This window comes from Nannobrachium achirus (genome assembly GCF_963921795.1).
Source record: "Nannobrachium achirus genome assembly, chromosome: 2".
NCBI lineage: Eukaryota > Metazoa > Chordata > Actinopteri > Myctophiformes > Myctophidae > Nannobrachium > Nannobrachium achirus.
In genome coordinates, this window is record NC_137811.1 from 30,004,232 (window position 1) to 30,076,320 (window position 72,089).

At 42.5% G+C, this 72,089-nt stretch overlaps 3 protein-coding genes across 3 annotated transcripts in view; 1 reads left to right on the plus strand and 2 right to left on the minus strand.

The window, feature by feature from the left end:
• The window catches only part of bcl3 (BCL3 transcription coactivator), a gene marked incomplete at its 5' end in the record, with an annotated part of 31,729 nt that extends 28,663 nt beyond the window's left edge, over nucleotides 1-3,066 (minus strand). The window contains 2 exons of the mRNA XM_080741113.1: nucleotides 993-1,107; nucleotides 2,361-3,066. Coding sequence (XP_080597239.1) covers nucleotides 993-1,107; nucleotides 2,361-3,066 — 821 coding nt within the window. The remainder of the gene's footprint in view (nucleotides 1-992; nucleotides 1,108-2,360) is intronic.
• Nucleotides 3,067-11,164: 8,098 nt separating this feature from the next.
• Nucleotides 11,165-28,194, plus strand: cblc (Cbl proto-oncogene C, E3 ubiquitin protein ligase; the record flags this gene model as incomplete). Its single annotated transcript, XM_080741124.1, has 14 exons — nucleotides 11,165-11,550; nucleotides 17,555-17,701; nucleotides 18,566-18,722; nucleotides 20,456-20,577; nucleotides 20,866-21,003; nucleotides 21,706-21,793; nucleotides 21,943-22,074; nucleotides 23,835-24,005; nucleotides 24,615-24,764; nucleotides 25,005-25,054; nucleotides 25,346-25,441; nucleotides 25,746-25,798; nucleotides 27,583-27,638; nucleotides 28,174-28,194. The coding sequence occupies 14 exons, from the start codon at nucleotides 11,165-11,167 to the stop codon at nucleotides 28,192-28,194; spliced, it is 1,767 nt and encodes a 588-aa protein (XP_080597250.1).
• Nucleotides 28,195-31,466: 3,272 nt separating this feature from the next.
• Nucleotides 31,467-36,636, minus strand: LOC308297625 (meprin A subunit beta-like; the record flags this gene model as incomplete). Its single annotated transcript, XM_080741135.1, has 7 exons — nucleotides 31,467-31,604; nucleotides 31,757-31,824; nucleotides 32,249-32,701; nucleotides 33,952-34,170; nucleotides 35,570-35,794; nucleotides 35,982-36,166; nucleotides 36,521-36,636. The coding sequence occupies 7 exons, from the start codon at nucleotides 36,634-36,636 to the stop codon at nucleotides 31,467-31,469; spliced, it is 1,404 nt and encodes a 467-aa protein (XP_080597261.1).
• Nucleotides 36,637-72,089: the final 35,453 nt, after the last annotated feature.

A 72,089-nucleotide genomic window follows, 5' to 3' on the forward strand; every position in this document is an offset into this window, starting at 1 on the left:
CAATATTAAGGGCATCATCTGGGAATGCCCATACTGTATATGGACATTTTATTTGTTTTATCCTTTATTAATATATATCCATATACCGGTATTATCATGCCCATATATGGGCATTACAAAATATGGGCATTCCCAGATATGTCGTTAATATTGATGACATTGGGACAGGGATCTCCATATATGGGCATAAAACGTATGTTAATTAGTAAAGAAGGGCCTTGGCGAGTTAGGGCCTGGGGTTGATGCCTAGGGATCTCCATATATGGTCATAAGGGGTCCTTTATTAATATATATCCATATACATATGGACTTAATATTTATGGAAGGTAGTGTGTAAATCAGAGTAAAGCAGGCTTTTGGGCCAGTTAGGGCCTGGGATTGATGACATCAGAAAGTGGAACAGGAAGTGATGTCACAGTGACAGTATGGATATCCAGGGTTTGATCTTTGATGAGGTGATGTAACGTGACATCACTTCCGTTACGGAAGGACAAGCTACGACATTTCTCATGGTATACTGCAACCTTCGGTCGCAATGATGCTTAGCTCTTCTTTCATGTCAGGCATCATGGATAAATAGTTCCTTAACGGTTTGTTTTTTACCCACCTAGTGTCAGACTTTGTTGATGGAGTCTTGAAGGAATTATTTGTTGGTGGAATGAAAACATTTATGAAAATGCAATCAACTAAATGTTGTCGCTTGACAAATATGTTTTGGTACAACTGGTAGTTGTGGCCTAGAAGTTACAGAAGCCCAAGCCACCCTGGAGAAGCAAAACAGGAAAGGAAACAAAACATCTAGCCTTCAATTGCACCAATAAATATCAATGTTGCTTGTGTGTGTGTGTGTGTGTGTGTGTGTGTGTGTGTGTGTGTGTGTGTGTGTGTGTGTGTGTGTGTGTGTGTGTGTGTGTGTGTGAGTTCAAAGGAAACCATGCTGGGGGGGGGGGGGGGGGGGGGGAATTATAAATAAATGTCAGTTATCAACATACGTGTCTCCGTCCTCATCCTGGTCTGTGGCCAGAGTGACATGGGCCAGTAACCTCTCTTCTTGGCTTTGGGCTGGGTGGAGGGCAGGTACGTGAGGCCAGTAGTAGACTGGGTACACTGGAATCGGACAAGCAAGAGAGAGATTGGGAGGAGGCGTGAACTGGTTGGCAAGACAGACAATACCCTTATTTCCCGTCTCCATCATAAGGATGCCTGATGAAGAGTGACCGAAACGTTGCATCTTAACCATTACATTGTTTTGTAAGTGAACACTGTGCGGGGATTCCCCGTTTCTTCTGCCAGCATAAGGAAGCAAAATCATCAGTGTTCATTTGTCTCTGACAGTGCACAAATCGACCATGTGACCAAATGGACCAGTTGTGCACTCTCAGAGTTACAAATAGATACATTAACAGAGAGGCTTTTTACTGTGTACTACTGAGGTTTGAATTGACCTACTAAGCTACTTTTACACTGTAAACTCCAGTGTTACTTAAAAAAAGAAAGGTAGGCTACACTCTGGCAAGCGGTCAGCTGTGTCCACATCAACTCCAGTCTCTGAATCCCAACTTCAACACACACATCAAACACTCCTGCTGCACTCATCAAGTTTGAACCTTATTTGTTACAGCTTCGGACCTGTGTCAATACGGTTATTACTGTTGTAGGTTATTATATTTGTGTTATAATTTAACCCCTAGTGTAAAAATGTGCCCATAATGGTCATTTTTGTTACACTCTTAGACTTGAATTGTAAATAATTTTGCTGTGTATTCTATTGTGAAACTGTAACACATGCTCCCTGATCAGCCTAATTGAATTGAATATTGCATTATCAATCTCAATCTGGCCATAAAGGCAAAGGCTATTCATGACCAATACTTCAATTAGCCTACTTATGTCTTCTAAACTTCAAATAGGTGTCCACTCTTATTTCTTGTAAAACACAACTAAAGACCTTTCTGTTTGCTGCTGCCTTTTGATTGAGTCATTTTTCTTTATTCTCTTTTCTTTTCCTCCTCTACTGTATAGGCTATCTTAAAATGTTTGTGTTTGTTTTATGCATCCTAATGTCAGTTTTAACTGTGCTTCCTTAATTGCCTTGTTGAAATGTGCTATAGCCTTGCCTTGCTTTGCCTTGGGGGGGTTCAAGGTGGGCCCCAGCTAAACGAATGATACTTAGGAACAGGAACCAAATGGACCCCTGCCCTATAGCCTACATGTCTCTCATGTTTGTGAGAGGTTTGTATATTCTTAGAGTTAAATGTAGATTATAATTAAATTAATACATAAATATAAATGCATTTCGTGACCTAATGCACATCAAACTGGGAGTATTTTCAATTGAAAAGTGAGAATGGCTGGCTTACGGTACGGACTATACGCCTGCACGAGTCCTGCTGCAGGATAGCCGTCTCTGACAGCTGACAGGTGCCCGAGTGACTCCGGCGGCGCACTGCTACTCCTCTCCTCATCCCTGAAGCGCTTCGGCGGACTCCTCCGCTGGACCGAGCCCGTGTTCTGTGCAGGAGAAAAGCGCTCTTCTCTGTCTGGTGGAGCGGGCGAGCGCGTCGGGATCGCCGCCGGTTCAACAGGAAAGCGGCGTTTCCTGAAGGGAAGCCTCGATGAGGTCCTGTCAGACGGTGCTGTCCGTCCGACCGCCGCGTCATTCTCACTGCCCAGCGCGCTCCTGTTGACGCGCTCGGCCACATCATGTCCAAGTCCTTCACACTCGTTTCCAAGTCCTTCGGCTGCACTACTACATGTGGTCGAGTGTTTTGTGTCCAGCGTGGGATCCGTGGGAGGTAAAGACCAAGCGAGCTGCTCTCTGTGCAGCGCAGCCTGCTGCAGGGCGCTGTTCGTGTTCCCGTTCCCAATAGTGTCCGATCTTGTGCGCCTGCACGGGGATGCCCTGGCGGTGACAGGAGCGTCGCTGTCCCCGCAGTGACCTTTGTCGTCCTCGGGTGTCCTCGGCAACGCACCGGTGCCTCCGCGGTCTCTGTTGGTGGTGCGTAGATCCAGCGGCGCCGTGGCAGCCGACTGACAGAAACCGTTCATGGTGACCGGTGTCGGCATGAACCCGTCCCGCTGCGCAGTGCGACCAGAGAGACCGTTTCAGGTGTGCGGATTCAGGAGGTTCACAGCTGCTTCAGAGGAGAGAAATCATCCAGAAATGACCAATAGTCAACAGACGCCATGTCCCATCATCTCCATGAAATGTAGACTGTGCGCAACCATCAACTGCAGTGCTATTGTTGCCGTTTTGGCTTTTCCATGCACGTTTGATCAGACAACTATATCATTCAAAGTGCAAAAAGAAAATCGCCCGGCTGACCGTTCGGAACAAACAGGTTGCAGATAGGATATCGAGCGCGCACCTGCACAACAGCTGTAGGTGAACTGTGCAGTGCGTGCATTAAACCGGATTGAACAGTGATAGCCTCTTGCAAATGTTGGGGCTTTCCTAATCTAATCCTCTGCGCTCTGATTTGAGGCTGGGAGAACGAAAGCGTTTGAAGACGGTTTAGAGCCCATATACACTGACAGACAGTGCAATGAAGCAATGAAATCTACGATTGTTTCGTTTACACTTCAGGTGAGCTTGTAGCCAGTACTAATGTAATGATAACTCTCTGGCTCTCAGACAGACGTCAATGTATAGACTGTCATCCGATTCGTTGTTTAGAAACTGATCGTATTCGTAGGCTATATGGGAACTCAATTAACTATGTCTAATGCGTTATGCACGGAGGGCAAATCGTTCGGCACTGGCGCTGTTTAGGAGGAAGCAAAGTCTCGCATGTGATCTAATCTATCAATCGCACAGTGTTCTTTTGGCCTGGCAGCATCTTTGGTGGATTTGTTGTGCGTTGGCCGGAGGCTGTTTTGTCACTGGGCAGAGCGCGCAGTTCTGGCCTGGGATCTCCCCAAGTGTCTAATAGGGAATAAATGTATTTCCTGTGGGTGTGACTAATTGGTGAGCCATGAAAAAGCTGGCCAGTTTATATGACCTGACTGACTTGATTTATGTAAGTTCTAATTCATTTCATGTCAAGGACACCCAAAGTCAAGTGAAATGTATGCTATTTGGCTGCAGACACCCATCTGAAAATATGTTGTGCCAGGGAAGCCCCAGAAGAAAAGAATCTTTCTAAAGTATTCAATGTGTTTTTGATTTGGAAAGATCCTTACAAAATACCAGATCTGCAAGCTCACAAGACTTTGTATCTTTGTAACTCCAGTCGCCATGCATTGTGAGCTTTTAGGTTGGCACATTTTTAACATAATCCAAAGTATAAAGGGTATGCTATGCTATACTAGTAAGACGCCTCAGGGCGACATGCGACCTCGCCCGCCCTAAGACCTCGTCTTGGCTATCTGGCCAGTGATGTACCGGTATATTGGACCAGTTACCCAATCTGTGTTGAGATTGGCAGAACATGCATTACCAAATATGGGCATTCCCAGATATGCCCTTAATAGTGACGACATCGGAACAGGGATCTCCATATATGGGCATAGAACGTACAAGGACGTAATTAATTTGCAAGTGTGATCTGGGAATGCCCATATATGGGCATGTCAGAACAAGCCCATATATGGGCATTCCCAGATATGCCCTTAATATTGATGACAGTGGGACAGGGTTCTGCATATATATGGGCATAAAACGGACAAGGATGTAATTAATTTGCAAGTGTGATCTGGGAATGCCCATATATGGGCATGTTCTGACATCAAATTGTCGACTATATATGGGCATAAAATATATGGGCATAGAATGCTCTGATGTCACTGTGATGTCAGGGGAACCACTCTTAACAGAATGGGTTTGCTGCTCTGACCTCACGCTCTGGCTTTATGTCCCTTGAAGTGGTTCCCCTGACATCACAGTGACATCAGAGCATGATGAGTGTAAATTAACACTGAGGATTTTGCACTGCACTGCGCACACATACAACACGAACACACACACGCACGCACGCACGCAGGCACGCACGCAGGCACGCACGCAGGCACGCACGCACGCACGCACGCTCGCACGCACGCACGCACGCACGCCACCTGTTCCTCACCCGCACCTTGCTCCACCCTGGGACCAGATTCTAGTTACCAGGGTCAATTTGGGACTTTCCTCTATATGTTTTGGGGTGTGTGGAGCCAAGTGGCCAACGGAAAATATCTAGTTTGTGTCTAAAGTCCCTAAAACACCCAGACACTGCACCAGCATGCCCTGCTGCAGCTGTCAGACTACTGAGGCATGATGATGCTGTCAGTGGGCATGTTCATGGACATCTGATTTATCTTTCCCGGGGAGAATAGACACATTTACAATGGCTGTCCCTGCCAGTCCTGTGCTCATACTATAAAGTAGTGTTTCTCAAACGTCTGGACCTCCAAATTAATATGAATTTAGCTGGGGATCCCCATTTGGAAATATTTTATTTTATTATAATGCAGTGATGTTACTAGGTTTTCAATGTAATGGGTCCTGGGACCCACAGGTGGTCATTCAAATGGGTCCCAGAAAAGTTTTGAGTCCTCAATACAATGTTTTCGAGCGCTGTGAGCTTGTAGATCGGCTATTTTCAAAATGTTTGCCTATTTCTTATATTTATTTTACAATTTGGCTAATGTTTGAACTTAGAACTACTAAAACTACTAAAACATGTGCCCCTAATGAATTCGGGCGCGCAAAATGGCGTCGGACGTCGGTGGAATCAGAACATTGACGTTTCTATCGCCTGTTTAAGACTTTCTACGTGGATTTTATTTGTGTTAACGCAGGGTAAAGTAGGATGCTTTCACCCATGAACAATGGTGGTGTCTGTGGAATTTAACATGGACTCCAATGGAGGCGCATCCCCGGGACCCCAGGACCATGACATGAATGAGTCACTGGGCGACTTGAATGAGTTTTTGATGCGGGATGCGCACGTAATGACATCACTGATAATGTGTTGTTCAGGATATTTACAATGGCAGATATTTTCAAATATCCAATGTATATAGGGTTAAGCAGATTCTTATGCTATATTACAGTAACTATCTTTTCTAGATGACCTTGATAACACTACTATAGTGGTGTCAATACTACAGCCTAGTGGTTTCCACATGGTGTGTTGATGAGGCACACCTTTATTCCATGTTTGCATTGCATGCATTTTGTGACAAACATAAATGTATAACTATACAAAAATTATAAATGTATACCATATCAGTACTTTGTGCAAACTCAATCACTAATTTCCTAATGCAGAGGCAATATCCTGGTATTACAACCTGGTGTCTATAATTTGTGCATGCATTTATATGTAAACATTTGAATGACTATTTTTTACATTACATTAAAGGAGCTATAGTCAACTTTTTCTTGAAAAACGGATGCTAAAATAAAAATAATGTTTCGAAAATATTTAAAAAAGAATTAAGCTTCACGTGTTTCTTTTCAAAAATGACCAAACAAAATCTAAAAATAATGATAAAATAATAATTTTGGCCGTTGTCAGGCTGACTTTGTTTACATCCTTCTTCTATTCTTTTATGTGGATTCCATATAAAAGAATAGAAGAGGGATGTAAAAAAGGTCAGCCTGACAATGGCCAAAATGAAAAAGTTGACTATAGCTCCTTTAATAGTTTATTTTTTTACTATTTTTCTATTTTGCGAGCTTGTAGGTCTGCAATTATGCTTTAAATACAGGTGTGCTTTGAGATTTTGACTTTGCCCATTGGTGTAAGGGCACAAAAAGTGTGAAGAAATCCCATGAATTTGTGTAACATTAAGTTGTTTAATGAATAATATTGTTTTTCCAATTATTAGGGGGCCCATTTGTTATATCTTCACAGTCAACCAGTGAAGTTGACGATCACTGCTTTTGTGAAGATGGAAGAGAATTATTTGAAGAGGTTATTTTGCCTCTTATCTGTGAGTGTCTCTCACAGAGAGAAACGCAAAGTTGTCTTCAGTCCATTTAAAGGGAAATGACGCCCTCTTGTGCTAGGGGAGCAAACTTGCAATGACAAAAATGTAAAGGATTGATTGATTGATTGAAGAATTTATTAGAAGTTTGCAATAGAAAAAAGTACAGTTTCATGACAGTACAAATCACTGGTACAGGGTCAACTAAAAGGAGATCCTAGAAAGCCGAGGCTTATTTCCACAGGAACCACACTTTAAGTATCTCATATAACATTGAAAGACAGACGGATAGAACATAGTACTTTATCTAGGATAATATCAGTTTCAAAAGCATAACATCAAATACAAAGGCAGAAAAAGAGAAAAAAAGGGGGGGGGGGAGCATGGGGACTTAGTCTAGTCACGGGTAGCAGCTGTCTGAAGGTGACTTTTCATACCAATTTTGAAGGAGGCTAGGGATTTGCTCTCCTTTAGGGCTTGTGGAAGGGCGTTCCACATGTTGATAAGCAGGAGAACGAGTTAGACTTAGCCTTGTTTAGTGTTAAATCTACATTGATGATGATTAGTGGAGCTGCCTCTGGTGTTGTGATCGTGAACCCTGCTAGAAAAACCAGCACAGACCAGCACAATTTTCATGCTGGTCTGTGCTGGTCTATGCTGGTTTATGCTGGTTCATGCTGGTCTGTGCTGGTGCTGGTGCTGGTCTATGCTGGTCTGTGCTGGTCCCATGCTGGTCCACCAGCACAGACCAGCACCAGCACCAGCACAGACCAGCATGAACCAGCATAAACCAGCATAGACCAGCACAGACCAGCATGAACCAGCATAAACCAGCACAGACCAGCACCAGCACAAACCAGCACATGTTGTGTTTTACTGCTGGTCTGTGCTGGTGCTGGTGCTGGTCCAGCACAGACCAGCATGAACCAGCATAGACCAGCACAGACCAGCACCAGCACAAACCAGCGCATGTTGTGTTTTACTGCTGGTCTGTGCTGGTGCTGGTGCTGGTCCAGCACAGACCAGCATGAACCAGCATAAACCAGCACAGACCAGCACCAGCACAAACCAGCACATGTTGTGTTTTACTGCTGGTCTGTGCTGGTGCTGGTCTGTGCTGGTGCTGGTCTGTGCTGGTCTGTGCTGGTCTAAGCTGGTCATATACAAATAGGGACAAACACCCATTTTAACTAACAGGTTCCAGTGGCGCCGAGGATAAGTGCAGGACTGAAGTGCCGGAGGTAGTAAGTTCAAATCCCACTCACACCCACAATGTCAAAAATAATGTCACAATCTAATATGGAATACAGAACAGGATTCAAGCACCAGAGCAAAGAGCAAATTAAACCAGCAAAGACCTGGTCCACTTCTCAGGGGGGTCCCCCGGGGGTCCCTGACCACACCAGCACGCACCAGCACAGACCAGCACCAGCACAGCGCTGGTCTGTGCTGGTGCTGGTCTGTGCTGGTTCATGCTGGTTTAGATGGTGGGACCAGCACAAACCAGCACCAGCACCAGCACAGACCAGCTAGAAAACACAACATGCGCTGGTTTGTGCTGGTGCTGGTCTTACTGCTGGTCTTGTGCTGGTTTTTCTAGCAGGGCTTTAAGAAGTAGTTTGTCAGGTACATGGGAATCTTGGAGGTGTAGTGTATCTTGTACACCAATATGAGTTGATACAAAAAATTCTGCCAAATTACGATCTATATTTTGGCCCTTCATGGATCTTGACAGTCATGTGTGCACCAGTCAATGCAACTCACTCAGTTCTATGCACAGCTTATGCATTTCAATGTATCTTTTAGGTTTTATAAAATCTCATACCAGTGCTCTCCATCACTAAATGTTGACCTGGTATCATATGCTCATGCTGTCATGGATAAGCCTCGTAAACCAGGCTCCTCCTGCCTTCTCATACTCCGCAAATTCGAACAGAAGGTAGGAGGAGTCTAGTTTACTAGTCCAGAAAAGTCTAGTTCCTCATCCGTCTATCAAATATTGGAATAGTCATTAGTTTTTTTTTTCTTTTTTTTTTTCAAATGCTTTGAATTTCTTTGCCAGTGTGCTGCAAGGAAGAATTGTTAGTTGAAAATATACAACTATACAACTAATACAACTATTAAACTGTTTACATTGGAGAAGGAGATACACCTGGCTGGATGGTGTGTGTGATGACAACCTCTCACAGCCAGGAGAGGTTGTGAGAGGTGGATTTTAGGGGACTCTCATTCCGCCACTGGATGGCAGCAGATAACACAGCTGACCCACCAAGTTGTATTGTTTCAATACCAAACATTTACATTTACTGGCATTTAACTGACAGACACACAACTGTTTCTGATTCTTAAAACATTACAAATAAGTAACAAGTCATTTTATATGTCATGGTGGTAGGCTAATTCAAGTTGTTCACAAAATGTGGTCCAGGGACCCTCGTAGTTCCTTGAGGGGGGTTCTGATCTAAATGGACCCTTACGGGTCTGCAACTCTGAGAGTTTACATTTGTGTACTCTCACAGTTATGGGGGTCCTTGAAATAAAATAAAAGGTTTGAGTACTACTGGGCTAACTGATATGGCACTTGGGTGCAATCAATGTATAATACTGTAATTAGGTTAGAGAGATGGCAAGAATGGCTGCAGCACCTGTTGAACTTGTAGATACACTATGTCCCCAGTGTGGTGCTGTGAGTGACATGACATGCGTACATCCTGTCTTGCGGTGGCTTGTACACGTTTGTGTGCTCTGTTCTCCCCTTTCCTCTAGCTACACACACACACACACACACACACACACACACACACACACACACACACACACACACACACACACACACACACACACACACACACACACACACTGTTGTGGGTGTCTTTTGTTTTTTCCTCTGTTCTTCAATAGTAGCTGCAATTCTCTGCCCACCTATCTTAGCCTCTCTCTCTCTCTCTCTCTCTCTCTCTCTCTCTCTCTCTCTCTCTCTCTCTCTCTCTCTCTCTCTCTCTCTCTCTCTCTCTCTCTCTCTGCCTGGTCTATAAAAAGAAAACAAAACCTGTTTGTCTGGCTGAAACCAGGAAACTCATCAAAGATAACAAGAAAAGGCAGTGTAACTGGAAGACAATGTAGTGCGACGAGATAGAGACATACAGAGAGAGAGAGAGAGAGAGATACATGCAGAGCAATACATACAGAGAAAGATATACAGAGAGAGATAGATAGATAGTGAGAGAGAGAGAGAGAGAGAGAGAGAGAGAGACATACAGAGAGAGATACATGCAGAGCAATACATTCAGAGAAAGATACAGAGAGAGAGAGAGAGAGAGAGAGAGAGGGAGAGAACACAGTCTTTCCATCTACTGTAAGTAGTCCTCAGAGACGTAGGAAAGGTTGGTTGATGAGACTGGTTGATGTCTTTGAATGTTAGTAGAGTATTAAGCTTTATTGAGGTCAAAGCATTGTATCAGTAAACAAACAACAGAGTGAGAGTGAATAAATGATCACTAGCATGGAGAGAATAAGAATAGAATGGAGTGGAGTTGAGATTGTTTAGAGAGAGAGAGAGAGAGAGAGAGAGAGAGAGAGAGAGAGAGAGAGGAAGGGAGGGGGAGGTTGTGTGTGGGTTTTGAGACCTCCCTTGACTTCTTTTCAGCTCACTCTTTCCCTTGTGCACAGCCTCTCAGGTTGTGCTGCTGGTATACTGATAGTTATACAGAAAGTATCGGTTGTTTTGCTCCTGCTTGAACATCCAACTGAAGAGTGTGGAGCCGGTGAGAAGTTACCGTGAGCATTTTTGGGTGGAGACTTCTTGTCCATCTTGACAACTTTCTTGAGGATGCTTTGACATGCACGGGTGCTTTCCCTCCTTGTTTTACATGGTGCCACCGCTGTGAGGTTTGGATCTGATGCTGTTGATGGATGCCAGGATGGTACAGTAGATTTCTCACATAGACATTGACAAGGACCAAGGTATCTCATCACATGCAGTCAAACACTTGCTACAATACAATTTCCGACAGCACACACACACACACACACACACACACACACACACACACACACACACACACACACACACACACACACACACACACACGTACGTACGCACGCACACACACTTTTAGGACAGACAGTGAAGGACAGAGAGAGACACATTTATAGACACTTGACATTTGTGCCCATTTTTTGGACTGAAAACAACACGGCACAAGACAAGACCAGGCCCTCCATACAAGCCAGCTGAAGAAACTGTGAACAAATGGCAACAGTAGGGAAGAGCTCCAGCTCAGGGGCCTCCAAGAGCCTGGAGCCCAGCTCCGTGTTCCCCACCGTTAACGACCAGCGGATGGTGGAAAAGGCTCTCAAAAGACTGGAGAAGCTTTACCGGCGGTGCACCAACCCTCGGCTGAGCTTGAAGGCCAGCCCTCCGTACCTGCCGGAGGTGGTGTTTGAGACCGCCACGCTGCTCACGCAGGTCTGGGAGCCGTACGAGGGGCCCAGGGGACCAGGGAGCAAAGTGCCACGTGGGGACGAGGTAGAGTACCTGAGGGTCTACATTAAACACCTGGTGGACAAGACCGACAGGGCCGTGCTGCTGTTTAAAGAAGGACGGGACAAGATGTTTGAAGAGACATCCAGTTGCAGGTAAGAATGCAGCTAAGGGTGGAGACAGTTAGAGTGACCTTTAACCACATGAAGCTCTCTCACTATAGCATCGCTACTGAGCTGCAATGATGTGCTATGAGCTTGTAGATTGGCTGTTTTATGTAGAGGTCAAAGGGGGGGGGATAGACGTCTGAGGGACCTTGCCTGATCAATGAAATAATTTTAACCTTGTGTCAGGCCACTGAAAACATATAAAACATCAAGATAATATGATACTTTACATTTCATTTTCCAGTTTCTTTCAATATGAGGCCAGTTAAAATGCAGTATTAAAGCAAGAGCAGTGCTGAATTCAACTCTGACAATAAACACTTACATTCTGTAGTTACCATATAGTGTCCTTCCAGTTTAGCCTGCTAAACCAAATACTTACAGACAACACAGTCAAGACAAGACAGAAATGTATCAGTTTTGGTATATTTTGCTGTCACAGGAACAAAAGACAAATTAATCAGTCTTATAAAGTAATCACATTAATCGCACAATCAATTTAATTTGTGCGGTTGCTAATAGGCAACACAATATTGTTCTAGAGAACTTTTATGCCAGCTAAAGTAAACCTTTTTTTGTTAACCTTTTTTGTTCAATGGATGTTTTTTGTAACCTATTTTCTGTAAACCCAAAAGTAAATTTCCTGTCCCTTTTCATCACAATATGTAATATAAATGGCAAGACAGAACTGATCCAGAACAGAACTAGAGCAAACCCATGAACAAACCCATGAAGTACAAGTGTGCAAATGGCTTCCCACATGAAGATGAACAAATTCTTCATCATGTATTCGTTCTTCATGTGGGACGGAATTCATTTCCCAGTGGATTCCTCGCGGCTTGCGTCAGTGCAACCACACTTGCAATTTCCCAAAATTTGACCTATAGTTCCATTTCGTGATGGAGTTGAAGTATTAATTTAAATGTCCCTGTTTATTGACTTGTCTTAGTAGGCTATATGTGGCTTCTCTTTTCTCCAAGCACTATCAAGCATGACCACTTGAAATGTGCAACTTCTGCTTGGTTGTACAGTAACTACTTTGCATTTGTGAACCAATATGTAAACTCTTTACAACATAACACTGGTGATGAATAGTTTCCATCTTAAAAAGAAAACAGACTAAGATAAAATATTCTCAAACATTCTCTGAATTATTATTTGACATCATCTACACAAGATGTGTAGATTAAACCCACTGAACCTTTGCAGAAACATGCAGAAACCCCTAAAGAACAAGTGAATTGCATTTATTATGTACTGCAGGGCTTAGAAATCATTAAAGCTATACTGTATAAAGCCTTTCTACAACATCTTCTCACATCTTCAGATGACATCTACAGCTATAGCCAAAAGGCCTATGACGCATTTGTGGGGATCTTCATTGACAACAAGTATGGCTCATATATTAATAAGTAGGCCTACTGCAAGAGAAGCCTTACAGGACCACCATTTGTAAGCTACTTTGAATAACAGTATTTCTAACTGAAATACAATTTATATTCCTTTTAGGCTATTATTTATTGCTTATTGATGTACTATTCATTTAGTATTCATCTCACTTAAAGTATATGACTGTATGCTGATTTGCCTGAATGTAATGTCCCCGCAAGGGAAGTAAATGAGTCTGATCATTTGTCTTGTGAGTTTAGTACCCTCTGTGTAGTTATTAATAAGCGGCTATCTATAAGCAAGCAGCATGCAGGCTCATACAGTAAGGTCAAGTAGCTATTCCTCTGTAGGCAAGTGGCAGACCCAGACTGCAAGACGACACGTTAGAAGGTTTTATGAAGGCAAGGAGAATGTTTCTTGCATCAGGCATCAGTATTCCGGCTCGGGCAGTGACTATGGCCTTGGCATATACTGTAGCAGTAGGCCTTCCATTCTCAGTCGATGAGAATGGAACACATGTTCATAGTTGATGAGGAGAGTGACTAAGAGTCTCCGCTCTTAGTCGATGAGTGTGGAGCAGCACATTTCATAATCAGGCAGAAGAGACCTTCCGTACTGAGAACATGTCTTTTGGGGCAGACAGAAAGAATGTCAGTCTTCCGAAATATCATAACAATTTGTATGTATCCTTGTAGAATCTGTATTTAAGCTGCCCCAACAGCCATTTTGTTTTAAAACCTTACTGTCCACCAGACACAGTGGTCCTCGTCCAGCAGAGGAATTCCATTTGGAGGATGACCTTCCCTAATACAAACAAACTAGCTGCAAGGTCAGGAAGAGGGCGCACGTTCCATTCTATGTGTATATCCAACGCACTCACAGGCATGATGCAGAAGACGGGTTCTCACTGCAGGGGTAGTGAACAGGCGCATTTGGTGTCCAATCCAGTGTGCCTTTTGCTTCAAATACATCTGTCTGTCTCTCTGTCTGGTCATAATATTCTCTCTACCTCTTCCTCATTTGTCCTTTCAAATCACAACAAATCACTACCTCAGTAACAGAACAGTAAACAGACCAATATTTAACTGATAAACAAGTTTATCATCACAAAAGAGACAACATAAGATATAGTAAAGAACTTCTACTGGGCAGAGCCGGATCCTTGAACGGGCCGGGGCCCAAAGGTCAGGGAGGGTCCTCTAGACAAGAGAATTGGGTCAACTGAGAGTCTGAGACCCACTGATCCAGGGCCTGACCCTGAATTTCAGAAGCTGAACCAAAATATGAACCCACATATAATAGAGGTGCATTTTATGTATCTCAACAATCTCAAGAACTGCCTCCGCTCACAAACTAGACCTGTGTGTACTGTAGGATTGGGCAAACCTTTCAGGCCTGAGATAAATCCCCACCACCTTTACATTTTATTATACACTGCTAAACGGCTTCTAAGTCAAGACTTGCACATTAGGCACTCGGGTGGTGCAGTGGTAAAGTTCCTCCTGCTCACCACCACGGAGGTTGTGGTTTTCCACCGTGTTGCATCAGGCTTTGACAGGTTTCTATTCCAACACAAGTGGCCTGTGTTCGGGGGAGGGAAGCTATAGGTGGGGAGGGTGATATTTGTCATGTACACACTCCTATGGGCTGGGACGGCACCTGTCAGTGATGAGTGTTGGGCGGGAGGAGTACTAAGGCTCTACGTCTAAGACATAGAGCCTTCACTGACTCAGTGAGGACGTAGAGTCCTCACTGGGATACGACAGCACTGACAACACAAAAATGTGTGTGATGAGGTGGAATTAATTGGCATAATTATTAATGACTAAATTGGTGAGAAAAAGGGGTAAAAAATAATAGCTTCTCTAAATTTACAGAAAAGGAAAAAAAAGACTTGCACATTACTAAAAGAACACGCAGAGAAGAACAGCACTGACCATTGCATTGAGAGAGAAATAATAAAACACTCAGTGGAACAGAATTTCTGTGATTTTGTTATTTGGGAAGAGGACGGGCTAAATTTGAAGACTTTATATTTTGAGTTTGGGTTCATTCTTTTGCCCTGTTAGGACTACTAATGACAGAGAGGAAGAAAAGGTCGAACTTGGGCCTTTGAGATGTTAATGTAGAGTAGCTGGGATGCTGTGTGCTGTGTGGTGTGTGGTGTGTGTGCGTGCGTGTGTGCGTGTGTGCGTGCGATGTGCGTGTGTGCGACGTGCGTGTTTAAATAAACATTGGATTGATGCTTTTTCGTACACTCAAATTCATACGGAAAAATAAGTATAGTATAGGGCCTATAGTGTAAAATGTACGGTGCAATGCAACATAGAGGCAGTGGCCACACAATGTTTCTATCTTCCCCTGCACAGTACGTGTTAACAATGAAAAGACACAGTTTAGCAAAATGGCAAAAAAGGTCCTGCTGCAGGAAATGTATACAGGATTCTTTTTGTCACTTATGTGACCTCAAACTCGTATTATTTTCAGCAAGTGTGGCAACTATCTATTCTAAAATGTGTACAACTATCAATTTAGAACTCTTCATAAAAAACAGTTTCCATTAAACAACAAGACAAGCCATATGTCTTGTATTTAATGTTTTACACAAACTAAGTATAATAAATGATGATTGCCATTCTCTTGACAGACAAATATTGTCATCATTACATAAACCTTTAGAACCGACGTGAACTTATATGTACATTACCACAATGCAAGCATTTTGTCATGTTTGTTCCAGTTTAATATGCTTGTATAATAACCATTCCTCAAATACACATAATTCCAATAACATATCACTGTCAGTTTTAACTATGCTTACGAGGTGAGGTTTCTTGTCTGGAGGACTGCACTCTCAGATACATTCAAGTAAACTCTCAGAATACAAGCAAAACCAAAATGTTTCTGTTTACTCTATATTTCACTTTGCTATCTTCCTGAAAAACGTAACGTATTCAGTGTGCTAGGGTAACAGTAGCCATGTCATCAGGGACTCAAAGTAATTTATGAAATGCTACATAGTACATACTTACATGCAGTCATGTTTGCTGGTGGTAACCAGAAAGTTATAGGACCAAAACACATGTAAATGCAGCATTGTTATATGGAGAAATGTTGGCATAATTATGTAGTATTTATTTTTTGTTTAAATCAAAAATCGATATTTGATGATTGATATTATGTATTGACGAGCGATAGACAATGAAATCTCAACATATAATCAATTATCAAAGAATTCAATAAGAGATTTAGATGTAGAGGTTGGTAAAAGAGGTTGGCAAAGATTGACTCTGGCTGCATGACTTGCTGAGGTGTGACTTGGTGGCCCATGGAACATTTTGTGGTATTGACAGTCAAAACCAGTACAAGAGAGCATCCTGTTTGTATGCGATATCTGGACTTGTTGTGCGTAAGTACCGGTACTTTGTGCGCGCGCCTGCGTGCATGCGTGCGTGCGTGCGTGCGTGTGTGTGTTTGTGTGTGTTTTTGTAAGAGATATGGAAAGTTTCACAAAACATTTCTCTTTAAACAATATGCTACATTCTATTTTATGGTTCTACAACCGGAAGTACATTTTCATTGTCTCTGCAAGGCCAAAATCGCTTTCTTCAACAAAATACAAATTACAACTCCTCCTTCAGTTCAAATAACAGAGTGCAGTCAGTGCAACTGAGTGCAAAATGCAATGGCAACACGTGTCTCGTCTAGAGTGGAGGAGCGACCAAAAAGGTTTGCTGGATAAGATTGTTTATTTAAGTATATGCTAAAACGTTTGGTTATGGGCTTACAATTGCATGATTATATTGCATATGTATTATTTATCCACAACTTTCCAACATCCCATCGTGCGTTGCGCAGAATGTGCAGGCAGCTTCCGGCGCCGCAGCCGAGAGTGATCTACAAGCTCACAACGGTTAAATCTGTGACGTGACGTGAGCTTGTATGTCTGCTGTTAACCGGAAGTGTCCCGCAAAAAATTATGCTACAGTAAATTCTCACGGAAACAGGTGGATAAGCCAGAGACCTTTTTATTATTTATTTGGATCGGTATCGTATTTTATGAAACATAATGTTATTTTAATAAACTTAATGTCTTTACAATTAAGGACTGTAGTTACCTAGCATTTGTTCATCATGTTACAATAATTTTACATTTTAGAGTGGAAGAGCCCATCATGCATGTGCACACATAGACATCAAAGGGGGCTTGAGCCCCTTCCCTTTTATCCGTCTGTAAAAAGTGCCTTCTCCTGTCCATGAATGCCATTTTTACTATGGTGAACGAAATTAAAATGCCCTCTTTCCATGACCCTAACCCATACCTGAAGGCAGCATTTAAGCCTTGTCAACTTGCAGCACCTTATGATGAAATCAAGAAATGTGTAGAAATCAAGCATTGAAAATAGCCGACCTCGCAGCGCGACGCGTTGTGAGCTTGGAGGTCTGCTATTTTTGATATTTCCACAAAAAGGCCCTTTTAGACATTTTAGCCCTTGCCTCTTCTCTGCATATCCCTGCAGCCCATGAAGCTTTGCATCAGTTCAAAGACAAAAAATGTGGGCATTAACAACAGCTGAATGTCTGTTCTCCCTTTCATTCCCAGGAGGAACTTGACCAAGCTGTCTCTGCTCTTCAGTCACATGCTCTCCGAGCTGAGGGCCATGTTTCCTGGGGGACAATTCCAGGGCTTTATGTACATGGCCATGAAGACGGAGGCCGAGCAGTTCTGGAGACATTCATTTGCTAACAAGTGAGAACGAGCTCATGCAGAGATGTGATGGATTTGTAAATGTTGTACCATGTACGGTGATTTTATGTCCTATTACCAGTGGTTCTCTACCTTTTTCTGGATCAGGGCCCACACAGATTACACGTGGGTCAGATGAGTGGGTTATTTTATCTGTCGATTGTGATCAGCAGCATAATTTAAGTTTCATTGGTATAACAGTGAAAACCCATTTTTCTTTTAAAGAAAGAAATATCACAATATTTGTATTTATTTAGTAACTTTTTACATTCTTACAATATTAATATTATATTTAGGGCTGTCACGATATGACATTTTGCATGACGATTAATTGTCACTCAAATAATTGCGATTAACGATTTAATTGTGTTTTTGTCGTTGACAATTACATTTCTGTCCGGCTTTTAGGCTTTGAAGTTGCACATGGCAGATATGACACATAACCTAAATATACAAAAAAATACTGACATATTTGACAACCTTCTACTTAAAAAATTACATTGATAGTGGAAATAGCCGATCTACAAGCTCACAACGCGTCGCGATGCGACGCGTTGTGAGCTTGTAGATCTGCTATTTCCACAATTTCTGAAAATGTTTGTCAATGTATGAACATTTTTCAACATTCACGATTATGACAAAATATTTGCGATTATGTCAAATAATTACGATTAGACGATTATGTAATAACTGTGACAGCCCTAATTATATTGTGAAAAGGGTAGTTATTTACAAATATGTTGAGCCACTTGCTGTACCCTCACAGCCCACCAGTTGGCCCTGGGTTGAGAATCACTGCTATTAGACACCAGAACATGTCAGATGTACACAGCAAATGTAATGTTTTTTTTTCCTTCTAACTATCAGGTGTATAGTGTCGTGGTCTAGTTTTAAACAGCAGCTGGGAAGAGTGCATTCGTTCGAGGAAGGGATGGAGTCTATGGCACTGAAGTCTACTATAGATCTCACCTGCAATGACCACGTCTCAGTGTTTGAGTTTGACATCTTCACCAGACTGTTTCAGGTACAGCCCACTTTGAGATTCATATTAAAGAGAGCATTAACACAGACAAATTAACACAAGATTTATTTCTAAATTAAATGCTCCATGGTGTCTCTTCTTCATTTGTCTTCTGTTCTGTTCTGTCTCAGTGGCGTCAGTTCAGAAAAAGCTAAGGTATGGCAACATGACTGCAGGTGTCCAACCCTCACGCAATGAGCGTGAGACTCACGCAAATGACCCTCTTCTTACGCTCTCACGCCACACATCGTATTTCTCACGCCGTCATATCACCAGCCGGCAGCCGGCAAAAAGTGGAAAACTGCGTCAACTCAAGTGTCACTGAGACATCCACTTCGGCCGCGATTTGAGCAATTAAGCCCTTTGCACACAGGCGCGTTTAACCGCACGGATAAAACGGACAATATAATTTTTTGAAAAGAAAACAATGATTCTCTACGACCTCATGCACACCGGCTCCGAATTAGCCGTGCGACGAGTGGCTGCCGCCGTGCGTTTTTTCTCGATCGAACCCAGTTCGATTTGTGCGTCTTGTCGCATGCGGTAAAAAACTCATCACTCCTTTTATGACTCCTTTTTGGATCCGCAGCGCCGATTCCGCACAGCCTTGCACACCAAATCCAATGCGTTTTATTCATGCCGCAAACGAAAAAAAACGCAACTGTCCTGTGTGCAAAGGAAAGGGTTTAAAATACTGTATCTGATTCTGAAGTAATGATGTGTCGCTGTGTGTGCGTCTGGTGTGAGGAACGCTGCGTGCACGTTCCTGCGCACATCATTCTCTACAGTTAAGGTGGTTGCACACTGCTGCGTTTTTCGGGCCGAATATCGGACTGAATTTCGATGCACGCAAATAAAAAAATCAACCTCACGTTATGTCAGTCACGTTTGCACACTGCCGCCCGTTTCGCGCACCACTCGGTCCCTTGCTCTCTCTATCTCTCTCTCTCTCCTTGCCCTGAAAAACGCATTTCGCAACAAAAAACGCAGCAGTGTGCAACCACCTTTAGGCGACAGGAGGATGATGAGGATCTACAACATTAATTCAACACGTCCAAAATCCCCATTGCTTACTAGCAGGCAGTTTAAATGAGGAGGGACTTTTGGATGGATGCGTGTGCAAAAAGAACAGATCTTCAAGCAAAAGACGTGTTACTTGCAGCTGCTTAATGTAAACATTTATCCATAATTTTCTCATCCTAGTAAAGCCAGATAAAAGTATCAAACTCCCTGTAAAATGCAACAGAATACAGGAAATAACATCTACTCTTTTAATTTTTTTCTGGTGTAGGACTCCCAGACCCCCCAACAAAATGATCCACAGTAGGCTATTAACTACGTTTCTGCCTCAAAATGACATAGGCTGTTCATTATTGAGGGTTAGATTTGGAGAATTAAATAACACCCACCCAGAGCAACATACTGTCCCTGGTTGGTGAAATAGTGACTCCAAGGGACGATAAAATTATAATAACCAAAATTATTGTAATATTTGTTTAACATATAGGCCTATATAGCATTTGTTATATTTATTTTGCAGCACCAAAGCCCCCCACCCCCCCCCCCCTCGCAAAAAAAGAAAAATCTCACTCTTAGGTTTTCCAGTCATGTTGCCATACCTTAGCAACAGGCACGATTACAGTACATTTGATTATTTTCCCCTGTAGCCAAGGTATGGCAGCTGCCATAGCTTGCCATACCCAATTGACGCCTCTGTTCTGTCTTCTCCTCGAAAGCCCTGGAGGACCATTTTGACAAACTGGAACCATTTAGCAGTGACTCACCCAGGCTACATGGCCTTCCTCACATATGACCAGGTCAAACTTCGTCTGGACCACTACCGACAAAGACCCGGGAGGTGAGTTAGACACCACTACACTAGTCTCCTGTAGCCAGACAACTACACCACAACCTCTGAATGCTTACAGTACATAGTCTGGACAACTAAGCCTCCTGAAAGCCGAGAACGGAAGCTGTCATCATAATCCAATAATGACATATCCAAATAGGGATGCCAGGTTGAAAATGGCAAAAAAAAAGATAATCGAGTATAGAATTTGCCCCTGTATTGGGAAACGATAGTTTATATATAAGGGCTAAACATTCATCCATTGGATTTCCGAACTCTCTCTCTCTCTCTCCGCAGTTACATTTTCCGTCTGAGCTGCACCAGGATGGGCCAGTGGGCCATAGGTCACGTGACAACTGAGGGGGCCATCATCCAGACCATCCCCCAGAATATACCTCTCCACCATGCACTCATTCAGGGCTTCAAGGAGGGCAGGTGAGCACGCACTATAGACCGTAAAAATGAATGGACAGCATTACGCCCATGTAGGCTACGGTAAATGAAGCCTATTTGGCAAGCATGTGCATTGCGCCATCTTTCTACTGTACATCCTGTCCTGACATGGAAATGAAACCAGAACTCTATTGGTTGGGACAGAGCGGGGCGCTGGGGGTGGGTCAATAAATGCTATTGGTTGGGAGCTTGTCAAGCTAGCCATGCCCCTCCTACAGCATACGCTACTTTGTCATAAATTCTATACATGGGACCATAATTTAACAAAACGCATATCATGGTGATTGCAAGAAGAAGACTTTATACTAGTACACAAGCACAAAGTATGTATGACAATGTTTATTAAAGTCAAGTATTAAAATCAAGTTTAGTGTAAAGTTTGGCAAAAACCCATCCACTTGAATAGAGAGATATTGTTTCTGACACCAGCACTGGGGAAACAAACTAACGGCAGATCGCCTCAACTTACAAGCAAGATCCTTGGCCCTTGACACACACACACACACACACACACACACACACACACACACACACACACACCACACACACACACACACACACACACACACACACACACACACACACACACACACACACACACACACACACACACAGATTTCTAAAGTCATGTAATGATGTCATACAATAAAGTATAAAATAGGGTTTTTTGTTCTTTGGCTGCAGCTATCTATACCCAGATGGCCGTGATATGAACCCTGACCTGACAAGTCTGTGTGAACCAGCCAAGAAAGGCAAAGTCAAAGTCACAGAGGTAAACACACTTACGCAAGCACACAAAGACATCAAAGTATCTGTTTTCTATCTACATTCTCAATGTCATAGCTAAACACATCATCTGGACATGTTTCTTTCCCCCTCTCCTCTCCCTCTTATTTCATCTTTCATCCTTTCACCATGCAGGAGCAGTATGAGCTGTATTGTGAGATAGGGAGCACATTTCAGCTGTGTAAGATCTGTGCAGAGAGGGACAAGGACACACGTATCCAGCCCTGTGGTCATCTCCTGTGCAAATCATGTCTCCTTATCTGGCAGGTATGTAGGTCAATCCACTGATATACTATACAGTAGATCACTGGTTCTCAAACTTGTCAGGCCGTGATCCCCAAAATAATCATATTTGGACTGGGAACCCCCACCCTGACACATACGTGGAATGTTGGAGTTCCATGTTGTGGCATTCCATGTTGTCTCACTCGGCTTCTCAGATAAATATAGTGAAAATAGCAGTTCTACATGCAACACAGAGGCGTTGTGTTGCAAGGCGTTTTGAGCTTGTAGATCGTCTATTTTCTTTTTTTTACTCTTTTTATTTGATTTTCAGCATTAATAAAAACATTTCATATCCCTGTGCCTCCCACACGTGTTTCCTAAACCCACCAGGCTTGAGTTAAGACCCGCCTCGCGGAAACGCGAGGACTTCCAGGAGTGGCTGAAATCCTTGCCGGTCACAGTTTACAGTTTACAGTTTAGGCATTTAGCAGACGCTTTTAATCCAAAGCGACTTACAATAAGCAGATAACATCACAATAATAAACAAGATAATATGTCAGAACATCAACAATATAACAAATGCAAATGGATATTTATCTAGAAAAAACACAGTATAATCAAAGTTCTAAAAACCTAAAGACAAAAAACTAATGCTAACTAGCTTCATGTATGGTCACTGACTTTTCTGTAGTGCTATGGGTTTAGGTGGAGTCTGAAAAGGTGAGTCTTCAGTCCACGGCGAAAGCTAGCGAGTGAGTCCGTTGTTCTAAGTGCGACAGGGAGTTTATTCCACAACTTGGGGGCCAGGAGGGCAAACTGTCTCGGACGAGTGGATTTTTGCCCTGGAGTTTTTAGCGAGGGTTCTGTCAGCATCCCTGTGTTGGCTGATCTAAGTGAGCGGGTGGGGGTGTAGGGGTTGATCAGGTTTTGGAGGTATGGAGGAGCCATACCTTTGGCTGCTTTGGTCACATGGATGGTGAATAAAATCAGACCTAGTAAAGGCATGAAGACAATCTTAAAACTTGTACTGAGAAAAGCCTGCATTTGCACAATGCACAGCTATTAAAATAAACTGTGCAAAAAAAAAAGAAAGAAACTTACTTTGTACTGTGCTTAAAAAAAAGGGAAAACTTTGTAACTTTGCTAAAGAGAAAAACATACTGAGAAAGCTATTAATTTGTCACTATACTGTGCTCAAAACAAAAACTCTTACTGATTATCAGTTAAATTGTAATAGTCTGGATATGGCTTTGGGCGTATTATGCTACGTGTATTATTGCACTAAGAGCACTAAGTCTAACCTTAAATGCACTTACATACTTAAGATTATTGAGAGGGGCGTTTCCGCGAGGCGGTTCTTAACTCAATCCTGGTGGGTTTAGGAAACACGCGCCTCCCACATGCTCATTACTCTTCTTTCTGTCTTATGTGCTTAATTCATGGTTCCATCAGTTATTTTCCATTAATAAAAGAAAACAAAATTTTATTTTTTTTGGCCACTTTCTTATATTTTTGTACAATTTGCCCAATGTTTGATCAGTTTTTATAGTTTAGTTTGTTGATTACTTTTGATGGAGTAATGATCTTTTACTAAAAAGGTGTTAAAAGACCTTAAATTGACACATTTATTGCTCTTAGCAATAACCTATACTACTAGTCTCCACAAGCCATACTCCACCTTTGCATTTACAATATACAGGAATAGCGTGTGATAATTCATTATTTACTTCAGTGTTGTGACAGATGTTAATAATAGAATGTGGTGCATAAAGACTGAACATTCGCTGTCCATTGTTGTTCAGAAGTCAAGTGGCAACTCCTGCCCATACTGCCGCTGTGACATCAAAGGAACCCAGTCCATCCTGGTGGAACCCTACCTGAAAGCCAACTATCAGCCAGAGGGAGATGAAAGTGACGAGGAGGACCATGAGGATGTGGAACTGGTGATGAAGACAGTGGCCGCCATGAGAAAAGTGTGTGTTGTCCACAGTTTGTTTGTGTTCATGATCGTTGTTGTCGGGTGGAAACCTTGTATGTCCAAAACCTTAATAATTTTAAAAATGATTTAAAACTAGTGAAAATAGCCGATTTACAAGCACACACCGCCTCGCGGTGCAAGGCGTTGTGTGCTTACAGATCTACTATGTTCACTAGTTTTGTGCGACAGTCTTGTATGATGAAGCAGGGCTTCACTTTATGAAAAAACATACACATTTGAAACTTGGAGAAACAAGGTTTCTACCCGAAACTGACGATATAATATTTTCGAGTCGTATCAGAGTATATTTTCGGTCGTGATTCGTGAAGGACAAGTGAAGCAGTACATAAGGGTTCAAGCAGTGTCATCACTTGATAGCCAATCCAAGACACCTGTGTCCAACATTCCAGTGACTATAGACATCAAGGGAATTGTAGTCCCAAATGTAGTGTACTAGAAAGGCTGTGTTCTGAATAACCAAAGTATAAAGTGGTTAAACTTGTATTCATTTTGTTGGGGATCTCCTCAAGGACTCCAACGGGTTAATACTGTCCTCTGTCTCTGTCCTCCATCTCTCCCAATCTCTTCCCTCTCGCCCCAATAGCTTACCAATGAGGAGTACCAGATTCCTAGTTCTCGTCCCAAATCCTTTATCGGCCCTCCCCCGTTACCCCCTAAATCCAGTGTGGGCCAATGGAGTCTGTCTCCCCACTTCCACAACCAGCCTGTGCCCATCATCCCCGCCAGACATTCTGTAAGTTCCCACATCCACTAGTCTGGCAGGCATTTATTTTTTATTATTATTAGAACAACAGAGTACAAGCTAGTAGGCCTACTGTTTTTTAATGCTAACACAATTCAGAGTACACACATCATGCATAGTATGCACTTCTGAAAATAAAGCCATCAATAGAACATTTGTGAATGTTGCACGATGTGGCCAATGTGGCATTATGTATTGATGGTTCTACGCTTTGTTCACTCTGTTTCGCAGAATCCAAATGGCAGATATAGAGGACATGCCCAACAGGCTGACTGTAAGAGGTAGGAGGTTTCTTTTGAAAATATAATCAGGTGAAGATTATAGGATTACTTGCAATTTATAGGTAGCATACTCAGTGCATTTTGCCACTTGTCGCTTGTATTTAGCATAACTCACAAAGTTGACCCCTCCAACAGCTCAACTCTGCATCTTCAACCCCATCCACACTGACGTTTTGACAATGGAGCAAATAAGCCACCACCTTTTTATTAGCATTGGCCGTTTAGAGTTTACTGACACTTTGTTTTGGTATTTGATTGTCAGCCTCTGTTTGTTCTGTCCTGTCCATTTAGCTTTGTAAATGGATGCTGGGAGCCAGCCAGTATCGAAGAGGAGTGTGCTGCTGGTGGGTTGCAACCATCAGCGCCTTCTTACCCACTTTCCCGCAGGTGAGTGGCAGTTGTCTGCATTGAAACTCACATAGCTCTACTGAATGTAGCAATTTAGGCTTAGGGAATGGATTAATCAATTACCACTTTTAACCATTTAGACCGCTTAACCTTTATCATCCATCTTTATTAATTTAATACAAACTGTCTTTTCCATTCAAAGTTGACCCCTCTAACTGAAAACAGCTCAACTCTGCATCTTCATCCCCATCCACACTAACGTTTTGCCAATGCCAGTTTTACTGCTCTTTGTTTTGGTGTTTGATTGTCAGCCTCTGTTTGTTCTTCTGTCCTGTCCATTTAGCCTTGTAAATGGATGGAGGGAGGCAGCCAGTCTCGAAGAGGAGTGTGCTGCTGGTGGGTTGCAACCATCAGCGCCTTCTTACCGACTTTCCCGCAGGTGAGTGGCAGTTGTCTTTTTTTGTGTGGATTTTTCTGCCTTTATTGATAGTTATATAGTAGGTTGACAAGAAATGGGGAGAGAGGGGGGGTGGGGGATGACATGCAGGACGGGGACTCGAACCTGCGACACGCTGCCAGGCCAGATTACCAGCCGAGGTGCCTGGACCACCACCCTGTGGCCCAGGAGTGGCAGTTATCTGCATTGAAACTTACATAGCTCTACTGAATGTAGCAATTTAGGCTTAGGGGATGGATAATACCACTTTTAACCATTTAGAGATTTTAGACCTGCTTAACCTATATCACCCATATTTATTCCTATACATCCAGGACATCAACTTTTTAGGTCTAAATGAGTTAACACATACTGTCTTTTCCATTCACGTCGAGCTTCTTTGCCTGGTTTAACTATAGCGTGCAGTTCTATTCCCCCTCCTTGAGGAAAACGGTTGATCTCTGAAAGATAAAGAACAAACTCATAATTACTATGGCTGATTGACTGTCCTTTAAAGTCTGCTAAAGCAATCAGGTCAGTTGATTACAGTTACTACTGCTGAACCACTTGCAGCCGACAGCAAAATGCATCCCACAGCCACAGACTGTATGAGTGGCATAAACCACTTAAATCCTGTATACTTTGTTGACCGGAGTCCCCCAAGTGTCTATGCTAGGCCCTCTCCTTTTTACAGGTACATAAATATGCCAAAAATAGCCGATCTACAAGCTCACAACGTGTCACTACTAGGGCTTGGATGTTATGCATTTTAATAGTTATTGCGGTAATAAATCAATGTTTAGCAGCGTTATGGCGGTATCTACCAAAAAAGGTTGCCATGGTATTGTGGTTATTGCACTAGACTTAGGCCATCCGTAGATCCGCTATGTACTGCAAATATATTTTTATGACATACCCGGATAGCCTAGGGCCATTAGGTTTAAATGGTTAACAAAAATTACCGCCTGTACTGTACTGTATGGTACAGTAGCCTATTCATGGGTTGCATTTGTAGTCCTAAACCGGCCATATTGAGGACCAACACAGGTGTTCAATTTGTCTGATTGGCATAGATCCAAGGTTCTACGTTAATCAAAACACCTGTGTTGGTCCTCAAAATGGCTGGTGTAGGACTGCAAATGCAACCCATGAATACAGTATGTTACCACTACACTGAGCCTCAGCATTGTCCTGGGAAATGTTTATACAGTACTGCTGTGCTGGCTTTCATTCTAAAATGTCAATCTGAGGCTGGAAAAAGAAGCCCTGCATGGACGTGGAACGACCTGCAGACCAGACTCATATTGGCCTTTGTGATCCCTCTGGGTTCTCAAACAGTGGGTCGGGACCCATTAGTGGGTCACGGACCAATTTTTATGGGTCATGACTTGAGTAAAAATCCCATTTTCTTCTCCTACATTTCCTACAAAAAATTATATATAAAGAATATAAGAAGTAGTAAAATAGCTGATCTACAAGCTTTGATGTGCAGCAAATGTTGTTGCTCTTAGTTCTATACTTTGTACTGTGGAGTCTCTTTTTAATTTAATTTCCTAGCGCTTCCTAGGTTGTGGGTACGTTTTTACGGATGTTATATGTTTGTCATTGTTATTGTTCTGTATTTGTTGTTACTGGCAAAGGTATGTAATATGTATGTCTCTTGGCTCTTGGCCAGTTCACACTTGTAAAAGAGACTCTAGTCTCAATGTGGTTAAATAACATTTTGTGGTCATCTCTGTAACAGTTTGGAAATCCTGCCAGAGGCAAATCATCCTGGCTCCTCCCCATCAGGTGCAGAAGGTAGGCAAAAACCATGACCTTTCAATGTGCATGTGTAGGCCTGCAGCGTCAAAATTGTAAAGGGTGTTCTACACTTTCTCTCTTCTTGTGATATGGATCTCCCTGGTTCTGAAATAAAGATTGCATTCTTAAACCTGATTCCTAACTTGTTCGAATCAGGTTTAAAAATAAACAAATAACAGATCATATAGTTGCTCTTGAGTCATAACGCGTTGCAATGCAACTCGTTGTGAGTTTTAGCTTGGCTATTTTCAGACACAACACCGTTGTAAAGGGCCGTTCATACCTAGCACTACAACTATAACTGTAACTATAAAAATATAGTCCTAAGAATCGTTCTATTCTATTTCAAGTGCAGAGTTCACAACACATCCTCAAATGCAATGGTGATATAGTTGTTACGGTTAAGTGCTTGGTGTGTTTGGCAAAGTCCACACCATAACAATGACATAGTTATCGTTATTATATTGCTTTAGACAGAATATAAATTAATCTTAGGCCTATTATATCTGATTATGTTCTTTCTCTTGTGTAGGCGAAGCAGCATGCAGTCTAACTCCCCCCATCTCAGTCAAAAAGAAAAATGGGAAAAAGGACACGAAGGGAAAGGGGTCCAAAAAGACAGATTCCAGAAAAGACAAACGCAGCCAACGAGGGATGGACAGGGCTATTTCACAATGACACTGAAATATAAGAAGTTCACGGTATCTTCAAGGACTTTGTCTGTTCTTGTCTCTAAAGCCTTATTTTTTGACTGACTTTTGTATTGAAAATTGGTTATTTTCAGCAAACATTGTTGTAGTAGCCTACAACAAAGTATAAATTACGGACTTCAGGGGAAAATGCAGAGAACCATCACTGAAGACACTGGCACAAAGTTTCATCCACATTTATGACTGTGAATGACATTCTCGAGTATTTACTGTAAACTGCACTGTAAAATGTATCTGTACTAAGAGGTTGTTCTTGATAAAGGTCAGGTGGATTGTTTGGTTAATCATACTTTAACAGAATAGAGCCAGCTTTACAATGCAGTCCTCTGTACTAAGTTTTGCCTTGATACAGTCAATACTGCCTGCGCCTGATAATAAAATCAGTGGAGTTGCTTGGCATTCAAGAAATGCTTTAGTAATTAGAGCTTAATCTCTGGAAATATGCTTACTTTTTATTTAATTGACACCTTAAATATACTCATATCATATCATTTGTTATTATGCATATTGCCTACATTGCAACTGCGTTATTCCACAGAAAATATCATGCAGTTTTATGTGAGGATTAATTATCAAATAAATAACTGATCATTTCCATAAGAAGCTTTCAGCAGTGGTTTTATGCTACTCCAGTTCAAACTAAATTGCTGAGGATGCAAAAAAAAGGTGAACAAATCACCACTTAAAGCAGCTCCATAACGAACTATTCGAAATGAAACGAATGCAGTGAATATGGGTGAACATGAGAAAGACAATGATGATCACAATCATCACATCTGATTTTGGAGGGGAACCAATGATCAGTTTCTGGGCGCCCTCTGGTGGTGAGTAGGAGTCACGACAGCAGTAGTTTGTGGAAAGTATGATTGCTCTGGATGTTGTCAAGTGCAAACAGGATCACTCTGATCTTTGTCATGTTGACTAGCTCAAATGGGATCCCATACTTGTATTAAAAAAAGTCAGAACCAGATTGGTCAACTTAATTACATACCCACACACTGACTATTAGGAGCACTGAGATAAATGAGCAGTTCCCAGCGAGTAGTTGGGGGTTCTGTGTCTTGCTCAAGGGAATGTAATGTAATGCCATGAGTAGATGGGATCAAATGAAGCTTCATGAAAAAAACACCAACTACTAATATGGTCTGGTCCAGTGTGACATGATTTCTGACAATGCAAGACTTGCAAGGCCAACTAAAGAATAAGGTTTTAATGAGTTAAGATCCTGTGATCAGACAGACAAAATTGGTGAAAAGTGTTAGGGTTCTAAAAAAAGTTCATTTCAGCATCCATTTAAGGGAGACAACAACTTACATTCGACTTGCATAAAAAGCTTTTATTTCAAGGGTTGTTAAACAATACAACAGAAATCCCATGCACCATTTAGAAAGCAGTTGCTACATTTTTTATATTGGCTTACTTGATATTTTATAATTTATATATAATTTAATCGTTTGTGTGATACATTTCTAAACTGGTAATCCAGCCTTCCCTCCATCCTATCTTTCATAACGGCTATGTCTAGCACTAGTTCATGATATGATATGATATGATATGATATGATATGATATGATATGATATGATATGATATGATATGATATGATACGATACACGTTTTTCTCCTGGAATGGGGTTGAGGTAGAACAGTTGAAGATTATAGAGCACAGTGTACACTGTACAATATAAAGGCAGGATGAACTGTATGCTTAGTTTTTTACCACATGATTGATTGAATACTTTATTTAACAGTACGGCAGTATCATGGTCCATTGTAAATCATGAACTCGAGTGTCCCTATTCTGGGGTGAACTTTCGGCCAAAATAGACGATCTACAAGCTCACAATGCATCCTGTTGCGACCTGTTGTGAGCTTGTAGATCGGGTCAGATCAGATTCGGTGTTGAGGTGTTGTTGAGGGAGGGAAGAGTAGAGGAGAGGGCCAATAACCATGGTGGGCTCAGGTCAATATAGTTTAAAGGTTAAAGAAAGAGTAGGCTGGTGATTAACCGGCAAAAGCTTGCTTCAGTTGTGAGAAAATTATTTAGAAAAAGTTGATAACACAAGTAAAAAATAAATATAAAAAAATAAACAGCTGAGAACATCAGTCAATGTTCACATTCTAAAGGTGTGTCCATGACAAGTGGGAACTGTGAAGTTAGACTTTGGCCCTTAGGCTTAAAGCATTCAAGTGGTTGAAGTTGGAAATGAAACGAAAACCTTTTTTTGTCAAATCGTTTGGCTGATTAAGCTCAATACTAAATATAAGGGCCTTATCTTATCTTGCATGCCTAAGTCTTTTTCGCATTTTTTACTATTTTGAGAAGTTCAAATAGCCGGTCTACAAGTTCACAACAGGTCGATGTTATGGAGCTCTCGAGGGGACATAGTAAAACATTTTTTTAAATAGTAAAAATGGCAAAACCTTTAGCATAAGGGCTCTTAGTTCAGGCCAAGTGGAAAATAGGAATTTTCAGAATTCAAAGTAGGAAAAGTCCACATGAGCAGACTCCTGACTCTTCCAACTCGTTGTCAGTACATTATGTTTGGTCCAACCCGGTAGCCTGGTTCCAGCCCATAGACCCCGCTGAGTCTGAAATCAGGCTACCAACCCGGTCCAAGTTCCAAGTGGGAAAGTCTTTGCATGAACGCACCATAAGATTGAGTTGAAGACAGGAGGAGATCACGGATTCAACAGCATCACAACAGCCAGGATGACGAGCAGAGGAGAGGACACCATTCCAGGAGAGAAGCCAAAGATGCTGGAGGCAGGACAAACATTTGTGGTTCAAATAAACTCCATATTAGCGCCATAAGAGCGCCAATGTTTGACATCACGGCCACAAGAGGCCGCTATCCTCCTGCGTCACAGATTTATGTTTTCTATTTGGCATCCCATAGGGAAATCTTTGATTGCATAACATAAGAACTGTGGTCCAAAAATTCAAATCAAATGTAACTCAATATCGTAAACGACAAGTGCCATAACTGACAAAGTCGCTGATGGGCTGAAGTGATTTGTATATTTTTTGAATTCATATATTATGAGATTTATCTGGGAATTTCTTGTCACATACTGACAATGTGTGATTGTGTGACTCAAAATGAGCACCTGTTGTCATCTTCTGTCGTTGAAGATGGAGATGGAGGGGTTGTTGGAGATGGAGTAGTTGTTGGAGATCGAGTAGTTTTTGGAGATGTAGTGGTTGTTTGCAGTGGAGTAGTTGTAGGAGGTGGATTGGTGGTGGTTGTCACACTAAAAAGAGAATAACAACATTTACAATCAGTAGTCTTCCATTGCTAAGGATGTGTTCAGTAATAGCAGCATGTTTTTTATCATAGTTGGCAGAAAATAAGATACTGTATTGTGTGGAAATAATAATCAGATATTGTCCTACTGTGCAGCACATGGACTGTTATGAACATCTGCAGGATGTGTAATCTTTGCTGGACGTAGTTTTGGACATGGAAGATCACTGCCGTTAACAAGAGGAGAAATATCTAGAAGAGAAGTAAATACTTCTGTCAAGTGATTCCAATGTGTCAAGCATATCATAATATATCTGGTTTCATGGTCAACTTTGAAACTTGAAATGTTTGCCTAGGATAGTGCGTGCTTACCTTGGAAGTCGAGAAGGAAAACCACATTTCCTCCCTTCAGGAAGTCTCTCTCTCTCTTCAATGTCTCCAGTCTAGCAAAGGAGAATATGCCACTCGCCATGTTGGCAAAATATGTCTCGTTGTTCTCACCTGTGACCTCTCTACCATTTTGACGAGGGTTTCCCCAAATATAAGTACCTGTTAACAGACAGGCAGGTAGAAATGGTAAACAACCCAAACACAACCCACAAGAAAATACTGTGTAAGTCGTCAAGCAAGCAAGCAGTCCCTCAAGCTCACCATCACTGTTAGTTGCATTGGGGTCACTAACAATGCTCTTCTGCTTGGTCATCTGCAACTGGATGTTGGGGTTCTGATCCAGCAACTGAAAAGTCACCTGCTTCCATGTGCAGGGCCACTGCAGCTGGTCATCATTCTCACCAGACACCAAACGCACAAACAGTCCAATGTAAGTTCTGTAAAGACCTGCTAGGACCTGGTATGCATAGCCTTCACTGGAATACTGCATTGGACCATACAAGATGGTATTGTAGGGACTGGTCGACAAAACCTGCTCAATGTCATCTATCTGCCAGGTCACATGTGGACACTCGGTCTCAGAGAGGTTGATGTCATCTATGGAGAAACCTCCTGAAGAGTTCCCTGCTCCTTTCTGTGCCTGTAACTCCACCTGGAAGGTCTTGCTGGCATTTAGAGGAACATGGTGGAGCTGCCAATGAGATGTTGGTGAACCTGGAGGAAGGATTTCTTACATTATACATATAATGCAATTACAATACATATTATTTTAATACATCAGATAGAAGCTACTGTAGGTGTGGAGCCAAAGTATACTAAAAGTCTCAACAGAAGAAAGGGAGATTTCAGGGACCTGGGATGATTTTCAAATCATTGAGATGGGCTGCCGCTACCGAAATCGGGTTCTCATGTCCGACAACGTTTCGAGGGACAGCGAATGCATTTTCCGGCAGCGGCACGTGCCCCGACGTCGCCGGACCTGCCGACAACAGCCGCGGGAATGATTCCTATGCCGCAGCAATTGATTCCTATGCCGTGGCAGAGCCGGACAGACCGTCAATGTGCGGCAATGGAACTGCATCTGCCGCTGTTGCCGACTTTTTGTTGCCGTATTTCCTTGTTTACAGATAGCTGAAAGTATTCCACAAGTGTTGTGCTGGGCGTCCCCGCAGTGTGACACGGTCGCCTTGGAAAACAAGGAAGTGCTGATTAGATAGAATCCATTTTCTGATACTACGTTGTCTATTTCTCGCTTAAAATATTTTTAAAAATATTCTTGAGAGCAACGTTTAGTTCTAAATGTAGCTGTGTCTATGTTTAACACAGCACAAGATTCACGCTGTGCAGCTTGACTGCAGCAGGTGTTCTGAGTCTTTGATTAGCAGCGGTCTGTTATAGAGCGGAGCGGTCTGTTATCCAGAAATATCAGACCTCTGATTTCAGCGATTGACCAATCAGAATCAAGCATTCAAACAAGCCGGGTAATAATTCCAGTTATCAACTTTGGAGTCGTCTCCAACCTCACTCAAACTTGGCGCTGTTATACAAGGCTGTTGAAGGTGCATATCACTACTCCAACATGATGCTCTTCACACAACCCGCAGGCTAAGCACTCCGCCACTCCAGTCCTAGCAACAATCATCTTTATGTACCTCTGCTGGCCGCACCCAGAGGCTATGCCTATTTGGGCGTCCTTGGCAAAGAAAGGTTTGAGAACCCCTGTTCTGCAATACTCACCGTAGTATTCACCGTTTGTACTTAACAATGCATGGCTCACTGTAATACTTATCTTGATTTACACGTTTTTGGCATGGAACGTGTGCAGATTCTAAGGTTGGTTTCACATTCTTTCTGTCTGTCTGTATGTCTGTCTGACTACCTGTCCGTCCGTCCATTAGTTTGATTGTGTATCATCAATCTGTCAGTCAGTCAGTGCGTTTGTCCGTCCATCCGTCCAACATTACCCGTGATCTGTCCCATGAGACGTAGTTCTCCTGTAAGGTCCCACTGGTCCTGGAACTCTCTGATCCAGATGTTGAGCTGGTCTGAGGAGCTCCCACTGTGGTAGTAGTAGAACTGGAGACACTGGACATGACACGTCCTGCTGGGACTCATCCTCTGGGTCTGCATCCAGACGGAATCTCCTTCCCTGCCAGAGGCTGTGCTGGCATGCATGAAGTAACCTGCATAATGTAAACACAATGTTATGACCTGCTTCTATTTTTCCCTTTCTTGCTTATACTATAACAGTGCGGTCCAGGTTCCAGGGAGTACTGAGTCCCCCACAAAATGAGTTAACATAGCATCACAATCAGCTTTAACCACTTTGGATATTCAGTCTTGCAAGCTCACTCACAACACTTGTTGTGAGCTTGTACTGTAGATCTGCTCATTTCTGTTTGATTCTAATGCTCTGATATCAGACAGCCAAATGGGCATTTGGACAAAATGTGTCACTGCATCTTTTGAGCTACATTTTGATTTGAATGACCTGGACATAATGTAGACAAAGTATTTACTGCTGTGCTTTGTACGTACCTTTTTGAGCTGTGGGGTTATTTGCTGTGGAAAAAAAAGACTTCAATTTGTTGATACATAAATAATATGCAAGATTATTCAGTTGACTAAAGGGTAATCAAGAGAATAATAATTAACTAGATAATCGATAGTTGCAATTGAAACAAGAGATACTACTGTACATGGATCAGCATCAGCAGAATGGTGACAACATACCATTTCCAGGCCTGACACTAGGTAGGTTGGTGTGGTCAGAAGTCGGACCCCCAGCAGCATGTGTCACCCACTCCCAGCCTCCACCTTTACTCGAACAGCGACTTATTCCACATGCCGTCACATTAGAAAAACTACAGTGCATTTTAAATGCAATGGTTGAATCTGTAGGCATAGAACAGACAATTATTAGGTCGGTCTGACCAAATCAATATATTAGAAAGACCTTGAGGAATTGCTTGAGGTAATGCAGTCTGCAGAAACAGAAAAGGAATTGATTTTACATTGTGCTGAATTCAGCAAAATAGCACTTAAAGTCAACATCCAAATGTTATTTGAGAATGTCTCAAAATGTCTCTAAGCTACCAGTAAGACGCCTAAGGGCGTCAAGCTTAGGGCTAGGTCGCGCCATGTCTTGGCCATCTGGCCAGTGATGTATATCGGACCAGTTACCCATATATGGAGACCCCTGGTACCCATATAGAGATCCATACTGTATATGGATATGTGCTGTGAGACCCCAAACATGCTTACTCAGTTATTCGTTATGTGAAAGTCCTATGACGTCTATGACATCTGACATGATACATAAATCCCTTTTATGCCCATGGAGATCCCTGTCTGTAGAACCAGCCACACAGATATGGGCTGTCTTGGCCATCTGTCTTGGCCGCCATATATGGATTCTGTTAGTGTGGTATGTGGCCTCCATATATGGGCATTCCCATATGAAGTCCTATTAGATATGGGCTTAATATTGATGACACCACAGTGATGCCACTAGTGGCCCTTGTCGTAATTAAAATATACCCTGTGCCTTTGTTAAATGTATTAAAAATAAATTGCACTTACTGCACTGATAGAGTCGGTTCAGCTTCAACACGTCACTGGAGCTCATTTCCAAACGTTGACCAATCACATACTGAAACTCTGGATCATTGGTGATGATAGTGCGCCCGTCCCCGTTGCCATTGGAGAACGCAAACTGACTGTAGTGCATCACTGAGTTGTAGTCATATGAGACTCCCTGGGTGCTGCTTCTGTTTTCACTTACTTTTCCAAAATTATGCTCTTTACCTAGATGAGACCAATCCATTGTCACTCTCACACACCATAAAATCATTTTAGATACATTAAAATCATGTGTTTATTTAACTCCAAAGAGTGTAGCTATAGTCTTCGGATCGAAATGAACACTAGATTTTACTGTGTAGCAAAATGTGAGGGTAATAATGAAAAGGAATAGTAGACATTTTAATAAAACCTTCTCGAATGTTTGTATAGTTAATTGTCACGTAGTCATCTCGGTCATGTCTGGACTGTTCGTGGTAAAAGCCTAGAGCGTGGAGAAACTCGTGTTCAGTAGTGGATATCGTATCACATCCTTGCCCAAGTTTGAGTGACTGTCCCCTATCACCAAAGCCTGCTTGCCCGACGTAGGAGCTGCATCTGAACAAGGAAAATGTTTAAATTACACCTGCATTCACATCACAGTAGAAAGTTAATTAAACTTATATGGCCTTATGCTGGTAGGAGTGATCAACATGCATTAACACTAGTGTGTTCCAACAACCAAAACGTGCTGCTGAATTCAGTTCACTGTTATTATGAACACAGACAGACAGACAGACAGACAGACAGACAGACAGACAGACAGACAGACAGACAGACAGACAGACAGACAGACAGACAGACAGACAGATACAGGCAAACTGATACACAGACAAATGAAAGGAAGGGTAAATGGATAGACAGACTGATTGATTTATTGATACATAAATTGATTGATTCAATAAAACATACCCAGTTGACGTCTTGACACGAATGTAGTTATCTTCAGAGTCCCTGGGCTTGAAATCAATGCATGACTTGAGTCTGAATTGTTCAAAGGCTCTCAGGCAAACTCCCTTGGCATTCATGCCTTTGGTTCATTGGTGGTGTCATGGTTGTGCGGTAGAGGTGAATGGTCATATCATGCAACAAATCAAATGTCAGGAATCTCTTTTACGCTGGTTGCTCTGACTTGACAGATAGTAGTGGTGTGTTGTGGTGTGTATCTTGGGTCAGAGTCAGACCAATAAGTGCTAGTGTTTCAGGTGAATGAGTGCTTTACATTTACTTTTTAGATGTATAAAGATGTATAAATCATATTGTGTTGTTTCACACTATTGTAATTGATCAAATAATGACTTGCTAATAGTTATTAAAGCACAAAATCATGCCTTCTAAACAATTAAAATCATGACTGAGAGTGTAAAATTGTAAAAATATTACAAAATGATAGTTCAACACTTTTACTATAAATGTAGTTAGTTGGCTTTGTATTTACCAAGGGTCTTTGTCAGAACATAGGGCACTGGGATTGGCCATTGTCGATTGACGGTGTTTCTTTCATTTCTCTGGAATCAAGAAAAACAAGAATCACTTCAGGTAAACTACCTGGTATGTATTTAATTGTTTGTGTTTTACTGCATTTTATGTATTAGTTTGTCTGTATATACTAGGCCTATGCCAGATTTTAATTTAGAATATTCAATGGACAATAAAGTTTTCTTTATCTTTATCTTATGTAACAATACTGTAATCCTCACACATGCATGTTGATGATGATGCAAGTCCATATCAATTTAATTGAAGTTAAAGCCTTCATACGTAGTTCACAGGGGTCTATACTATTACCTTATTCCCTCACATCATGCAAAAAAAAAAAAAAAATGAAAAAAATCTGCAACCTCAAAAGGCATCAAGTTGCTATGCATTGTGAGGTTAACTTGTAGATTTACTATTTTATTTTCACCAAATGCTAACCCCCGAATAGGGTGCCAAGGAGCAGATTTTAATTGAGGTGATTTTATGCAATATTAATCTCACCTCCATGATGTCACCAAATGTTAAGTCTAAACCTGTAACGAGAACATAGATAATGGATGACACCACCACACACACACATAGTTCACTTAATTTGAATTGCATTTTGTTTAGCATTTTGTTACCCTCGTTGATTTCAGTAATGTCCAGATCCCTGCTATCACCAACATCTATAAAAGAGATAGGATACAACTGTGAAACTGACAGAGACTATGTTTATGTAACACTGAGCACGATAGGCTGACTGGAATAAAATCCAAATATCGCAGGTCTATTAGGCTTATTTAAACCCCTTTCAACAACTGAAATAACTTCATCTTGTTCATGAATATAAGCTTACCATGTAGGCCTATGCTTGTTAGAGACTGAGGAAAAACAAACAAATCAGATTTGATCAAATCAACATATGTTTGTCATATTGTGAAAGAAAGATACCTTTTAAAAATCATTATGGATTCAACAAATCTGTCTTAGTAGTCAGTCAATAAAGTAACTGTTGTATTGCTAAGTGCTATGGTAGACTGCTGACAGGCTATACGTTTTAGTTTTTTCCCTTATGAATATGAATTATAATACAAATTATACACGGTTATTTTCATAATAGTAAGTGTATGTAAATGCATATGATATCAGGTAGAAGCGTGCTGAATGAGACTGGTGATGCTCTGCTCATCAAAACAGTTACTTATTATTATAGATAGTTGTGTAGCCGACTAGCCGTTATAGCTTGGTTGTGTTCTCCAGTCCACAGGCAGGCTACAATTCCTCTTTATTCGGCAGCACAGTGCCATATTACCCAGACTTTTAACTGTCCCCTTATCCACAATGGCAGGTAGGAACTAACATCACCTGTCTCCTTATCCACACTGGCAGGTAGGAAATGGTACTCTTACCATGGAGAATGATGAATCTGCCAAACATAGCACAAGAAGTATAAAAGTATTCATCATTGTCACAGTCCTTTGGTCAGGCATACCTGGAAGGAAAGAAAAGAAGAAAAAGAAACGTGAGCGTTGTATGGAAAGATGTATCATTATAATTATTATTAAAATAAAAGTTATTTTATAGTTCATTATTTTATTTATTAAATCAAATTAAATTACATTTATATTTATTATTTATTAAATAGATATTAGCATGTTTACCTGTTGCAGGCCTGTAGACTCAGCGTAGTGTCAAATGTACAGTACAGAGCTATGTGGTACAGTACACCGTACTTATACAGTAAGCAGTCTATTTCTGGATACAGTAACTCAAACAGGTTTCAGACAACATGACAAATGAGCATTGTCAAAATATTTGTCCCTTTGTCAATTAGTTTCATCCCAACACGCTGCGACAAAGGCATTATCTGCTTGATCTCAACTGCAATAACATACTGTATTATGCATTTTACTATGACACCTTTCTTCAAAATACCAATACCCGTAAGATGCCTAAGGGCGAAAAGTGACCGCCATCTGTCTTGGCCATATGGATTCTGTTAGCGTGGTTTTCCTAACAGGGCATCATCTGGGATACAATCCCTTTTATGCCCGTATATGGAGATCCCTAACAGAATCCCTTTTATGCCCATATATGGAGATCCTTGCTCTGAGTATTTTACATCACTGTGATGTCACCTGAGATGTCACAGTGTAGTGTCAGAGGAACCACAGTGTCCGGCGTTACCTGCACGGTGGTCAGACAGATACGGACAAGTTGTGACGGTTCTGATAGTAAACTGCAACCTACGGTCACAATCTAAACCTATTATTGGAATATTTGTGTTGAAGTGTAATACTGAACCAACAAAATTATACAATAATGCATTTAATAACAATACCGATGATCTCTGAGAATCTCTGATGGTCTGAGAACATCTGTCGTACAGAAACTTTACCTGTGTAGAGGTGTCCCTTCTGTATGCCAACATTTGTCGCAAAGTATTATTATTAAATGTATTACGTCAGGGAAGAACTTATGTAACTGGTCCTTGTGTAATGAAACGTGTATGATTTTAAACAGCTATTTTTTATAATAATAGCCAAAGTTTAAATAGGGCTGAAGTGGTTAATGTATATTTTGTAATAATAATCCAAATCTACAAAGTAGATGGAGTCTACAATGTAATGGTCATGGAGTCAAAGTAAAATTACTTTGGAAAAAACTAATTTTTTAAAAGTACAGTACTTAGTAAATGTACTTAGTTACTTACAGTACACCACTGGTTCACTTGGAAAATGTACAGACTATTATCCGGACTGTTAAGTCAACACTCAATTGTAGATTTAGCTGCTTTGTTTATTTGAGTTATAAGGAAGAATACCATGTTTTCTTTTCTTTTTTACTGTATGGAAAGCAAGAAAAGACAGAAACAACAGTTAGGTAATGTTGTATTCAGAACATTAAAAGAGTTGAGAATTTGTATTCCACATTGTTGTCTAGTCATGTGTGCAACGTTACATGTTAAAAGCTGATGACAGATATACAGTAGATGCTGAACTACAGAGTCATATCATTACCACAACACATTGTATGTGATAGGGGCTGTCAACAGCTGCTATCAGGGTTTGCTTAGTTTCTTTTCTGTAGAGTTGAAAAGACGACTGAATGGAATATGAAGATTCATTTACAATAAAGAGAGTGTGCGTGTGATTTCTGACCTTTGAGACCATATACTGTACATACAGTACCTGTATTATATGGTTTCTAACATTCGGAGGTTATGAAGTGCTATATGGTTATGTTTTTTTTTTTTTTTTTTTACAGACTGAAATATGATAACATATCCCTTTGGAGACTATAAAGATTATCGTTATTAGTGTGGTTGCTATAGGCACAAAAGTTTGCAGTTTTCTGTAAGCCTAAAATAAACGTGTTTTCATGTAACCTTTTTCTGTAAGCCTTCATGTTATCTAAAGTAAACCTGTTTTCATTTCAATGGCCCTTTTCTGATTGGACAATATAATGTCCATTCAGACAGGATTGGTCATGCCTCACTTGACATCACAATATCTAATATAAATGGTAAGAAGGAATTCGTTTCCCAGCAGATTCCTAGCGAATCGCGTCAGCACAACCACACTTGCAATTTCCCAGAATTACACTTTTAGTTATTATTAATCTATGATAATACTCATCATTAAAATTAACACACACTAGGTATAGATGCAACTTGCTCAGCTTGACTGACGTATTAACAGAATGTATGAGGCACAAGTCAAGTGTGATCTTATTCATTGCTATAACAGTGAAAACATTTTTTCAAGCTTTTAAAGAAAGCAATATCACAATATTTATCTATTCACTTTTTGCATTCATCCTTTTAATATAAATGTTATATTGTGAAAATCTTAGTGTTATGCCAAATATTTCACAGTAAGCCCACTTGTCTCACAGCCCAGCAATGGGTTCTGGGATGAGAATCACTGCTATTAGACACCAGATATATGTAAGCCCAAATATAAAGATATCATTTGATTCTAGCCAACCTCAGGTTTCCAATGGGACCATCGTGGTCATGCTTCCATGACGGGATGGGGGCTAAATACCTAATGATTCAAAGCTACATTACATTTTGGCGAGGGAAATCAATATTTGTGAATGGAAATGGGTTACATGGATTACTACAAGCCTCCCCCGTACAGACAACATTTATGACAAGTTCATACAGTTTGGGGCAAAAACCATGCAGTTGTGTGCTGATGTTTATTTTGTTTATTTAAATGGATACCCATGACACCTTAATGTCAGCTAGTCTTCCTGGGGTCCAAAACATTAAGATAGATTAACAAAAAAGATATATAAAATATCAAAAAATATTACAAAGACATAAAAAATATCAAAAATACGTTTTACAAAAGTATCACATAAAAAGAAAATACCCACATTTATATGACCAATTTAAAAAGTAAGAAAATGTACCATTTTATGTTATTAGTGTGCATAAGAAGAAGACCTTTACTTTTAAAACAGGATTTTCAATTGGAAGACTATTCCATAGCAAATTTGATCTATAAAAAGAAGCTCTCTTCAAATTATAGTTCGTGGTAAAGTGACAATTTGAATTTCATTGAATTTCATTCTACACATGTTAATAACTTAAACATTTATTTAGCAAACTGCTGATCTTCATGTGTGTATGTACACACCTGATCGTACACATTTTTGCCACATGCAGACACACACGCATGAATTCCGTGCATCATAAAGATACACCTCTAAGAAGAACGGTACTCAATTATCTCACTGAATACACTCAAGTCTGATAAATACAGTGCATTATAAATATGTAAACCAACCATAAGATTAACTAAATTATTCAGACCATTGGTTTGCTTTAATATATAGTCCATCATTATCCTTGCCGACACTGCCTGCAACATAGTACTGCTTTATTCTTTATTTCTTCACACAAATACCAATAAGGTGCTCTTAGGTATAAGGGTGATACAGTTTACCAAGGCACTCTTGTGGAAAAAATAAAAAGCCTTTGTTCTGCACAAGAAAAGATCAGAAAATCAAAGATCCCCAGAAACAGTGTAGTTGTGATCCATCTATCCCATGTATCTACTAAAAGCTTTTGCCTCAAGTCCCAATCTACAATTGCAGTATTGTAGCCTTCCCCTGTCACCCAACTGACTGTAAAACATATATTTACATCAATAAGCTTTGCAGTACATTTGTATTCTATATGGTTTAAGGAAGACAAAAAAACAACACCTAACACCCAGGATTGAATATGCCAAAAGATAAATAGTAGATGGTGAATTGTGGGGAATATCTCTCGATAAGAAAGTCAGCAGTGTGGATTCAATTAACAGAAGTGTATACATTTGCCCATTACTAAAAAAATAAAATAAAAATAAAATAAAATAAATAAAAAATAAAGATTCTGGTATAAATTATTTCAAAGTCCTCTAAAATGTGAGAGCATTATCATCTGTCATCTCCAGTGACATTTAAGTCCCTTCTCATACGGGCACATACCATTGTCCTTATCATCTTGGATATACTTCAGGAGTGACACTATTGCCGGCTTGACAGCAGCCATGCCAACACCACCAGAGACAATGCAGTGAAGATGCTCATCTCATGGCGTGCCCCACTCGAACAATACACTGTGAATCAAGAAAAAACAAAGCATGCTATACATCAAAACAAAACAATATGTTATAATATTTTTCTGTCTTGATCAGGTAGGCTACTTGCTTACGTATTCCATTGACAGAGATGGAGGTGGTGTCGATGTTGAAGGGTAGGCCTTGAGCTACTGCTTTGACCAAAACTTCTACAATCTGAGCATCACTTGGAATGAATGAGGAACTGAATGATAGGTTTATATCATTGATGATTGATCCATTGCTGGAAACAAGATCACAGAACATTTTATACAAATACATTTGACTTGATTTGACTAAACAACAAAGTTTTTGGAATAATCATGACATTGCCATCGTTTCCCTAAAGCAATCCATAACTTGTGTGTCCTATATCCAGGATTTGAACACCGGTCTCCTATACGAGAATTAAGAAACCAATTTTTACCACTCCGAGATGGAATACCTGCTTTGCCTGGGAAGATATTACCCTCATGAGCTTGAGATAGTACTACTTGTCAATCAGTGGGTGTCCTATACCCAACACCAGGGTCTACATTTCTCAATGGAGAAAAGGGACAGTTTTATTGTACTCATAAAATGTACCTTACAGATTTGTTAAAGTAGTTTCATTCATTAAAACAAATTGAAAAGCAACTTAAGTTCAGTATCTGCATATTACCTGAATGCAAACACTGTAAATGATCTGAATGTGCTGAATTCTTTTCTGTAGAGGGGTTCAAGCTGTAGAAATAAAAACAAGGATTCTGTCAGTGATTCACTTTACATTTTTAAAATAAAAAGTAAAAATGATCCTGTAATGAAGACACCAGACCTTTTTGCTTCAACCTATACACATTGCTTTCTTTAACTCATTCCCCGCCTCCCCCGATAGTCCCGAGAAATTTTAAATGTCGTTCCCCGCCAGGCCCGATAGTCCCGAGAATTTGCTTTTATATAATGTAATGTTTAATTAGACTCTTAATTAGCCCGTGACAAAGTTTGGGGTTTCTCACTTAACACATTGGCCGCCATTTTAACATTGACTGTATGGCTCCCCTGCCATTTTGTTTAATGAAAAAATTGATATATTTTTTTTATATTGACATTTTTCCTAAATTCTGTGTTTTTTCGACAATGTTATACCGTACCTGACATGAAACAAGACAAGCTCTAGTCTCATCAAAAAATAAAGAAATTGAATAAAAAGCTTTTTTTTCTATAGTTGTAGCCATCTCAAAATAGCCATTTTTGACCAAAATCCAGCTATATTTGAAATAACAGGAGTTATTCACCTTTTTGTGATTGATGGCTTTTCGAGCGAATAACTCTGTTGATATTTGTATTTATGGCGTCAGGCACTTATCAGATAAGTGTACTAGTGTAATAAGTGTAATTGTGTAATAGGGCAATAACTGGAATAGTGTAATAGGGCTGTAATAGGTCACCTCTTGCCCTTAGGGCGTCTTACTGACTTCACACAAATAGAAATAAGCTTTTTACCTTTTATTCAGCATTCAAGTGTTTTATTTTGCACAGATCACACACGCACGCACACACACACACACACACACACACACACACACACACACACACACACACACACACACACACACACACACACACACATAACTTTATATAAGGCCTATGTGTATAACTGTAAATATGTTCCCCATATTCAACTTTTTTATTTATTTGTGGCACTTGCTTTGGCGATGTAAACGTAGCCTATGTTTTCTCATGCCAAAGCAAAGCCCTGCTTCATCATACAAGACTGTCGCACAAAATAGCAGAGTAACTTCATTGCTATCAGTTCTCTATATGTCGTTGTTGGGTGGAAACCTTGTATGTCCAAAACCGTTCGTTTTGTATTTATCATCTATAAAATGTACTAAACTAGTGAAAACAGCCGATCTACAAGCACACAACGCTGTTTTCACTAGTTTAGTACATTTTATAGATGATAAATACAAAACGAACGGTTTTGGACATACAAGGTTTCCACCCGACAACTAGAGAACTGATAGCAATAAAGTTACTCTGCTTGTTGGTGATCCGGCCTGGGTCTGTACCGGATGCGGAGACGTTTCTTGCGTGCATGTGAATGTTACATAACCGGATACAGTAGGCGGGCTTTAGAACGGAACAGACTGCAGCGATCACACAGACACCCACGCCCTCCTTCAAGCTGCAAGCACTCCAAGCAGTTGTTGCGCGGCGCGCCTCAAACACGAGCACATGCGCGATTGCGCGTGCACGCCATAGGGAGGACGCACGCTGCTGCTGCTGCTGCAGAACAACAACAGTATAGTTTAGGTTAGGATGTAAACCACAACAGTAAACTTACTGACAATGACGATCGCCGTGTTTGAGTTTCTTCCTGTTGGATTCCACTCGGTCGCGACGTGTTGTAGATCTGCTATTTTCACTACTTTTCTTTTGTTACACCGCTGGTAGTTTGGACGCAACCTTCTTGTGAGAACTGGAATATAATACTCCTCATCAGCCTCCATGGTCACGCTTGGATGCAAGGCGTTGTGTGCTTGCATATCTGCTATTTTCAGCAGTTTTGTTACATACCGATGGAAGTTATATGGACGCGACGCGTTGCTTTTCTTCAATGGTTGCCTGACTTGAGGAGTCCGCCGGGGGAGGGGGGATATTTTCTCCTCTCCACTCCCGTAGCAGGGCTTGAAGATCGGTTGGTGCTCGACTGGACCGGCCAACGGCGCTGCATCTTGTCCAGTAGGTGATTGTGTTGTTTGTAACCTCGCCTCACCAGGCTTTATATATGTGTGTTTGTAGTGGGCTGAGGATCTGTTCCAACTGGGTGTCGGACCAAATGATGGGCCCTGGGTACAAGGATTCACTGCGGGCCCCCCATGAATTTTCTTGGGTGATTTCAAAAATAGATATATACAAGCTCACAGCATGGCACCGAGTGTCGCGCTACAAGCTTGTAGATCTGCTATTTTTCAATAGCAAAAGTATAAAATAATGAAGCCCCTTCCACCTTGGGCCCTAGTAACTCAGACTCAGTCCCACTTTTCCCTTGTGAGTTGTGACGCTCCTGCTCTGATCTTGTTGTCTGACTGGGCCTGGGACATAATATTTTGTCGTGGAGACTTTGGGGGTTATGAAGGTGTGTGTTCTGTTGGCCCATGTGGCAGGTTATGGCTTTCCAAGTGAACATTTTACTGGATTTTGTTTGATTTGTGCATGGTCTCAGATCCAGCTGCTCCGTTTCGCTTCTGCGAGCCCTTGCACCAGGCATGTACACACATAGACATCAAAGGGGGCTTGAGCCCCTGCCCCTGAGGGCTGCATTCAATAGAATTGTCCACCAAAAGGCCCCTTTAGAAATGTCAGCCCCTGCCTCTCTAAATATTCTCTGCACATCCCTGCCCCACATCCCTCTACATGCGTGTGCCCAGTGTGTCGCTGATTTCACTCTGCGGGCTGCAGGCTGCCACTCTAAATGCATTCACTGTGGTTTATTGAGAGTTTTATTCATTTTTATTGAGATTTATACATTATTACACTCTTGTTTTCAAACACACTTACTTTGATGAGTGATATCTTTGGTTCCCTTTAACTCATTCCCCGCCTCCCCCGATAGTCCCGAGAAATTTTAAATGTCGTTCCCCGCCAGGCCCGATAGTCCCGAGAATTTGCTTTTATATAATGTAATGTTTAATTAGACTCTTAATTAGCCCGTGACAAAGTTTGGGGTTTCTCACTTAAAGGGAACCAAAGATATCACTCATCAAAGTAAGTGTGTTTGAAAACAAGAGTGTAATAATGTATAAATCTCAATAAAAATGAATAAAACTCTCAATAAACCACAGTGAATGCATTTAGAGTGGCAGCCTGCAGCCCGCAGAGTGAAATCAGCGACACACTGGGCACACGCATGTAGAGGGATGTGGGGCAGGGATGTGCAGAGAATATTTAGAGAGGCAGGGGCTGACATTTCTAAAGGGGCCTTTTGGTGGACAATTCTATTGAATGCAGCCCTCAGGGGCAGGGGCTCAAGCCCCCTTTGATGTCTATGTGTGTACATGCCTGGTGCAAGGGCTCGCAGAAGCGAAACGGAGCAGCTGGATCTGAGACCATGCACAAATCAAACAAAATCCAGTAAAATGTTCACTTGGAAAGCCATAACCTGCCACATGGGCCAACAGAACACACACCTTCATAACCCCCAAAGTCTCCACGACAAAATATTATGTCCCAGGCCCAGTCAGACAACAAGATCAGAGCAGGAGCGTCACAACTCACAAGGGAAAAGTGGGACTGAGTCTGAGTTACTAGGGCCCAAGGTGGAAGGGGCTTCATTATTTTATACTTTTGCTATTGAAAAATAGCAGATCTACAAGCTTGTAGCGCGACACTCGGTGCCATGCTGTGAGCTTGTATATATCTATTTTTGAAATCACCCAAGAAAATTCATGGGGGGCCCGCAGTGAATCCTTGTACCCAGGGCCCATCATTTGGTCCGACACCCAGTTGGAACAGATCCTCAGCCCACTACAAACACACATATATAAAGCCTGGTGAGGCGAGGTTACAAACAACACAATCACCTACTGGACAAGATGCAGCGCCGTTGGCCGGTCCAGTCGAGCACCAACCGATCTTCAAGCCCTGCTACGGGAGTGGAGAGGAGAAAATATCCCCCCTCCCCCGGCGGACTCCTCAAGTCAGGCAACCATTGAAGAAAAGCAACGCGTCGCGTCCATATAACTTCCATCGGTATGTAACAAAACTGCTGAAAATAGCAGATATGCAAGCACACAACGCCTTGCATCCAAGCGTGACCATGGAGGCTGATGAGGAGTATTATATTCCAGTTCTCACAAGAAGGTTGCGTCCAAACTACCAGCGGTGTAACAAAAGAAAAGTAGTGAAAATAGCAGATCTACAACACGTCGCGACCGAGTGGAATCCAACAGGAAGAAACTCAAACACGGCGATCGTCATTGTCAGTAAGTTTACTGTTGTGGTTTACATCCTAACCTAAACTATACTGTTGTTGTTCTGCAGCAGCAGCAGCAGCGTGCGTCCTCCCTATGGCGTGCACGCGCAATCGCGCATGTGCTCGTGTTTGAGGCGCGCCGCGCAACAACTGCTTGGAGTGCTTGCAGCTTGAAGGAGGGCGTGGGTGTCTGTGTGATCGCTGCAGTCTGTTCCGTTCTAAAGCCCGCCTACTGTATCCGGTTATGTAACATTCACATGCACGCAAGAAACGTCTCCGCATCCGGTACAGACCCAGGCCGGATCACCAACAAGCAGAGTAACTTTATTGCTATCAGTTCTCTAGTTGTCGGGTGGAAACCTTGTATGTCCAAAACCGTTCGTTTTGTATTTATCATCTATAAAATGTACTAAACTAGTGAAAACAGCGTTGTGTGCTTGTAGATCGGCTGTTTTCACTAGTTTAGTACATTTTATAGATGATAAATACAAAACGAACGGTTTTGGACATACAAGGTTTCCACCCAACAACGACATATAGAGAACTGATAGCAATGAAGTTACTCTGCTATTTTGTGCGACAGTCTTGTATGATGAAGCAGGGCTTTGCTTTGGCATGAGAAAACATAGGCTACGTTTACATCGCCAAAGCAAGTGCCACAAATAAATAAAAAAGTTGAATATGGGGAACATATTTACAGTTATACACATAGGCCTTATATAAAGTTATGTGTGTGTGTGTGTGTGTGTGTGTGTGTGTGTGTGTGTGTGTGTGTGTGTGTGTGTGCGTGCGTGTGTGATCTGTGCAAAATAAAACACTTGAATGCTGAATAAAAGGTAAAAAGCTTATTTCTATTTGTGTGAAGTCAGTAAGACGCCCTAAGGGCAAGAGGTGACCTATTACAGCCCTATTACACTATTCCAGTTATTGCCCTATTACACAATTACACTTATTACACTAGTACACTTATCTGATAAGTGCCTGACGCCATAAATACAAATATCAACAGAGTTATTCGCTCGAAAAGCCATCAATCACAAAAAGGTGAATAACTCCTGTTATTTCAAATATAGCTGGATTTTGGTCAAAAATGGCTATTTTGAGATGGCTACAACTATAGAAAAAAAAGCTTTTTATTCAATTTCTTTATTTTTTGATGAGACTAGAGCTTGTCTTGTTTCATGTCAGGTACGGTATAACATTGTCGAAAAAACACAGAATTTAGGAAAAATGTCAATATAAAAAAAATATATCAATTTTTTCATTAAACAAAATGGCAGGGGAGCCATACAGTCAATGTTAAAATGGCGGCCAATGTGTTAATATATCATTATCACCATTTTCTTTCTCAGTTGTTACATACATTTTCCTTTAACAGTTGAGATCGACTCTGAAAAGCAGAAGATGATGGATCCAGCAGGTCAGCTGTAAAAGTTTCTCCCACCGTTCTGAATCTCAGATGCTTAGTGATGGGTACTTCAGCAGTAGTGGATGCTGCAAAAACAAGTTTTTAACCACATTAACCCCAGGCATCCCAATTTTGTGCAAACTTTTCAAAACATTACTCAGTTTTCATCTTTTAAAATAACATAAAAAGGTTATAGGCATTTGTGAAAATAGCCAATCTTCAAGCTCACAGATGCAATGTGTTGGGAGCTTGTAGATCAGCTGCATTGTAGATCAGCTGTTTTTACAATTTATCATTACAGCCAGAGCTTAAGTTGTTAAAGCCGTGCTGGGTATTATGATTACGGTATACTTGAAGGAAGATCTTCTTAAAAAAAGTGTACAGAAAGTGTTAGTGTTAGTGTTGAAAGTGACTCAGCCACACTCCTATGGTAAATAGGGGAGGGGATGATTTTATGATGTCATTAACACTTTGACAGCCGTATGGAGATGCCCATATTAAAACCGTTTTATACCGGACATCTGAGCAAGGACGTCGCAGCCGCGCCGTCTTTTACCGTACTGGGTCATTAAAAACGAAATAAATGATTTTTATCCGAAAATCTGCGATCATCGATAGCGCATGGCTCCTCTGACATGAAGCAGAAGTGACATCAGGTCCATTCCCTGTAATATGTTCCCAGCTACCGTCCATTTTCTGTTTAGACGTTAGTGCTCGCATAGCAGGAGTGCTGGGGGCTAAGCTAGCGAAAATGATCATATCTACTCTAGAGTCATCCTTGGATTATTTGAGCCGACATTTACGTGAACGGATCACGCACGCGAAACGCATGGGGAGAAGTTGCGTCGGCCGAAACCGCCACTCTAAGCCAATGCAGATTGAAGAATTTCGCTGGGGACTGTGGTGAGTGTGAGTATACAACGGGGATCGCGGTATGGTTATGGGGGATGAAGACTACGTCATATAGCGTTGAAGGTCTTGTAAAATGAATGCGGTTCAGATCATAATTGTTGCGACCGAAGGTCGCATATACTCTGAAAAACCGTGTCGCTTGAGTGTCCTTCCTTCCTTCCGTAACCTCTGTGATGTCAGTGTGATGTCAGCGAGTTGTGACATCACTTCCTGTACGGGGCGGCTACACGAAATGTGGATAACACTATATATGGAGATAGTCCAGTCCATCATGTCATATGGGACTACCATCATAGACAGTAGCCAAAAGAGAAGGATACACATATGACATGATGGACTGGACTATCTCCATATATAGTGTTCTCCACATCTCCATGTTTAGGCCCTATCGCTCACACCCTAGGTGGGGTTGGCGATAGGGCCTTTCTGTGTGGAGTTTGCATGTTCTCCCCGTGTCTCCTAGGGTTGATACCCTCACAAAAACATGAACAAACTCCCCCCAGAATGATAACAACTAGAATCGTCAGAGAAACGCTGTGGTTGGCCAGATAGTCAAGAATTGGCGCGACCTCGCCCTTTAGGGCGAGGTCGCATGTCACCCTGAGGTCGCATTCCACCCTCAGGTGTCTTACTAGTATAATAATAGAAATTTCACGGCTAATCTACCAACAAGCCATTCTATTTCGGCTGGCGAAGTGTTAAAGCAGTGTATTTCAATTCGGCCTTTTGACTCAGAGGCTTTCAGCTTTCAGGAAGAAACCACAGGGAAGATATTTGCATAATATGCAAATATCTTAATATTATAATATTATATATTATATATATTATATATTATAATATTATTATAACCACACCTGGCGGTCTATCCCTACTACTAATTCACAGCGATTATTTTTCGATTATTTTTAGGCAATTCCGCGATAGAATCACATTTACACTGCTTCTAAAGACTCCACCTTTTGCACAAAAATCGCGCATTTTTACCCGAATGTTCTTAGCTGCTTCTCCTGAAGCTATGGTATTTGCACGATGTACACTTTGTTCAAAAGTAATGTGTAAATTTACTGAGCATATCTTTCCCGGAAGTTCTCCTACGCAATTTTCGTCACGAATGTATCAGGTTACAGTTTGCTTCAAGCCTCAAGCAGCGACGCAGCGAGACTGCCCCCCCCCCCCTTCCTCCAAGAGAGAGAGGGAGAGGGAGGGAGGGAGACAGTGAGCTGGAATATAGGCTACCCCTCTCCCACTACTTACATTGCGCGTGGAATGGATCCAAGTACAACATTAACCTCTATGCTGGATGTGTGAATCACCTAAAAACAGCGATGTTTGACGACACACACGTGTGTTTGTGTAGTCCGTTAATAACAAGCATGGTACGTTGGTAGCGATACTTTTGTACTTTTACTTGAGACCTGAAGTTGGGAAGTGTTACCGAATATGTGTCGTGTTTCTATGCGAGTCTAGAACGTAACTCGACAAGTGTTATCCTTATGCATAGATTAAAAGCTGCCATTTCATTTGCCTTGATGTTGAAAGTGAACACGTAACGTGTGAAATCAGTGGTGGACATTTTAGACTGAAGTAAAAGTATCAATGAGCAGAGTGAGACCAGCACAACAGAACAGAGTAGCTCAAACGGGACCAATAGTTTGTCAATAGACAGTGTCCACTCTTGCTGTAGCCTCGCGTAACCCATGAGTCCCTGCATGGGCTATAGTGCGCACACATGACAGATTTGGTGAGAGGCTGATAGCCTATTCATTCACTTCACCTATATACCCAGACAGTACAGCGACATAACGCCGATACCTACTCAACCTCTGTAACAAAGGAGGTTTGCTCATTGGGATGATGCATTTGCGACGTCGCTTGCCACACGGCACGGATATTTTTAAATTTTCAACATGTTACACCCATAGAGTTAGTTAATAAGTAGGTTACACCACGGACAACCGCTTTTCGCTTGCGTCGCGTGTGTGAGTGAGTGAATGAGTGAGTGTGCGTTCATGCCTCGGAGATAGAGAGAGCACAGATACAGACAGCGTCTATAAAGCTGCGTGAGTATGATGTTTTAAGCATTGTTTCCCAAGTACTGTGTGGGTCTCGACCCACGGGTGGCTCGCGAAATGGGACTGTGTGTGTGTGCCAATGTTGTGTATTGTAACTGCGTCTTCTATTGCAAACAGTGCTAAACTCTTCAATCAATCAATCAGTCTAGATACAACAACCTCGCAAATTTGCCTACAGCCCCCCCCCCACCCCCACACCACTCAAAAGTCCTCAATTCAACATATAGGCTACGTCAGTAAAAGTACAAAAGTATTGACTGTCAGCCCAGACTACACTGGACACCTTACACAATTGTTCCTGTTTCCTGAGTTATTGGTGTCCGACCAAGTGTGCCTTTTTGTTCATGATAGATATTGACAATAAGGTATTGAAAACATTTTAATCTGAATTAAAACCTAAACCCTTATGTTGATCAAATATAGAGCAGTCCTGCCTGTCATGGCTCAGGAGGGACACATGGAGCACAGCTGGAAACTCTCAGGTGATTACTTTAACATTTAGAAGCTTTCATTGATTTAGAGCTTACAGGTAGTTTGCAATTGTATTGAGTTAGCTAGTTCTGTATAACTCTCAGGTGATTAAGGTAGTTTGCAATTGTACTGAGTTAGCTAGTTTGGTATCTATGGGAGCTTTTTAGCTGTAAACCCCATTGTTTCTGATCTGACTCTGTGAGTGGCTGGCCTGTTCCCACTTCCTCCCCCCAATGAGCATGTCACACTGCTTATAAAGGGACGCATTGGAGTGGCCTGTACAGTCATGGCTCAGGAGGGACACATGGAGCACAGCTGGAAACTCTCAGGTGATTACTTTAACATTTAGAAGCTTTCATTGATTTAGAGCTTACAGGTAGTTTGCAATTGTATTGAGTTAGCTAGTTCTGTATAACTCTCAGGTGATTAAGGTAGTTTGCAATTGTACTGAGTTAGCTAGTTTGGTATCTATGGGAGCTTTTTAGCTGTAAACCCCATTGTTTCTGATCTGACTCTGTGAGTGGCTGGCCTGTTCCCACTTCCTCCCCCCAATGAGCATGTCACACTGCTTATAAAGGGAGGCATTGGAGTGGCCTGTACAGTCATGGCTCAGGAGGGACACATGGAGCACAGCTGGAAACTCTCAGGTGATTACTTTAACATTTAGAAGCTTTCATTGATTTAGAGCTTACAGGTAGTTTGCAATTGTATTGAGTTAGCTAGTTCTGTATAACTCTCAGGTGATTAAGGTAGTTTGCAATTGTACTGAGTTAGCTAGTTTGGTATCTATGGGAGCTTTTTAGCTGTAAACCCCATTGTTTCTGATCTGACTCTGTGAGTGGCTGGCCTGTTCCCACTTCCTCCCCCCAATGAGCATGTCACACTGCTTATAAAGGGAGGCATTGGAGTGGCCTGTACAGTCATGGCTCAGGAGGGACACATGGAGCACAGCTGGAAACTCTCAGGTGATTACTTCAACACTTTAGAAGCTTTCATTGATTTAGAGCCATCCAGTGAGTTAAAACATCAGCAAGTGGACCATTCAGATCCAGCAATCTGAGCTATCAGTCGGGGCGGGTGGGGCTCCTAGCCATGGTAGGCAACCCACCTAGGAGAAGGTCACTCTGAGGTAAAAACCAGGACTGTGAGAATTTGCGACCCCACAGTCCTTAAACTAGCATTGAAAAGCCAACCATGAAGAACAAAGTCATCCCAAATCCTATACTTCCAGCGGCGGGAGTCCGCAGGAGCATCGCGGCGGATGGTGGTGCTGGTCCTCCTTCCGGAGGACATCATGACGACAGGACCTCAAACCCACGGGAACGAGGGAGGGTTCTGTCTGACCACAGCATCCCACCCAATGCACTCATGCGTTGTCGGAGACCATTTGTAATGGGGACCTTCAACGCATGCACAGTGAGAGAAGAAGCTAGACTGGTGGAATTGGCACACTGTGCTGAAGAGCAGGGGGTAGAGATCCTGGGAGTCCAGGAACACAGAAGAGTCCACACTGTTGACCCCACTGATGACCAGATAGTTGACCAGATAGTTTACCGCAAAGTGGAGAAACGCACGTTCATCACTGCATCTGCGTGGCGAAACGGGGCCCAGGCTGCAACAGGGGGTGTAGGACTAATGCTGGGTTCTCTGGCGCGCAGGGCCCTTCGACGGGTTCACAAGCACACCGAAAGGATCCTAATGGCTGAGTTTGCAGGTAACCCAGTAACAACAGTCTTAGTGGTGTACTCGCCCACTAACACGGCATCGCATGAGGATGTTGAGAAGTTCTATGAGGACCTCACAGCAGCAGTCCGAGGTGTCCCAGCGCACAACTTCATGGCAATCCTTGGCGACTTCAACGCCAGGATTGGACAGGAGGACGCTCCATTCCCATACCATGAGTCTACCAACCGCAACGGCGCATACCTCACAGCCCTTCTCATGGAACACCAGCTCCTGGCAGCGAACACCATGTTCCGGAAGAGAACAGGGAAGAGATGGACCTTCCGAGACCGAGCCTCAAGGCCTGGGGAGCTACCTAGGCTATACCAGTTGGACTACATCCTAGTGAGGCAAAAGTGGAGGAATTCCATCCTGAACGCTGAGCCATACAGCACGTTCAGCTCTGTAGGCTCTGACCACCGTGTGGTCTCCATGAGGGTACGACTGAGCCTCAGGGTCCCCAAGCCAAGCCCCAAGATTCGGCATGACTGGAAGGCATTCACGACCAATCCGGGCCTCCAAACCAGGTACTCGGAGGAAGTCAGGAAGCGCTTTCGGCAGCTGGATAGGGGAGAGGAGCCCAGCCGTGAATATGGGAGATTCATCACAGCGAATGAGGAGGCGACCAGACTGTGCGTGCCAGTGCTGAACAGAGTAAGAGCACCACCACGGTCCAGACACCCGAAGGTTGTAGCAGCACGAGGCAGGATGGAGGAAGCACGACTCAACTTTGAGCGTGAACCAACAGAGGAGGGTCGCGAGACACTGAACGAGGCCAAACAGTCTCTCTTCAGCACCTACGACGCCATCAAAGGGGAAGAAGTGATGGAAAGTGTGCGAAGAGTGCAGGCAGCGCAAGGTGAAAGGCAATACGGGGAGGCCTGGAAGGTAATAAATGAGATGACAGGGCGGAAGAGGGCCAAGGAGGGCCAGGTGGAGGGACACAGTCCAGAGGAGAGGGTGGCAACATGGTTCGACCACTTCCAGAGGCTCCTGGGAACATCAGTGGAAGAGGGAGAGGAGGAAAATATACCGACAGTCCTCCAGGGCCTGAACATCGACGATGGACCCTTCACAATCAGCGAGCTCGCCAGGGCAAAATCCACCCTAAGAGAGGGAAAGAGTGCTGGGCCGGATGGCATACCCCCAGAGGTCTTGAAGAACTGCGACCTAGACAACCTCATCCTAGACTTTTGCAACAATGCTCTACAGCACAACAAGCAACCTGAAATATGGTCTCTGTCTAATATCATCCCGGTGCCTAAAGCTGGAGACCTCTCAAAGCCAGACAACTACAGAGGCATCAGCCTGACATGTATCACTGCTAAGGTCTTCAACCGAATGATACTGAACAGGATACGGCATGCCATCGACCCTCACCTGAGAGAGAACCAAAATGGTTTTCGAGAGGAGAGAACAACCGTAGCACAGATCCTGGCATTAAGGAGATTAATAGAGGAGGTGAAAAAGAACAACCTAGCAGCTGTACTGTGCTTCATTGACTTCAAAAAGGCTTTTGATTCTATCCACAGAAGCAAGATGGTGAAGATCCTTGAGGCCTACAATGTCCCTCCCAACATTCTCCGGGCTATCGAGACCATGTACGCAAAAACAAGGGCCAAAGTGGTGACCCCAGATGGCAGCAGTGAGGTGTTTGACATCCGAGCTGGGGTAATGCAAGGAGACACCCTAGCCCCCTACCTCTTCATCATAGTTCTAGATTATGCGCTCAGGAAAGCCATAGGGGGACGGGAACAAGAGCTTGGCTTCACGCTAACACCAAGGAGGTCAAGACGGCATCCCGCAGTAGTTCTGACAGACCTGGACTATGCGGACGACATCAGCCTGCTCTCCGACAGCATGGAACAAGCACAAGAACTCCTGAACAGGGTGGAGATAGAGTGTGCCAAAGTTGGTCTCAGGCTAAACGCTAAGAAAACTGAGGTTATCACCTATAACCTACCTGATCACTCACCTCTGACAACAACAGAAGGAGCTGTGTTGAAGGAAGTCAAGGACTTCAAGTACCTGGGCGCATGGGTCGACTCAACTGAGAAAGACCTTAAAGTAAGGAAGGCACTCGCTTGGAGGGCCCTGAACGGCATGAACAGTGTATGGAACTCTAACCTCCCCCGCCAAATCAAACTTAGCTTCTTCTTTGCAACGGTGGAGTCTGTTCTCCTCTATGGCAGTGAATGCTGGACCCTGAAGCCAACCCTGCAGAAGTCTCTAGACGGGTGCTACACTAGAATGTTGCGTGCAGTACTCAACATCAACAGGAGTGCACATGTTACAAACGAGAGCCTGTATGAGGGAATACCAAAGGTAAGCGAGAAAATTGCCACCAGAAGAATGAGACTAGCAGGACACTGCCAAAGACACCAGGAGCTTCCAGCCAGCAAATTGGTACTGTGGGAGCCAACACACGGGCACCGGCCGCGAGGACGTCCCACAAAAACATACGTGGACATACTCAAGGAAGACGTAGGGACACAGAACACCAATGAGCTGGCCAGATGTATGGAGAACCGAGATGACTGGAAACAACGATGGAGGGCTCGTCTGAGGACGACCTAGATAGATGCCTGAGCGCCCCTAAACCCCTTATGTTGATCAAATATAGAGCAGTGCTGCCTGAGCGCCCCTAAACCCCTTATGATGATCAAATATAGAGCAGTCCTGCCTGAGCGCCCACAGGGCGCGAAGCCTTTCTAGTTAGAGTAATTGCGATTGCGACCGAAGGTCGCAGTACCATGAGAAATGTCATAGCTTGTCCTTCCTTCCTTCCGTGTCACGTGACATCACCTCATCAAAGATCAAACCCTGGATATCCATACTGTCACTGACATCACAGGTGATATCACTGGTGACCTATCACCTATGTAAAAGTCCATATATGGGTATCCCTTTTATGCCCATATATGAAGATCCCTGATGTCACTGATATCACTGGCCAGATGGCAAAGTCATGGCCCATATCTGTGTGGCTGGTTCAGATTAGGGATCTCCATGTATGGGCATAACATATATTGTATGTATATGGATACATATTATTATTAAAAATAAAATAAAAAGTCCATATAATATGGTCATTCCCAGAAACGAGTTTTCCCCCTTGGGAAAATAAATCTATCTATCTATCTATCTATCTATCTATCTATCTATCTATCTATCTATCTTTTATGCCATGATGTTATGACGTCACCCTTTGTAATTTATATCAGGGTGCACTTGTTGATAGTGACGTCACCAAGAATGCTGGTCCCTGATTGGCTGAGGGTGACAGACAGACAGACATTTCGGCATTTAATAGTTAGATGATTTTTTATATATATATATGTTAAGGCTAGGACTTTAACTGATTAATTGCGATTAATTCATTACAGAAAATTAACGCGATTAAAAACATTTACGCATTTTAATCGCACTTAGTTTTTGCACCACAGAACCTTCAGTTTCAGGCATACCGATCATAGCGATGCACCAACCAAGAAGAGACAACAAACGCAAAGCCAATCAGAGCGCTTTGCTTGGCCCAGTGGATGCGATATTTAGACTTAAAAAACTCACTCGTTGATTCACTCGTACAACAAAATGTGTTTTACTTGAAAAAAAGAAATGCTTCTCAGGTCAAATATCTATGTGCGATTAAAATGCGATTAATTGCGATTAATTAATCACAGAGCCTGTAATTAATTAGATTAAAAATTTTAATCGCATCCCAGCCCTAATATATATATACTGTATATAGTATATAACTATATAAAACATACGTGCAGGTGCAGCAGTGGTGGCAACGGTTGCACTAACAGTGCCCGGGATGACTTTCAGGGAGGTGGAACCGCTACTAATTGCATTATCCATCGTTGTTGTTACTGCGCTTGTAGAAGGAACTGAGTCTTTTGGGAACACCAGTCTCATTTGAGTAATAACTGATCCTGACCTGTAATGTGTGAGAAAGACAATGTGACTACATTGGCAATTATTGACAAACTCAAGTAAACAATTGATCAAAATTAGGTCTTACGTGAATCTGTCGACAATAGAACGTCTGAAAGATGTAATGCCCCTGCTGCTGCTGAAAATTGTGTTTACCTGAAAGAGAAGAATGCAAATTGGTTTAGCTTAATTGCTGATGGAAATATCATCTAGAAAATACTAACGTGCACTGTATGCAGTTCGTTAAATTAAGCGTAATCCTTCCCTTTATCTTTTTTTTTTTCATTGTTTCACGTTGAACTGATTTTCTTTTAAAACCAAACATGAGCTTTAAACACAAACAGGACAAATATCCATAGCTGAAAAATGAAATTAATTCCACGATTATGATCTGACTTAAATTAGATAAATAAATATTAAATGCTACATTGCTGTCTGCATTGCATATTGATAAGTTAGAATTCAGAATTTTATTGCAACAAAGCACAGCATTTGTCTTACTTCTGAGACCACTGTGGCAGCCAACATCTTAAATGTTGTAGTAGATGAGTCGGAGAGCTCAGGATTGAAGATTTGGTCGAGACTAAACGTAAGAGTAACGGTGTCCTCATCAGCAGTAGGAGGATCTGTAGAGGCAGTGGCGGCGGCTGTGGTGGCAGCAGCAGTGGTGGCAGAGGCTGTGGTGGCATCAGCAGTAGTGGTAGCGGGTGTGGTAGCAGCAGCAGTGGTGGCAGTGGCTGTTGGACCTGCAGATGTTGTTGGACCTCCAGTTGTTGTTGGACCTCCAGTTGTTGGACCTCCAGTTGTTGTTGGACCAGTTGCTGTTGAATAATTTATCATTACACCCAGGGCTTAAGTTGTTTAAGACGTGGTGCTGTAATATAACTTAACCCTTCTATTGTGTTAGGGTCATATTTGACCTGATTTCAAGTTTAAATGTGTAAAAATTAAGTTTTACATTTCAACAAGGCTTCATGATATCCTCAGAAACAACTATTTTAACACAACAACATTAAGTATTACCATTTTAGTTAACTCTGTGGGGCTCTATAAAAAAGTGACACAGTGTTATGGGTCAAAATTGACCCAGCATAGAAGTGTAGCTCAATTCCCCCCAAATTGTAAATATTACATTTTTAGATGTTTGAGAGAGAGAGACACTTGTCCTCAATTTGCATTTGCTATCAGGTGTAGAATAAAATTAAATTTTTACTGTATACGGGTCAATTTTGACCTGTAACACCACAACTTTATTGTGGTTCACCCCGCCAGATGGTACTTTCAGCCAGAGAGCAGAGCCAGAGACTCCGTCAACAGACCGCCCACAGTTACACTGTTGTGCCTGTGTTTCCTGGTTCTCTCTCACAACACAAGTCAAGTCACAACTCACAAGTCATACAGTTCTTTAGATTTTAGGGTAGTTTCTTCGTATTTGGTGTTTTATTATATTAGTATTTTCAATGGTCGTTGACTCTTTCCGAGCCGAATAACCACATGTGTGTTTATATGCCGTGGCAGCTAAACGCTATGCGGCTGCTGTCTCGACCGTGGGGCAGGGCTGTTGCTGTTCAACTCAGTGGTGGAAAGTAACACTTGTTACATGTTGGAAGTATATTAATACTGCGATGTAGAAACACTCTGTTACAAGTAAACGTCCAGGATGCAAAATGTACTCGTAAATGTAAAAAATAGCCGATCTACAAGCTCACAACGCGTCGCGAAAGCGTCACAGCTATTTTTCGTGCATGTGGACGGTGTGTGTGTAGTGTGTGTGCGCGCACGCACTGTCACCACACACACACATACACACAACACAGTCAGGAAATAGCCAACAGCGCTAGCGCCTAGCGTCCATTCTGCTCCGGTAAACAGTCCAATGCTGGTGAAAGTTAGCTATGGATAAAAGCTCAGACAGCTTGTTTGTAAAATACTTGGACATTTTGACTGGTTATAGAACATGGAGTTGCCGAAGCTTTATACTTTTTACACCTCCAATGGCTGGTTTTAAAAATCTGAAATGCAAATGCAACAAGTGAGGACAGCTTCTCTGTGGCTACACTTTCAGAACACAACGATATGCACGCATTACTCCACCCCCTCCCCCCACAACAGCAGATAACCACGCCTACATTTTAGTTTTCTTTTCATATTCTCAAGTCTTATAAAACAAATAAGACTGCTCCTTTAAGTCAGTGAGGGTGCAGGACTTGTGGGCTTAGGGAGGATGTTGGAATTGGGCCTCAGAAACAAAATAAATAGCTATGTTGACTTAGGGACTTGTGGGGGGGAAAAAGGAAGACAAAATCTGAAAACAAAGACCTTTCACCATTGTCAGTCACAAACCAAGGAATGACCAAAGGATCATTGACAGAAGCAACGGTACCTCCTGTTGAAGACGGATTGATTGTTGTTAAAGGTGCTGCTGTAGTGGATGCTGGAGTTGTTGCTGGAGTTGGTGGCAAAACCTCTGTTGAATTAAAACATTCATATCAGTAGGCTACTTGTGCAGGTCATACTATCTCATTAATAATAAGACAAAAATGTATGTAATTATTCGTTAAACATGTCATTATAAAGTTGCATTCTGAGCTTTTATCCGTTGAGTCAACAATTCTTACCGGTGGCAACAATAGATGCTGTGTTCATAGGAAAGGGAAAACTACCGCTGTTTGCTGCCTCCACCAGAGTATTAACCACAGAAGAGGTATTTGGTGCTATGGCATTTTCCACTTTGTTGAATATTAAGTCAGCGTTCACCTTTATTGATCCTGGGCTGTAAAAGTGATGTTGAAGTTATTGTTATTGTTATTATCATTGTTATTATTATTGTGACCGTCAGGTCGCAGTCACTATCAAAACCTCCACCGGCTGTCAGTCTGTCACACCTGACAGACTGACAGCCTTCTCATATCTCCGCCACTGTTTCCCCGATTCATGCCAAACTTTGCACAAACACTCCTTTTGCTGCCAAACCATAACCTCCATTTCCTACATGGCCCTCTTCTAGCGCCACCCACCATGAGGCCAATTCTTGCAAAACAACTTTTTGGACACTGCTCCTACAGATTTTGACCTAAAATCACGCAAAGCGGTACACAGTATCTCTAAAGTCATGTCATCAACATGGATCTGTCCCATTTCCCATATTCACTCCTGATTGTCTACCACTGCCTTCTATAGTTTGTGTATGCGACTTGGCGGTCGCTTATCTCCCGATTAGGGAGTCTTACTGGTTATCTCACTATACCTAATCAGAATGTGTACCACAGCAATAGTGTGTACAGGTATGTACTGTATGTATGTCCATCTGTACTCTACGTTCAGCAGTTGTTCAATTGTCTAAAAAACATAATACAAAAATCAATAACTGATCTGCCTTGCTGATCATCTACTTTTCCACCTTCAGATGAGTCTCTACTTCTCATAATCACAACATGTTTACGAATTTTCCCCAAATATTGGTCTGTAGGCGGTGCAGGGCCAGACTGGGGCACCACACGGTAGGCGGTGCAGGGCCGGACTGTGGCACGGTCCGGATTGGGGGACCGGCCAGACTGGGTCACCACACAGTCGGCATTGCAGGGCTGGACGGGGGCACCACACAGTAGGGGGTGCAGGGCTGGACTGGGGCACCACACAGTAGGCGGTGCAGGGCTAGACTGGGGCACCACACAGTAGGCGGTGCAGGGCTGGACGGTGCAGGGCTGGACTGGGGCACCACACAGTAGGGGGTGCAGGGCTGGACTGGACTGGAGCACCACACAGTAAGCAGTGTAGGGCCGGACTGGAGCACACAGTAGGCGGTGCAGGGCCGGACTGGGGCACCACACAGTAGGCGGTGCAGGGCCGGACTGGGGCACCACACAGTAGGCGGTGCAGGGCCGGACTGGGGCACCACACAGTAGGCGGTGCAGGGCCGGACTGGGGCACCACACAGTAGGCGGTGCAGGGCCGGACTGGGGCACCACACAGTAGGCGGTGCAGGGCTGGACTGGGGCACCACACAGCAGGCGGTGAAGAGCCGGGCCTAGGTGGCTGCCTGGGGCCCCACACGGTCAGATCCTTTTTGGCCTGTAGGTGGTTCCACCAGGGACATGTGGGCACTTGGAGAGGTGGGCACCTGGACAACACAGCACTAGGGACATGTGGGCACTTGGAGAGGTGGGCACCTGGTCAACTGGGCACTAGGGACATGTGGTCACCTAGACAACTGGGCAATAGGGGCATGTGGGCACTTGGAAAGGTGGGCACCTGGTCAACTGGGCACTAGGGACATGTGGTCACCTAGACAACTGGGCAATAGGGACATATGGGCACTTGGAGAGGTGGGCACCTGGACAACTGGGCACTAGTGACAAGTGGACACTTTGAGAGGTGGGCACCTGAACAGCTGTGTACTAGGGACATGTGGGTACTTGGAGAGGTGGGCACCTTGACAACTGGGCACTTGGGACATGTGGGCACTTGGAGAGGTGGGCACCTGGACAGTAACTGGGTACTAGGGACTTGTGGGTAAGTGTGCAAGGACTGACAGATACAGATCTCCATATATGGCCATATCAGTTGGATCACTGCTGCAAGCGCGAAGCAGGCGCGATCTCTAGATGTGAGCGGCCCGATGGGCTGCGAACTTCTAGTGATTATTATTATTAGTTTACTACATTTTTATTATTTATGACTATATTAATGGTACAAATCAATATGATTTTTTAAAAATACAGTAAATACCATTGGTGCATACCTGAATTTTATATTTGCAGTGCCTTTGTAATTAGGAAACTTTGCTGAATAGGTTTCGTTCATCTGTAAACAAACAACGATTCAGTCATTGAAAAATAACACATTATTCCAGAGTAACATATAAAATAATCCCCATTATTCCACAAAGATCATTTCAGGTTTCATGATTAATAGAGTTATTATAGTTAATTAATGAATGAATAATAATGAATGAAAACATGATGAAAGCCAGAGGCTTGTAGGCCTTTTTATTAAAATGTATAACATTTAAATTATTTAACTTTTTTATTTTTTTTTACTTGAGAATCGTACAAAACAAGCAAAACATTTCCATACAGTATGTTTCTCTTTAAATGTCAATATTGTACTTTTGCCAAAGATCAATATTACAATAAACTTGATGATAGGAGAAATCCCGGAAAATGTAGGGAATGTTCTATTGACAGGCTGTAGTGTGCATAATAATAATGAACTTACCATTTTAGTTACATTGTTTTCTAAGTTCTTGAATTCGTGAGAGGATGAGTCGTTAAGTGCTTCTGTGAAGTTTTGTTGTATGTCGAATTCCAATTCAAACATTTGCTCTGCTGGTGGTGGTGCAGGTGTTATAGCTGCATGTGATGCACAATGGGTAGAAACAAATTAGTTGTAGTTATATTGCGTTAGTATCACTAAACTGAGTAGGGATTCAATCAAAGTGATTAGTGGTAAACCGGTAGAACCTGTAGTTGTTGTTGGAGCAGTTGTTGTTGAACCTTCAGTTGTTGCTGGACCTGCAGTTGTTGTTATTTTTGTGGAACCAGTTGTTGTTGTTACTGCAGTTGTTGTTGAACCTACAGTTGTTGTTGGACCAGTTGTGGTTGAACCTACAGTTGTTGTTGTACCAGTTGTTGTTGTTGGACCGGATGTTGTTGGACCTTCAGTTGTTGTTGAACCAGACATTGTTGTTGGACCAGTTGTTGTTGGACCAGTTGTTGTTGGACCTTCAGTTGTTGTTGAAACAGTTGTTGTTGAACCAGATGTTGTTGTTGGACCTTCAGTTGTTGTTGAAACAGTTGTTGTTGAACCAGACGTTGTTGTTGGACCAGTTGTTGTTGAAACGGATGCTGGTGTTGGACCAGATGTTGTTGTTGGAACAGTTGTTGTTGAACCTCTAGTAGTTGTTGGACCAGTTGTTGAACCAGACGTTGTTGTTGGACCAGTTGTTGTTGGACCAGTTGTTGTTGAACCTACAGTTGTTGTTGAACCAGTTGTTGTTGAACCAGTTGTTGTTGGACCTTCAGTTGTTGTTGGACCAGCTGTTGTTGAACCAGATGTTGTTGTTGGACCAGTTGTTGTTGAACCAGATGTTGTTGTTGAACCTACAGTTGTTGTTGGACCTCCAGTTGTTGTTGGACCTCCAGTTGTTGTTGGACCTTCAGTTGTTGTTGGACCAGTTGTTGTTGTTGCTCCTGTTGTTGTTGAACCAGATGTTGTTGTTGGACCAGTTGTTGTTAGACCAGATGTTGTTGTTGGACCAGCTGTTGTTGAACCAGATGTTGTTGTTGAACCAGATGTTGTTGTTGAACTAGTTGTTGTTGAACCAGTTGTTGTTGGACCTTCAGTTGTTGTTGGACCAGTTGTTGTTAGACCAGATGTTGTTGTTGGACCTTCAGTTGTTGTTGAAACAGTTGTTGTTGAACCAGACGTTGTTGTTGGACCAGTTGTTGTTGAAACGGATGCTGGTGTTGGACCAGATGTTGTTGTCGGAACAGTTGTTGTTGAACCTCTAGTAGTTGTTGGACCAGTTGTTGAACCAGACGTTGTTGTTGGACCAGTTGTTGTTGAACCTACAGTTGTTGTTGAACCAGTTGTTGTTGAACCAGTTGTTGTTGGACCTTCAGTTGTTGTTGGACCAGCTGTTGTTGAACCAGATGTTGTTGTTGGACCAGTTGTTGTTGAACCAGATGTTGTTGTTGGACCAGTTGTTGTTGAACCAGTTGTTGTTGAACCTACAGTTGTTGTTGGACCTCCAGTTGTTGTTGGACCTCCAGTTGTTGTTGGACCTCCAGTTGTTGTTGGACCGTCAGTTGTTGTTGGACCAGTTGTTGTTGTTGCTCCTGTTGTTGTTGAACCAGATGTTGTTGTTGGACCAGTTGTTGTTAGACCAGATGTTGTTGTTGAACCAGATGTTGTTGTTGAACTAGTTGTTGTTGAACCAGTTGTTGTTGGACCTTCAGTTGTTGTTGGACCAGTTGTTGTTAGACCAGATGTTGTTGTTGGACCAGTTGTTGTTAGACCAGATGTTGTTGTTGGACCAGTTGTTGTTGGACCAGATGTGGTTGTTGAACCAGACATGGTTGGGCCAGTTGTTGTTGAACCTGCAGTTGTTGGAAGAGCGAGTTTTAAAAATGTCAAGCATCATGGGGTTATTATCTATATCAATATGCTATGTGGTGAGGTGGTTTTTACTGTTGAAGTTGTATTACCTCACAAGTTTCAAGATTCAAGGGGTACTTTATTGTTACATCTTTTGTACTGGTATATAAGAGTAAAACTTATTTTGGTTTGGCTTCCTTCAGACAATGTGGTATATATAATAACATCAGAAAAAAAAGATAATAATAATGATAATGACGTAGAAAGATTAACTCACTCCCAGCCAAAACGTATTTTAACTGATTTTCTTTGTAGTCCCAATCAGGCAGAATGGATTAAACACAAACGATAATCGCAAACAATTGTGTATTGTATATATTTATTTCTTCTTCTTTTTGTCACATTCCTAAGCCAATATTTTGAGGAAACTCTTTGTAGGCCCATTGATTCCAGATGGAGACCCAAAGGCATTTGGGGCTTATGTCTGGATCACCAGGCTCACTAGCTATTTAATGCTGATACTAAGCCCTTCAACTGCATCCTCCATGCCATGTCTGATAACCTGGGGGCTTCTCTGCCAATTCAATGACAGCAGCTGAAGCAGCTGATGTTGTATTTCAAAATTGGCTACAGGGAGGGCCGGCGAGCAGGGCGGCTGGCCAGCCGACGACCATGTCACTCTGACTCAGACATAACCATAAACGATAACCATAAACAATGCCCATATACAGGCATACTGTATATGGAGATCTGGTTGTCCAGAGCCACATATTTCGACTGCTATGCCCATGGTCATGTGCAAACAGAATATGGCCCCGGCCGACTTCAAACTTGGCATACAGATCGGCAAGGATTCAAGGGTGCTGTGGTGCCCACCGCAGAGTCGTTCAGATTATGCGGTTGTCCAGAACCGTAGGTCTGACCTACATGTCCATATATGCATGCCACTATACAGGATATGGGCATATACTGATGGCATTAATTAATAAAATGTAGCATTTGTAGAGGCAAATGTCGAGACCAGACGTTTCCTCAGTGTTACGCCCCTTCTGTGATGCACGAAGAACCGCTGTTTATTTAGTTCTGGAAGGAGGCACTCCATCCTATGGGTGGCGCTAATGTGGCATCCCAGATCACAAAAACGTACTCACGTAAACCCCCGAAGGACAATTCCATTGGCCGTAGGGCATGTCAATCAAGTCATAGGGCCTGCCGGGGGCGGCCCCCTATAAGACCTGTGACTTCCAGTCATCGTCCTCTTGAAAGCTCTGCCTGAACACGAACAGGGCCAAGAGTCGGATGGAGTGACTCCTTCCAGAACTACAGGCGTTTCGTTCGAAACACTTGTGTTTATTGTCGTTCTTCCAGTTCGGCTCTCCATCCTAGAGAAGCGACAACGGCCAACACCCAATCACCTACACACCTCAGTGGCAAATGTCCTGCCTTAACAGCCCCTGAGCCCACCAGATTCAGGGTTAGTGATTAGGAGAGAATTAGAGACCCTGACAGGCTAAGCCCGCCTCATTCAGCTATAGGCAGGCCTGCCTTATAATAATCAAGGATTATCTCATAAGGAGAAAGGGTCCCCCTTCACTGAGACCACTACAAGGCTGGTCAAGGAAGGAGAGCGAAAAAAGTGTACACAGACACCTTTATTCACACTAGATAAGGTGTAAACTGCCACAGGCAACACCTTATACAGAAGAAGCAGCTACTTGTTGGACCGAGTGCGCCAAGGAACGCAGCGCCACGTCCAAACGGTAATGTGCTGAAAAGGTAGAAGGCGGCTTCCAGTTCGCCGTCATACACACCTCTTGAATGGAGGTCCCTTGTGAGAGACCCCATGAGGAAGACATTCTCCTAGTGGAATGGGCTTTAAGGCCTGAGGGCCTAGCCACCTTCGCACTATCATAAGCTAAATTAATAGCTTCTACAATCCACCCAGAAAGAGTCGCTTTAGTGATCTCTGTTTTCTTTGTGGACTTACCATGTGAGACAAAGAGACAGTTCGACTGTCTGCGATCCTGCCTGAACCGAGCAAAGACAGTTTAAGCGCCTGTCCTGGAGGAGGGGTAAAAGTTGAGCAGGTCCAATGGAACATCCTGCACCACTCCATTCTTCGGTATGAATTGGATGAATTGGATCACTAACCCTTTTGGCTGTAGTCAAAGCCAAAAGAAGAGCAGTTTTGAGGCTGAGAAGCTTCAAGGAGATGCTCTCCAAAGGTTCAAACGGGGGCTGACTCAGACCTCCCAAGATAGGACGATAGAGGTCTGGCGGTTAGGTTGTCACGTCTGACCCCAGCCATAAACTGTGACACCCAGAGGTTCTTTGAGGGCTTCTCACCATCAATGCCCTGATGACAGACGTTGATAGCTGCCATATAGCCTCTGATCGTAGAAGCCTTTCGCTTCTTATCCACACAGGCTTGAAGGAATTCAAGGATGAACTGAACAGAGGCAGAGACTGTGTTCACCAGCGGGTGTTCAGTCTGACACCATTCCTCAAAGGCCTCCATCTTACCTTCATACACTACAAGTGTAGAGGGAGCCCTGGCCTGCTGCATTGTCGCAATCACTGACGGGGCCAGGCCAGCTGCACTCAGCTTCTGCCTTTCACGGGCCAAACCCACAGGTGAGCTGAGCTCCACACTCCTGACTTCGGTGCTATTAACAGCACCTCCAGGCCGTACCTCCGGACGGTGGAAAGGCGTACAAGAGGCCTTGCGTCTATCCCCAGGGGAGCAGTCCCCTTCAGGGTAAAGAAACGAGAACACTTCGCGTTCTCTCATGACGCAAACAAGTCGGCCACCGGTTGGCCATACTTGGCCCAAATCTGCAACACTACTGACGGATGGAGAGACCAGTCCTCGTAGAGGCACTCCCCCCTGGACAGCAGATCCGCTCCGCTGTTCAGGAGACCTGGGAAGCCTCTGGAGCTTGGCCCTTTCAGTGGAGTCTTTTTCCCACTTGATTCTGCCAAGCCAGCGAGTGGTCTCCATCTGCATCACATGATCCATGGCACGGCCAGTCCACGCGACGGCGTGGAAATTTAAGTCCATGAGGAGCTCCACTGTGGTGGAGATCTCTGCTGTCTTGTCCGGAGGCAGGCTCTCTGCCACTTCGCTGAATAGCAACTTGACAAAGGCGCCTGCTGCGTTGAGGTCTCTAGTAGCATGGCCCAAGGCCCTTAGATAGATAGATAGATAGATAGATAGATAGATAGATAGATACCTTTATTATCCCAAGGGGGAAATTAAGTCACTCAGAAGGTACAGCAGTTACAGGTTACAGGACAGTAAGAAAAAAAGGAAAGGACTGTTGTGTACAGCCGAGCAACAAAAACAAACAAGAAAGAAGAATCAACCGTACAGAGCAATTAAGTTAATATATATATATATATATATATATATATATATATATATATAAATATATATATATATATATATATATATACATACCGTATATATATTCATAAAGTGTCGAGACAGAACACAACAACAAAAAAAGTAGTACTAATGTTTCTGTAAAGGATTGCAATTTTAAGCGACTTTTCTAAGCATATTGCAAACTCAAAGAACTTACAATGGTCCAGTCATTCAAACATTAGGAACTACTTCTCAACGTAAAGTGCCAAAAAATCGAGTGCTTTGCAATCGACCTTCCGAGCCTCGGTACAGCGTCTCCTCCCCCGTCTTGGCCCACGTATGTTACGGACCTCCACAGCGACACAACGCCATGGGCCTCCGCGGCGAGGGCTCCGCTCCTCCGGTGCGCCTCCAGCCCAAATTACAGGCTTTTACGACGACATTGTGTAGGTGTAGGCCTCCTCTCCTGTGTGAACATCGCGCGGATGCAGTTTACTCTGGATCTGACTCCCGCCGCCATGTTCGCATGCATCCAAACAAGGTCCACGTACGTCTCCATGCCTACGGCACCAACAGACTAGTGTCTCCATAAAAAAAACACCAAGGCAACGAGCCAGTCCAGTTACCCCAGGGCCACACGCTTAAGACAGGCTAAACAGATAGAGGTAGGCCACTGTTTCCTATGCTTTGTTCCACGCAAGGCACAGAAGACCCTTCCCCCACTTTTTCTGCCAGCCGATCAGAAAAAAAAACACGAAAAAAAGACTAAACTACTATATACACGAATAAAACAAAGTTCCTCAGGACATGCCCAGCTTGGCCAATGTGATGAGTCACCACAAGAAAAAAAGAAGACAGGAAAAAAAGCAAGAAAAAGAGAAAGTAGGAAAATAACTGCAGAGCCGAACTGAGATGCGACTGCTTCCCTCAAGGGAATTGAGGGAAAGAAATATATATAGGCCTCCCTGGAAGCTTTGGACATGGTACACCGGACACCTCTTGTAGGTGTCCGTAAGCAAAGGGTTAGGTCCTGACAGGGTGTAGGGGCTCTTAGCCCCGGGTTTATCCCTGTGTAACCTTGCCTGTAAGGTGGCAGCTAAGGCGTCTCCAATGTGGGGGCACCTGGCAACGCCTATCTCCCAAGCCCCGGCGAACTCCGTAGGGAAGGGGAGTTGAGGGGCGGACAAGGCCACCCCTGGTGTCAGGCTCCCAGCGTTAGCTGCTGTGGAGGACGCCTGGGTCGACGGTACGACGGTGACTGCAGGCGGGTCATTGGCAGTTGTTGATGATGATAATTGTGGGCTCGCCTGAAAGGCGAGAACACTATGATATCCTCATTATTCACATAGTAAACCTAACCCTAACCTCAGTAAAACTATACCTAAACCTAACCCTAACCCTAGAGTAGACCTAACATTAAACCCAAACCATAACCACTGTCTGAATAATGGGACGGACAATCTGGCCAACCAACATGCAAACCAGAATATTTCAGAATGTTGGACAAGTTGTTGTTGAACCTGCAGTTGTTGTTGGACCAGTTGTTGTTGAACCTGCAGTTGTTGTAGGACCAGTTGTTGTTGAACCTGCAGTTGTTGTAGGACCAGTTGTTGTTGAACCTGCAGTTGATGTAGGACCAGTTGTTGTTGTAGGACCTCCAGATATTGTTGAACCTGCAGTTGTTGTTGTAGGAAGATCGAGTTAAAAAAAAAAAAAAAAACATTGTGCTAAGTTGACTAAGGATTTTTTTTGGGGAAAAATAAATCAGAAATCAGAAAAGGGACAGGGACTAACAGTTACAGACTAGAGATCTCCATATATGGGCATAAAAGGGAAAAACTATGACCTTTCACCATTGTCAGTCACAATGACCAAAGGATCATTGACAGAATGCAACAGTACCTCCTGTTGAAGACGGATTGATTGTTGTTGAAGGTGCTGCTGTAGTGGGTGCTGGAGTTGGTGGCAAAACCACTGTTAAAATAAAACATTCATATTTGTGCAGGTCATAATATCTCATTAATAATACAACAAAAATGTATGTAATTATCCATTATTAAACATGTCATTATAAAGGTGCATTCTGAGCTGTTATCTGTTGAGTGAACAATTCTTACCGGTGGCAACAATAGATGCTGTGTTCACAGAAAAATTGAAATTAGAGCTGTTAGAGCTTACAGCCTCCACCAGAGTATTAACCACAGAAGAGATATCTGGTGCTGTGGCATTTTCCACTCGGTTGAATATTAATACAGCATCCACCTTTATTGATCCGTTGCTGTAAAAGTGATGTTGGAGTTTTTTAATGTATTTATTATTATTATTATTACACTTATTATATTTTACTGCATTAACATTTGTGTTATTTATGACTACTGTACATTAATGGTACAAATCAATATGAATAAAAAATACAAATAAAACGGAATACAATAAATACCATTGGTGCATACCTGAAGCCATTTATTACAGTTTTATTGAAATTATCAAACTTTACTTCATAGACCTTGTCCATCTGTAAACAAAAAACGATCCAGTTATTTTAATAAACTTCATAATAGGAGGAATCCATGAAGATATACCTTATGGAATGATTAATTGACAGGCTGTACATCATAATAATCATAATCACATCATAATAATCATAATGATGGAATTACCGCTGAAGCTACTTTTGTTGCAAAGGTCTTGAATGCAGCAGAGGATTTGTTTTCAAGCGCTTTTTCGAATGTTTGTTGTATTTTGAATTCCACTGCGACCTTTGGCTTTGCTGGTGGTGCTGCATATGATGCAAAATGGGTAGAAACAGTTAGTTGTAGAACTTGCATTAGTATCACTGATAGCTGGGAGGGAATTCGTAAATATTGGGAACTTGGTGACAAGTTTTAGATTTTTGGCATGGTGTTAGGTATGGTTATAAGGTTTACAAAAACCATTGCAAACAAGTTGGGGTTGCCCCCTAGTGGTCTGTTTGCAAAGAATCCAATTGAATAGGTCAGTATATGGTTCAAACCCCAAATAATTGATGGAAGAGATTTTTCAATGGATTCTGGTACTATTGGGTATGCTAAATAACACCCTAAATAATTAAGAAAAACAAACTTCTGGAAAGGCATCATTTCCAAGAGGGCGTCCACGAAGGCTGCCGGGAGCTTAAAGTGCCTATAAATTGGGATTTAATATATAAAAAATCAAACAAGTTGGGCTCGCCCCCTAGTGGTCTGTTTGCAAAGAATCCAATTGAATAGGTCAGTATGGTTGAAACCCCAAATAATTGATGGAGGAAAATTTTCAATGGATTCTGTTACTTTTGATTTGCTAAAAAGAAAAAACGAACTCCTGGAAAAGCATCATTTTCAACATGGCACATATTCCCTCCCAATTTATATGCATTTTAAGCTCCTGTGGACGCCATCGTGAAAATGATGCCTTTCCAGTAGTTCGTTTTTCCTAAAC